We start from the raw sequence: 50,890 nt of genomic DNA on the forward strand, positions 1-50,890 counted from the left end.
TTCTGTTACTGCCATTGGAAACTCAGTCTTTACAAATGAGGGTGAAGCTTTTTCTTTTAAAGGTTATGGTTATTGTACATGTTGCTTAAGCAGATGTTTTGTGATATTTTCTTCTGTTGCTGAATGCATTACACCGAAGGTGTCCACTGCTTCAAGCTGCTGTCTCAGTTGCTTTCTAATCAAAACCTTATCCTAGATTTGATCCCAGAACACACTGGAAATAATCACTCATTAATGCATTTGTCCTTCATACTGCTCATATTCTCATTTACGTGTCTCCTAACAAAAAATAATTACTCACAGGAAGCAAGGAAAGTAATTTAGGACATTGGATGAGAGAAGGAGACACAGAGATTGATACAGCTTTTTACTTACACTGGCATAAAACTCTACCTAAAGTATACATGAGGAGGCACCTTCTGTCCAATAGCCAATCAAAGGGTTACCGACATTGACTGATTTTCTTTAGTTGTAAGGCATCTGAATATGAAATAATATACTGAACAGGACAGTAAAAATACTTTGATGCTTGATTCTCTACAACACCAATAGGACAAATAGCAAAATGGCAGCACCAAATCAGTTTCTGGGTCACAAACGAAAGGTTGAAGGGAAGGAAAGAAAGTACTGTCAAGGAAAGGGAATGCACCTTTCAGTCAACATGATAGGATTGGTAACAAGATTGGTAACATGTTTAAAGATCAAATTATTCATGTTGACATCGTACGTTCATAATGATTACCTGGTGCTTTTATCTTGAGCTGTGTCATCCTCTGCTGACTATTAAAGCAGAAGTTGTCCATGCCTGGGTGCTCGCCACGCAGAGCTGGCCAGAGGGAAGGAGGGTATCGATGGCATTTGAAAGGCAACAGAGCACTGCGGCCAGTCTGACCCTGTCCTGCCCCGGCCTTTCAGCGCCAGGCCTTTCATATGCAGCTGGACAATAACGACCGGTCTCCGGCCTCCGACTGCCCTCTGAGCCGATTAGGAACCGGACTTGCCACAGATTGACAGAGCCATGGCCTGACACCACCCACATCCAGCAACACTCCCCTTTACTGGGCCTCCGAAGGGGCTGCTAGGGGCCAAGGTCAGTGGCCAGGCTGACCTCTGATCACCCGCCATGTTTGGACATGTCCAAACACTGGTGAGGCCCAGGGTGGCTGATTAGAATATGGAGGGGATGAAAAAGGGCAAGAGGGCTCTGGACTGTTGCAGGAGGTTGTTTGTGTGTGTGTGTGTGTGTGTATATGTGTGTGTATGCTGTTGGCATGGCGACCTGGTCAGTAACTATCAGACCACCGGACCTTCCCCGATACCCCCTCCCCTCCCCCAGGCGTGCAGCTCTTGTCCCAGGTCTCTTTGTTGGGGGCCAGGAGGGAGGAATTACACCGGGGATGATCCCGTATTACTGGGCTTGCCTGCCTTTCAGGTTGGGCTTAGTTTTGTTGGCTGGCTCTGGTTTTATCCTCCCAGTGTTGCCACCACTGAGCTGATCCCTTTGATGTCCTCATACACTGACCACCAGATCGCAACAATTCACATTTTGTCTCAGAATTGAAGGGATTGTGTTGGATTTGGTGCAAAGGTGATCTATGCAGCACAGAGGATGAAACAGCTGCAGTTATAATATGAATACTTCCATTTCAACATCAGGTGATTGGGGAGAAAAACTCAGAGCTGGACTTATTTCTTTAGATTATTTACTCTAAAGAGACACTTACTTGGAAAATACTGACTTCTAAAAATACACAATCATTTGTGTTTTTCACTTTTTCATGAACGACAGGGGTCAGATGTATAGAGCAATGCAGGTTAAAAAAAAAAAAAATCACACACAGGAAATTTAATTTGTACCAGTACAATATACTAGGGCTGGTTCTCCCAAATTACAATGAACAGATGCCGTCAGCAGATGAAACCAGTTGACAGTGAGGTCTGGATTAACTGGGACACAGGGGAAACATGTTGAATTTTTTAAGTTTACTTTATCAATTCTTTGTGCGTTGAAAGCAACAATTACAGATATATATATATGAAGATATCTGAAAACTGTCTGCATGGCTGAATACCATGAGGAGTAAATGAGAAAGTATGTATTTTTTGTAATTTCAGTGACATAATGTAAAAAACAGGACATAGACACTGATAAAGTCTAAAAGCGATAAAATTTCATTTAGAGTCTTGAATTTTCCAGATCACCAAAGTAAAATATTAAGTCTTGGTGGAGTTTCACATAATGACAACATTTACTGATTTGTGGATTCCAGATCAGTGAATTTTGATGCATATTAAGGAAACAGGTTCACATTTTGTCAATAAAATGGTCTTTTATTGTGTACTGGATCACATAAACAATGTGCAAGAATGATGTTTTTATGAGTCTTTCTTTCTTTCTTTCATTAAAATGATGAATTTATCATATCTTGTTATCAGATTAGACTCCAACCGTCCTTTCTACCCTGTTTTTTTCCGCCCTTCTCTCTTTCCTTTCCTTCCTCCCTACCCTGGTCTTTTCAGTTGTCCTCCTCATTCATTTCTTGCTTTCTTCCCTCTTTTCTTCTTCATTATTGATGAAGAAGATGGAAGTCTGTCTTTTGCGACATTCTCTGTGTCCAACCATAAACCAAGGACACTTTTCAGTGCCAAAGAAAACTTTTAGGAACTAAACTAACTGAGGTGCTCCTCGTCTCTACAGCGCCCCCTGCATCCTACAGCTGTCCTGTCCATTACTGACTGTATTAACCTGCGACCCAAAACTAACCCCTCACCTCCCAGCTGTGTGTGTGTGTGTGTGTGTATGTGTGTGGTGAGGAGGCAGTGTAGTGAGGCGCCTTGTGTATGACCAGTGGTCCATACCTCTTTTACTGCTCAGTTCAGTATGCAGAGCCAGAGGGTTTGTGTATGTGTGTGTCATGATGGAGCAGAAATGGCCGGGGGTCTTGCTCTGATGGCCCTGTGTGTACTCATTCAGCACAGAGGTCGTGTGTCAGGGGTCATAGGGTCTATGGGGGGGGGGGGTAGTTGGTGGTGGTTATTTGGGGGGGGGGGTTGTACATGCCCCAAGGTAGGTAGACTATCTTAATTGGCCTCTGGAGACTTTAGGGAGCTTGTGTGTGCTGTGGGTGTTTAAATATGTGAGTGTGTGTGTGTGTGTGTGTGTGTGTGAGTTGTGCGTGTCTGTATGGGACGATAAGCCAAGATAAGCTGTATGTAACATGGATGCGATATGAAAGGATGATGATGATGATGATGATGATGATGATGATGATGATGATGATAGTGTGTGTGTGTGTGTGTGTGTGTGTGCGTGTAGAAACACATAGAGCATCTTGGGGTCATGAACATCTAATGCAGTAGATTTAGTTGAACAGAGAGGAAGGAGGAAAAAGATGAGAGGATGATGATGATGAAACAAAAGACATGGAAAAAGACAAAACAATCAATAACGTATTTAACATGTGATACTGAGATATGGGTCGTGTGTTGACAAAATATTAAAGGTTTAATTTCATATTTATTGCCTGTTTAACTGCTCACATTATCAGGTCCTTCAGTTATGATTGGCCTTTTTTTAAATGATCAATTGAATTACATACATTGTTTATTCAATTTAGTGGCTGAACAAGAAGGAACTGAAAATGAAGAACCGTGTGAATTAGGAGAACAGAAAGAGGGGGCAGACAGTTGAACAAAAGAGGACAAGAAAACTGTTGTGAAGTAAATAAACGTAACTCACTTTAAAAGTAAATTTTCTGTGCTTTTCAAAGACAAATTAGTTTGAAGTGTTTTCTTTATTTGTTTTGAGAAAACACCGCAGTGATTTCCTGGTGAAACCTTGCTAATTTGGAGATGGAAATACAAAGACTGTGTGTCACTGGTTCATCAAACCTTAGCAAGAAAGACCGACGCCAGTACCGTGGGTGTTGGTGCGTGTGTGTTTTGTTGAAAGAGCGAACACGTTTGAGATCCTTAAATCCTACCAGAGCACTGAAAGCTGCTGGACTGCTCTTGTGGGTGTGTGAGATAAAAGACTAAAGGTACACATTTCTTCTTGACATTCTTTATATCCTCTTTTTAGGAGAGCTGTTGGCCCGCATATGTCTGCGTGTGCGTGTGTGTGTGTGTGTGTTTGTGTGTGCAGGCGGCTGTGGTCATGTTTGCTCAGGGACAGTCGGGCTTGTGCCCTGCGACCACATTATCCACCTATTAAAGTCCCGCCATTATTTACCTTCCTCCTCTTACAGGGATGGGCCGTGTCCAGCTGATAAAAGGCTGCAGAGTGTCTGGTTCACCCCAGGCTGGAGAGACGACGGCAACTACAGTCACTGAATGTTGGCAGAGCAAACATTCCTGAGCACCCAGGATCACACACACACACACACACACACACACACACACACACACACACACACACACACACACACACACACACACACACACACACACACACACAATGAAGAAGAAGGACACACACATTCAGCTGGGCAGTAGCTCTGAGAAACAATCTTAATCTTAAGAAAACAATCACAAAGCAACAATAGTACTCTTATTTGCTGATAATGGAGACACAGTTGTGTCCCCATCCCATACTAAATACTAAGTGTGAACAGTGTGTACTATTTTCTAAACATCAGTGTATAACATTGCTCTTGCACATGCTTTACTTTTCTGGACTAAGTGGGACTGATGCGATACATGTCCCCTAACGGTTGTCAAACTTTTTAATGCAGAAAAATTCATTCTTTTTGTGTCGTATATCTGATCCTCCCAGAGTTGTTTAACCACCATCCACAACTTACTTTAATTTTCCGCAGCTGCGAGTAGCTCCGCTTTCATCTTTGCACATAACAGCACACTCAAAAATCAGAGGATTTGGTATGCATGTTAACCACTGAGATTTAAAGAATGGTTTGAGATGAGTCAAAACTAGGTTTTAAATTTTGATGTAGTAAAACAGTTAAACCACAATTTAATCCAGGTTTAAAGTTAATTCTAGTTGGTGCAGCGCACATTTAAACTCCCAGACACACACACACACACACAATGCAAACTGTAGATATAAACTGATAACAGTGACGCACATCTCTCTGGCACATACACACACCTACAATACAAATCAAAGAGTTGATACCAATAATAATATGCACCTGCACACACAACTTTCAAACTCACACTAACACATTCACGCACACGCAGGGGCATGCCATGGCCTGCTGTTGCTGTTGCCCAATGGTGGTAAAACTGTTCTCTGGCAACAGTCAAACACTCAGTGGGCAGCAAAAAAAAAAAAAAAAACCCTGACTGCCCGACTGACTCACTGACGGACAATATTTGCTGGTCCAGAGAGGAGGCGTGTGGAGGCTGCGGGAGGTCAGGAGGTCGGCAGGGCGAAGCGGTGGCCTTTCAGCCCGGAATCGACTGACCAGCAGGTGAACAAACAGAGAGGCTGCAGTGGAGGAGGAGCACCACCATGACATGGTAGGACACAGCAGAGATGGATTTCACTTTGAAAGTTTTGTTTAGTTTTACAATACGTACGGGTGAACAATGAACGCCACAAAAGCTTACAAGTTTACATTTCAAAACACGGATCGGAGTTTGCAGAACAGTATGACAAAAGTAGACACTGAAGGAGCTGCACAATGATGGCGACAGCATTCTTCTTTCAGCATTCATTCCACCATTCATTTATTTTACTGTGTCTTACATATCTACGTCAGTAGATCAGGACGAAATGCGCTCTGGTTAACATGCATGGTGTTCATTTTCAGGAACTTCACCTTCTTAGGGCTAGTCTTCATTCAGCTCAGTATCTTCTTAAATCTCTTCTAATCTTATTTTCAACTCTTATTTGTGCAAAGGTCATGTGAAAAAAACAAAACCTTTTTGTGTGTGCCAAACTAACGCGCAAGAATTCCTGACAACACTTAATATGTAACGTGGCAATTCTCTCGTCTTAATCTGCTGTGATGTCAGGCAGGTTGAAATCGAAGTACTATGGGAAAACACTGAACTATTCATGTAACGTAAGCCTGTTTTACTGTTTAACTCCCAAAACACATGTAAAACAGGCCTGTTTGAAAATGCAAATCTAATTAAAAGTATAAGCTCAGTGAAAACCAGATCAGCATTTCTTGAAAAGAGACAAAAGCTCACAAACTTGATCACTTTACCAAGGGTGTTGTCATTTCTGCTCTGCTTCAACACACGATGCCGCTAACACTAGGGAGCCTCGCCTCAAACGTTCACACTCAGCCACACTGCGTGTTTGCTTTTGGTTTTAGTGCCTGCTAAGATACTATTGATGGCCAGTCAAGTAATGTCACCAGACCGTTTTTGGTCTGCCCTCACTGTGGCACTTAGATGATGAAAGCCGGTCCTCAGTGTCCCCCATCCGGCAACAAGTGCAAGCCCCTGTCACCACAGCTCTGCGGGAGGAGGCAGATCAGCCTGACTGACGTAAGTGGTGTGGACAGATACAATTTCAGCCTGGCAACACAGCAAGGATCTGGCAACCCTCCTCTCTGTTTACCCAAAGGCTGAGGCAGCAGAGCCCAGACCTCACCTGCTGGCACCACTGGTTACCATGAATGCTCACATAATCCCACTAAGTCCATGCAAACCCAGAGCCGCTTCTTTTGCTAAAAGCTCCGGGTCCCTCCCTCTCACTAAGACCTCCACTCGATTAAGAAACAGTTTGTGCGGCGATCAGTTTTTCCATGGCAACTTCGTATATCTCCATTCTGCACAGGAAATTTCCCAACCCTCTGTTTTTACACACACACACAAATGTACACAAACACACATCCGTTTTTATTTCTTCGCCAACTGTTTCAGCATTTTACCACCACTCAGTCACACTTTACCCACCATCTTGGGGAGGCGGGTACGGCTTAAATCTAAGTCCTCAAAGTGTCACAGTCTTTGTGATAGCGTTCACAGTGCAGACTCAGTTATTTATATATATGCATGATGTTGGTGGGATGTAACCAATACCTGATTATCAATAGGATCAGACAGTGATTCCTAGCAGACATCAGCAAAGAGTAAGATTTTTTTTTTTTTTTTTTTTTAAATGCATGTTTTCCAACACATTTCAGTGACAGTACCTTTGACAGAACTCCGGTGTTTAATCATATTCTCATCAAAGCAGCCCTTTGGGTTTTTGTGGTTTTGTATGCTAATGTTGGCACAGTTGCACTGGCGTGAGCAGCAGAATTGACAGCCGTTTCCGGTGATGGTTGACGCGTCTAGTTTTTTTGTTGTGGCAGCACTGATGAATTCTGATTTGAGCATTCAAATTAAACACTTCCCGCTCTTTGTATGAAGTTCTTCAGGGGCAGGTTTGATCCTGCGCGCTGTCTGAAGCTCAAAACTAGGACAATAGTTCAACAGATTGAAACACTGTCTATTGTAGTTGTAGCCTGCTTCGTGTATTACAAAAATTAAAAGTCAGATTTCTTGGATACATACTGAGTATCAGGCTCCAATTTAGTGATACTGGTAGCAATTTAGAAAAAACAGCAGATCCTGCAGTTTTTGCTGTTTATGTTAATAAACCAAAACAGATTCTGATGTGAGGGTGAATCTTTAATATGATATTTTAAGCAGCGGTGAGATGACAGTCCTGCCTCTGTGTTTGTTTGTGTTTTTTCCTCTTGTGTAGAGGGTGGCCCTGTGTGTGAGCGGACACCCTGCGCCTGGAGGGATTCGAGAGAAAATATAGATATTCAGAGCATCGGGGATTTATAAATGGAGACTGTTTCCCTCCACAATGGCCTGATTCATTTATGACGTCCTGCGCCATGAGAGACGATGAGGTCATTTTACGGATTCTTTCAGGGTGGACGTCACATTTGAATGGTGAGAACATGCAGTCGTCCTCTGCGCTGCCGCCCCTGTGGAAACAGCGGCTAAGTCCCACACGCACTCACACACACACGTATATATTTAGATACAGGACCACCAGAGGATTCACACGGTGGAGCCTCCTTCAGTTGCTAAAATTTAAGCACTCTCTACTGCCATAACTTATAGCTCACACAGAAGAAGAACAGGGCTCCCTGTATGTGTATGTGTGTGTGTGTTGGGGGTATGACAAGGAAGGTCACTGACCTCTGTGACTTGGCTAAAATCCCCATGGGCCTAATTCAGCCTTGGAATGGACCCCACAGCGCAATGGGAAGATGCCTCCAACATAATGAACACAAAGGCCAATTGTGACGCCATTCTCTGCAGGGCAGAAAGCAGCGGGCCCCGGGGACAGTAGAGGGTTTTGTTGGCTGGAACGGAGAAGGAAGCCTGTTGCTTCAACAAGCCTGTGATAAGATTCATCAGTGGTGACTCAACATTGGTAGTTTGTGTCCCGGGGCGCAAAGTGTTAGATTTACATCCACTGTGTTTATCTGCACTTGTTGACTGAAGTGCTGATAAGTGACCCTCACAGGCCAAATCATTGTCTTTTAGATGTTATAGCTTCTCTTCAAATATTATACAAAGTCTCTCATGTACAGTCTCCCCTTTACTAGTTATTGTGTCTTCTCAAAGGTTGTACAGTTTCTCTCGTGTACTGAGAGTCTGACCGAGTATCTTATGTCAGTGTACCAAATGCAGTCATCCAGGAAATGAGCACTCTTTGTTTTACTGTTAAATGTAACAGAATACCTTGGTGCATCATGGAGGCTCAGTGACTGCTGCATACCAAACATAAAAGAAGAAAAAAAAACACATCGTGTTGCTGTCCAGTGAAAACAATGTATCTACATATTTGGTGATATGGAATTGAGAAATTTCACCTAGTTCTTAAGATAAACAAAATTATTTGAAAACCAATTAGGGATTATCTGTAAAATGTGTTGACACAAAGCTTGTAAAAAGATGATGTTTTGGAGATGCACGGTGTCCGCAGGACAGTGGCAGTGCGAAATACACAGGCCCACTGTGCAAAATTACAATTAAAAAGAAATGCAGGAAAAAAATCTTTGTTGCCATGATACAAATCTGGTTCTATCATTTAGCCAAAGAAAGCATCATCGCATCTATGACATGATCCCGGGAATCAAACAACAAACAACAGACAACATTAAATTTGTTATATACTTTAAAGCTCCTGAAAAAGCCCTTCTATAACATTAAATATTCATTACTAAATGTATAACTATCAAAATAAGGTCAGGAAAAAACATCAGCTATTGTTTACTTCAGTTTAACGCTCAAAAACTTAGTTACTCTGCTCCGTTAGGACTAACGAATGACATTGTCATTAAAATGTTGCTAAATCCTGAATGGTGCACAGAAATACTATAAAAAACATCATGAGTCTCACCTGCTCAAATCATTGAGGAGAGGTCACATGAAATAAAGACACACACACACACACACACACACACACACACACACACACACACAAAACATCTCTCATGTGAAAGAGTCAAAACTGATCAAACTTGTGCAGAATATTTTGTGTTTTCACGTAGAACCCAACTGCTCAGAATAAGAACCTGATTGTGAAAAGGTTTTTTTTGAAAATCAGAATTTACAGGCACTTTGTAAGCAAACAGAGCCAAAGCTACAATGGACGATCTACCTGGTTTTTCTTTTTGAAAGGTGGCATCTAACTCCAGTTTAATCACAATAGAGGAATGAGTCTACACCCATCATGCACTCGTATATGACGTCGTGAGCTTCATGATTTGACACACAGAAAACCAACGATAGATCATTTATTGAGCAATCTGTAAAGTGGAACTCTTGAACCACTATAGTTTTTGTTAGTGTTTGGTGCCGTTCAGCGTTCCCATCAGTTGAAGGCCATGTGTGTTAATTCAGTTGCCAAAGTCGCTGCCTGTCCCAGAACCTCAACCGACACCTCGATCACAGAGGAGACAGAAAGACGAAAACAAAGCCGGTGCCGCCAACAAGAAGGCAAACAAATGCTGACACCGCTGCTACTGCCAAAAAACGCCCATCCCCACAATTTATTGCTCTTTTCTGAGACTTATTCAAGGTTTTCATCATATACCGACCTGCCACAACCCCCTTTCGAAAAACCCAGAATGTGTCTGTGTGATGAGGTGGGGGATTAAAAAAATGAAGCAACAAGATTGGCCCTTTCTATTTCCTAAGAAAGACTAGAAATGGAGCTTTGTGCACGTCCGCTGCTGTGGCACATTTGACAGGTCTGGGCTGGCTGCTTTTGTGTCACTAGCATAAAGGGGATTGAGGGAAAACACAAACTGAACCACTGTGCCGTTGTTGCGCCGGCTATTAGTCAATGTGACGGCCTTTGCAGATGCTAATGGTGTATAGTGTCTGCCGGCCGGCCTCCCTCCTCCCAGAACGTGGCTATCTGATTGCACAAAGGCCTTCTGCTGGAGGTTGACTTTTCCTCTATTCTTTTCACGGCTGCTACAAAGTCATTAGGCTTTTTTCACTTCTCTTGTTTTTAGGAAAACAGGTGAATAGAGTAGACGCACAGAAAGCAGCAAGATAATGTGAGGCATTTATCTTCAAGTATAAATGCCTCAGGTGATGGTAGTAAGGACTAGAACCCCCCCCCCCCCGTGCTGCCCTTTGAGCAAAGTGGAGATGCGGTAACAACCAGGCTCTTGTGAAAGAAGAGAGGATGCCCAGGAGTGTAGGACCCCTGGTCTCTGACTTATTAATCAGTCAGGCCCTTGGCTGCCTGCCTGCCTCAGGCTGCATCGTGTCTTCAGCCTGCAGAGTTAAATACTCAGAGGGTTAGCCCAGATCTGGAGCAGAGGCCCCCATCACGTCAGCACACAGGTCAGGGCATCCAGCAGCAGCCAGCTGTGGGACAACAGGAGACTATGTAATGGTAACACACGCAGATTTAACACAGTTCTCCAAGGATGAGAGTGAAACAGTGCATCATAGGTGATTCCCTGTAACTTGCCGTCAAAGTGGTTTTATTCTTTTTATTTGAGATTCTCAGAGGCTGTAAAGGTTCAAGTAAATGGAGTTTCATTCGCTTCAAGGCAACATTTTAGACAAGACTGAGAGACAACCCGTGGTGGAGAGTAACTAAGGACATGTACTTCAAAACAATTTACAAAGTACCTGTACTTTGAGTATTTCCATGTTATGCTACTTTATTCATCTACTCCACTACAATTCAGAGGGAAATATTATACTTTTTACTCCACTACATTATTTTGTCAGTCACTTAACAAATGAAGATATTACATATAAAACATATAAGTGTATAAAATAGGACGCACTGTTATAGAACAAAACTACCAGTGTGTAAAATAGTTACAACTAGCTCCACCTCAGCTGACTAAAACAGTAAAATGCTGCCTTCACATTAATGCAACACTAATAATGATCCACTAATATAATTGCGTAAACTGTCAACTTCATGGTGGCGCTAGAGGAAAAGTCAGTGGACCATCAGAGTTGATAGGTTTCATCATCCGGGGAACGGGAATGTCTGTACAAAATGTCATGACAATCCATCCCGTAGCTGTCGAGTGTGACGGAGTGACTTCCACTGTTGTGCAGACTGGCCTAACAGTGACGGGACAAGCTGACACATCAGGAAAAATCTTTTTTTTTTTTTTTTATGTCAATTTTATAATTTTATTTTCACGGTTTTTCTTTTAAACACAAATTTAATAAATAAAGCACAGCTGATGGGGTACACCATGCAAACATTACTTTCTACAGCATAAAACGTTATTTTTAACCACCTCACCAATTTTCTGTTACACAGGCGGCTCACTCTACATGATAGCAGCTCCATAACTTCTGATTAACTTTACCTGTACAGAATGCACGGCATATTATTTATAAATACCCATATACACATATGAATGAATCAACGAATGGGTAGGGTCAACACAGTCGCTCCCGCCCTTTCATGTCAAATAGGACAGTTTTTCAAGCTAGGAAGAGCGAGTGGGTGTCTGCATGGGTGATGGAAAGAGTCACTATGGTCCAGATGAAGGAGGTGCAAAGAGAGTGACGCCAGGTGAGATAAGAGGAGGGTTTAGGATGAGCGAGGAAGAAGCACAAGCTTGGGAAACATCTGGCCCTGGACAGTGACAGGTGGAAAAATCAGTGAGTTGACAAAGGCAATATACATTTTTGGTTTGGAATCAGCCACCAGAATTTTGTGTTTCTCATTTTTTCTTGAGTTTGAGGATAGCGTCTTTACATTTTCCTTGGTTTTGGGGCGTTTGATCTCATCCCTGAAGCAGGACGAGGCGTAAGATCTTCATGACGATTCAATCACCTGTACCTCTAAATTGGTTGGTGATGTATTTTTAAACTGTTATGATGACAAACATTTTTAACTGATTGTGCAATATGGATGTTGAGTAATGACATTTTAAACCTAATAAAAGGTATAACAATGTAATATGTTCAAATACATGATCACATAATCAGTTAAAAACTGTGGCACTTAGTTTAATAATGTGTCTAAATGATTTACAAACATCCTGAATTTATGTTTAATTACATTTTTAATCTATTAAGAAGGTGTCATATTATTTCTTTTGGAAGTTTTGCTATTGTAGCAGATGAAGATATTAATGCACACTGATGGCGCATCACACACAGACTTACAGAGACAAAACGGGAGCATTATGTGCATTTGGCAGACATACAAGCATGTTATTTGTCAAATAAACCCCATAAGCTCAAAATAACAATAAGTGAAATCTTTCCGTAATATTGTTTCCAACACCTCCAGAGCTGATCGCATCCTGTTAATACAACGGAGATGAAGCTGAATATTGAACCCGGTAGTTGCCTTCCATTCTTACAGATTTAAGGTGAGAACATCTGCTGGAACTAAAGTCTCATTTAGGGTTACATGTGGAGTAAATGGAAAATACAGTTAGATCTTGGAGGGATAACTTAAGTGCTTTAGATCCTAAGTGCAACTACAAATTACTTTTGAACGTTAAATAAAGGCAAATTCTGAGCCTATCAGCCAGGTAACTTGACGTAACTTGTGAGCACCAGGTGAGACAAAAGTATGAAATTCGAGGCTATTTCACCCATCAGGACCAGTGTCAGTGTCAGTGTTTCTCTGTACACAGATCAGTGAATACACAAACTCGTATAATCACGTATACACAAACACCCCAGGCCAGGAAAAAAAAAAAGAAAAAGGAAATCTAATAAAAATAAGAAAGTGGGACATAAACATGTGCGCTATCCTCTTTTATTGAAAGCGTTGTGCAAGCTTCTCATTTTCCTCCTGATTCGACTGTGTTTGTTTGGGTTCCTGTGCAAAAGTCTCTCTCTTGATGCGGGACATGACGCAAAAAACAAAAAAAACAAAAACAAACAAAAAACATAAAAACAAAGAAAATCAAAGAGAATATGAAAACTGTTCCTCCATCTTATCCTTCTGTTCAGGTCCATCTTTCCATCAGTGTCCAGGGGAGACAGGAAGCCAAGCCGGGGGCCTGAAAATCAGGTGAGTGGTGAGGCAGGGCGAGGGGGTGATGACGGTCATTTACAAGATTTACTTGTCTTTGTTCAGTGCATTTCTCTGCTGTGATCCAAAAAGTTACTTGAAATAGTTCTGTAGAGAGGAAGGATGGAGAAAAAAACAAATCAAACATACATACAGTTACCATCTCTCCTGCTGACAGAAGTGAATCTGTATAAATGTTTACTATCCTTTAACAATTATGTTAGTCAGTGCTTTGGTTATACTGCATCACTGATGTACATTTTGATACGTGTAGCTGGTGTGATTTTCAACAGGGAGATCATAGACTGTATGACAGAGACAAATACCTAGTTCTCTCATTTCTCCTTGTGAAGAGCTTCTATGAAGGCTTCAAGTTTCTCCTGGATCTCACGAACTTTCTCTGCAGAGAAGAACACAAATTAGGTCGGTTAGTCAAAAATACATAAAATATCGACAAACACACAAACAAAAAAATACAAACACATTGTTAGAGCAGAAACAATGTCAATTAAGCGATTAGTTGCCCAACAGAAAATTAAACGGCAACGACTTTGAAAATGGATTAATTGTTTTTTTTGAGTGGGTCTTTTTTAAAGAAAAGTTGCCAAGAATTCATCAGTTCCAGCTTTACGAATATGAAGATTTGCTGCTTTTGTTTGTGTAGTAAACTGCAGAGCTGAAACAATTAATTATTTCATATTAGTTAGTTATTAGAAAATGAATCAGCAACTATAATTTATTAATCATTTAAGTCATTTTTCAAATAGATAAGCCAAATGTTCTCTAGTTGCAGTTTTCTCAAATCTCAGTATTTTCTGCTTGTGTGTATTTTAAATCATGGTAAACTCAGCATCTTCTGGTTTTGGACTGTTTGGACAAAACAAGATATCTGAAGACATCAGCTTGGCCTCTGGGAAATTTTTGACTATTTTCTGTTTTATAGATTAAATCATTTATGGATTGATTAAGAACAGTGAAATAAATAATCAATGAAAACGATCACTGATTTCAGCCCTAGTAAGCTGAATGTCTGGGTTTTGGGCTGTTGGCCTGACAATGTAAGACATCTGAAGACGGAAATACTGATGGACATTTTTTAATGTGTTATAACATCATATGGATAAAATAATCGATCATCAGGAAAATAACCGGTAGATTCATTGATAATGGACATAATTGTTAGATTCAGCCCTAAACATTTCCAACAATTGCTGAAAAATGTTGCTGCTTTTTCTGCTTAAGCAAGTCACTAAAACATAAGTTCTAAATGAAGCAACATCACGACGGGTAGTTGGTTAGAAATCTGTTTTTTCTAAACAGAGAAAATACGAAACAAATTCCAACTGCTAAAGCGCATGTCTGCAGAGAGAAATTCCCTCACATTTTTCACCAAAGCACCAGGTGGTCCCCTCTGACAGTGACAGCCAAACCTCATTGCAGACCTCCTTCACACATCTGATGATGAAGAACTGAGTACCCTTTCCCAGTTAGCACAGACCACATCAAAGCTCTCACCATCCCCTTTTCATGGTATGTACCTCCCGGGCACATTGCTAATGGACAGAAGGAGATACCATAACAACAACATTTCACATGAAAGGAAGGAATTTACTGGAAAAACAGTCAGTCACTTCTTTTCATGATTAAACTCCTATTGTCCGGAGACTGCATAAGACCAGCAATCCTTCCACCCAACATGTACTGTCACACGAGATGAGCGAGCCATCTAAAGCAGACTTAATCGCTGATTAAACAGTGGCTGAAGGAAGTCTGTGGGCCAGCGAGGAGAAAAGGAAGCTGTGGCTCGCAATGCCAGCTGCACCTCCAGGCCTGGTTGGCTCTCCAGATTCCCTGTCACCCTGGCTAATCTGTCTGGATCTTCCCCAAGCACAAACTCAAACACCGGCTCTGAAAAACAAACGAGCACTGCTGTATCTTGATCAATCAGCCACACGAGATCTATAGGCAACTTACTGTCGACTGTTTTCCTACAAGTAGGCCCAATGAAAACAGCTTTAAAAAGACTTGTCTGTTTCAGGGAGATAAATCATTGTGGTTTGGACCTACGAACAACAGTGTGTTCATTTCAGGTCGGCACAAAGGTGATGACTGTGTGCATGGTTTGGATTGAAACTAAATATCGTACTCAGGGGCTTGTGTGCAGCCCCTTTGATGGGACCACGTCTGCTGAGGTATCCTTTTCCTGACGGATGAAAGGCAGAAGGTTGTTAAGAGAGATGCAGGCACACTCCCACACGTCCTGAAACACTAGCAGAGCTGAGAAATGCTGGATAACACGAGAGGAGCTCGCTCTCTTGCGCACGCGCACACACACACCAATTACTTGAAAACCAGCAAGAGCTGTACAGTCATGCCACCTCCACCTCTTTTCACCTTCCTACACACTCACCACTGGCAGTTGGTAAAAAAAAAAAACAAAAAAAAAAACCAAGCCTTTGATACTCTGTTAACACACTCAGGCAAAATGGCAGGGCGTTAGGGGGAGATTACAACACCTAATGGAGGCATTAAGGGGGCCTGTTGAGAGGCACGCTGACAAGTCACTGCAGCAGGTGTGGAGCTGAATGAAACATAACCCTGCAGTACGCCATTCCAGCACACAGGCCACCGCAGGGCACAGCTCAAAGGCAACAGACAGAGTTCAGCCGTGTGGGCTGGGTGCCCTGACCACAGGACAACACAACTCAATCCGAGCCAATCAGAGCAGGATTACCGACATCTGTCTGACCCAAAGAAAGAGAGATGTGAGGTATGGAGTTTTGCTCGGTGTGTGGAAAGGAGCGTACTGACTATCAGATCATCAAAACATGGGAAATCCCCTGGCTCAAGCTTCACAGCCTTTAACTGGGTTTAGATGTGGCTGAGGATAAGGTGCTCTACGGAGCCTTAGTGTTTCAGATGCAGACTGCTTAACACGGGTCAAACATTAAGGATCCTGCCTGCTGTCGGCCAGAGACAGTGAGTTTTGCTAGATCACTGGAGGCAGCAGTGGTCTAGAGGTTAGTTTGGAGGGCTAGTGATAAGAAAAGACACAGCTTTGAATCCCCAGATTGGCTGGGAAAGCTAATGTTGGGTGGGTGAAAAATCCCTCTCCCTTTCTTTAACACCAGCTGGTGAAGCAACTGAAACCCATGATTGATCAAATGCTCTGCTGGAGCACAGGTCAAAACTGTGGCTGCAGCTCCTATCAAGTCGAGTAACACACACATTTGCCTTAGAGGACTCTACAATCTGTACAACATGCAATGCCTTTTATACGTATACCGTCACTGAGTATTATTATTATTATTATTATCATTATTATTATTATTATTATGATGTTCACATTATCCGTTTTCCTCTTTCTTTTGAGTGTCTGATAGTGGGCAGGACTTATGAGTTAACTCAGAGATGCAGGTGTGTTTAGTGCTTAAGCATAGCAGCATTCAGGACTGACTTGGTTGATCTACTGCCGGACTGAGAGAGAGCCCAGACCTGTTTACCACCTTGTCTCTTCCTGACTCTTGAGCTGACTACCTCCAATTTGCTTTAGGAAAAACCACAAACAACAAAACTTGAAGGAAACACTGTTTAGGAAGGCCATTTTGTACTGGGTGCTTGTGGGGCCTCTGCTTTAGCTAATCACTGATGCCAGCGCAAGGTAAGCCTCAAACAACCCACTGCCACCCAGTCAGCCTTCAGTTTCTTTCCTTTAAGTCCTTACAATTTTCTTTCTTCATTTCATTCTCTTCATTCTCATGACATTATATAAATTACAAACAAAATATCCCAACATGAAATAAGACAGCATAAATGACAACAGCAAGGCCCATCAAACCACTCCTTTACAGCAGGATGTTTAATGACTTTAAAATGAGCCCTCAGCAGCTTTCAGGAGCCCAGGAGGCCATGGGTGAATGTGAATAGCGTCTTTAAGAAAAGCCAATATTCTGTGGATAAAACTGTGAGAAATAGATATTTATTTCCCCTAACACCATCTGTTTGCCACCAAAAGACAGCAGCAAGAGGAAGAAAAGGCCAAAACAAGGCTCTCCTTTCACCGTCCTGTGGAAATGCAACAAAAAACACAGTGGACAGAGTCACCATTGCCTGTTTCTCACTGAGCTGTGGCACTAGCGGTCTAAAACTCCATTTAGGCTCCTGTTTACCTAAGAGATGAGCCCCAAAACACAGTCATTCAACCGCTCACCCCTTTATCTGATCATGAATATTCCCATAATCCTCTGGCCTCTATCCCAGAGGCCCCTTCTTTAAGATGCTGGGTGTTGTGTGGGTTGCCCGGGGTGGAGGGACTCTCGCCCATTCAGAGTAAGAGAGGGGAGCCTTTTACCCCAATCCCCTCTTTCAGGGCCTTCTCTCGGCTGATCTCCACATGAAATGATATCTCATTCACTCTCACTCTGTAGAGTCCCCTAAGCCTGCTATGGCCGAAGCACTGGCAGAAGGAGGGCTGTGCCAGAAAACCTTTAATTGACCTGTAATTAGACTGTGAAACTGCATGGCCCTGCTGGACAAGTAGCCACCACCGAGGGGAGGGAGAACAGAGGAGAGAAACAGTTGAGAGGGAGGCCTGCAACTTACTGTGAGATACAAAAAAACTAATCCTCTTCCTATGGGAGATGGCTACTCTTCTTCACTGGATGTGAAAGGGAGGGATCCGTAAAGAAAGGGTGACTGTTATGAAGAAGTGGCAACAGAAAGATTTCAGTGGATGAAGTTTGGTGCCAAGGTTAAGGCTACTTTAGCACGCTGTTCTGAAATGTTCTACTGACAAGAGAGCAGCAGTTCACTGCATAGTCGCTAGAGAGAGTGGGGCGGAGGGTTTAGTTCCTGTCCCATCCTATCATCATTCATGAGGAAACTTTTTATATCTCGACTACCAAGGTCACAGAGTAGGTGGGGAGACTGAACGTTTAAACGTTTAACTGCTGTTTCCTTCTTTGAAAGATGATCTCTTAATGTAACAAACAGAAAAGCCTTTTTCCTCAGCTTGCTGCTTGATTTGTCACTAAATCTGGATTGTCACGCTATAAAAACTGGGCCATGGGAGACATGGACACAGGGAGAGCGGTAACGTCGACAGCCCAAACGCCATGTCAGTGACAGAGCAATGAATCAGCCTTCACACGCATGACTATCTATAAAACAGATGCCGGGGAGAGAGCAGCCCAACCTGGGAAACACATATGTAGAACTTAACAGGTCAAAGCTTGGGGTCAGCCAGAGGGCAAACAAAACAATAACAGCAAAATGAAGTGAAAATCTTTTGAAAGAGCCAGGTGAGGCGCAGGTTTAATGACCGGTATCGCCTATGCCTTTGAAGGGCCAAATGTTAAAAATTTTAGTGCAGGGAGTTGTAAAGATGAGGAGAGAGGTGACAAAATTTGGGGAGATGGTGGATTTCGCTCTAGGCCTGGGGGGAATTAACTGAGGGAAGAGATACAACAGTAATTGTAAATGAGACAAAAGGAGAGAACAAAGACTTATCAGATAAATATAGCAGTAAACCATCACCATAATTTCTCATACCATTCTTAAAAATGAACAGGTCTGATACACTAAGTCTATTTATGATTCATAGTGTAAATCACAGCAAGTCAGGGTTCTGAAGTTTTCCAAGAATCACCTTTTGCACCCAAATTGAGGCCTGTGCTGAAGCTAAGTGGCAATCAATCTTGAGAAGCCACATGGGCCTGAGGATGTGAGGCTGACAAGTCTGGTTTAAACTGAGATCTTGTCATAATCCCTCAGAGAAACTCCCCTTGGCTGAATCAGCCACAGGTGTGTGGACCAAGTTAACTAAACTCCAGAGAGAGCACACAAAACAAACACACTTGAGTTTGAAAACACATGCATGCATCCAGCCCTGTTGATAACTGGGCCTAAATGTAAAGGATCCGATTTTAATCACCTTGTCTCAGTCCCGTTTTGACACGGCGCTGACCAAGAACCACCCGGTCAAACAAGACAACGGAGAGCGATTAGACAGTCCAGCTCTCCTCTTCTCCCTGCTGCCCTCAGGTAAATACATGTTTGCAGCTGCTCTGGGCCCCACACACCTTCACATCCATATAACACTGAGGACGTAGCAAACGAACCTGGAATTCCTTTGAGCTCCTAGAAAAGGCCTGTTCAGGCCTATAGGCTGGAGTAGCTGGGCTGCAGGTGTTATACTTGCAATTGCAAGGCCGACAAAGTACTACTGGTGCCTCAAAAAGTGGCCCAGTATCTGATAAAGGTAGCATTTCTACACTAAGAACCAGTTCATCTTTTTCTTGACACTCAACAGTCAATATACCTGCATAAATTAAATTCACACTCAAAAAACAGAATTTAAAACACACATACCTAAAAAGATTTGGAGCACCTCATGATTTGATATGTACTCATTTTGTATGATTGGGTGATTTTGCCGCAAGAAATCCAGATACAGGTTCTGTATTACCTTCATAATGGCCTAAAGGAAATACACTTTATAGAATTTTCCCGTATTTATAAAAAATCTCAATTTGTGTACATAAACTAAACAACAATAAATCAGAGAAGAAGGTTAGACTAACCTTCTAGGACAGTACGGTCATGATGTGAGAATACTCCAACCTGAAGTTTGCCTTTTTTTAAACCGTTATAGAATGGGAGGGTATGGTTTCCCTATTACCTCATGTTAACCAGCACCTGATGTCAGACCTTTGTGTGTGTGTGTGTGTATATGTACGTGTGTGAGTGACAAGTGGATAAGAGGGAAAGGGTCCCTGGTGGCCACACTGTGCTGGAAACATGTGAACAGAAGCCTGGCTGAAGTCCCCCTCCCATCACACAGCTCCTTCTCTTTCCTATTTTCCCACACTTACTCTCTCTCTCTCTCTGTCTCATTCATTTCTTTATCACCGCCTCCATCATCACCTCAAAACACAAAACACACGACTCTTTTTTCTTGTTTCCTTAGTCCACTGGAGTTATTTCCTGAGTTTGTGGCTAGGGAGGATATTAATCACCTTTAGAAGATCTATCAGCCTACTTAATCTGACTGTAAATACTGCAAATGGTGTTACAGCAATGTAGCTAACAACAAAAATGTCAGTTAGCCAATTTCTTCCCAGCAATATTAATATTTTCAAATTTCTTCCAACAACAAATAAACAAATGAGAGAGATATGAAAAGGAAAATACATTATTGTCCAACATTAAAATTAGGCCTTCCCTGAAATGTCATTGTCAAATGTCAAATGTCAATGACATTTGGAATTTAATAACAGGATGCAAATAACATTAAAAAAATATTTAAAAAATAATCTATCTATATATCTATATATATATAACTATATTTAAAAAAGTTAATACAATAATTAATTAATTAATTAATTAAAATAAGATCAAGTATTAAAAGTTTGTTCAGGCAACCCACAGGACCGATTGCATTTATATCAATGTTAGCTATTTAGTGGATATATAATTGCAGGGACCCTGGAGTACAAACACATTTTCAGTAGTGTAGTAATGTTTTTACAAACTGATCTGCTATACAAAAGGTACTTAAGTGCTTCATCTTAGCCTGTTTCAACAAATGATCACTCTGGCTAGTGATCAACAGCTGTATTATCAAGAGCTTATCAAACAGATGCTGGAGAGCTGCAAACAATATGTTGGTGCAAAATGTCTTAGAAAAACATTCCTGGTTTTTGACAAGGGAGGAAGGATGGATATACCGGAGGGAAGGGAGGAAGTGAGAAAAAGACTCAGGGAGGGAATAAGGGGGAAGAAATAGGTGATGGGAAAGTGGAAAGAGAAGCGGGTCGTGACTTTGGTAAATGGGAGCAGGTGGCTGGTTGGAGCCGTGATGGAGAAGTGGGGGAGGAGGAATGGAGAAGAGAAGCAGAGGTGAAAGAGACTCCTCTGTTTTACAACAGTTACAAAATATACTGACAGCAAAGTATAACAGACCGGATACAGTAAGAAACTGAAGAGCAATGACAATGGGAGATGCAAAGATGAAGTAAATGCAGAAGAGTGTAAGAAAAAAAACAAAAAAAAAAACAACAAACAAACAAAAAAAACAGATAGATGCCACATGCTTAACATCAGTCATGCTTCTTATGATCTGTCTTGTGAGGAGACAGGGATTAAGGTGGGAGACGAGATGGTCAGAAATAGTGAGGCAGCGGAACAGTGGAGAGAGGAGCAAGTATTACTGTGTGAAAGTGAAACAAGCAGACAACTGGAGCGATGCAATTTATCCGGGTCAAATGCTAGTCTTTGAAGCTAAATGCTTCATTGGTGGAAATTTAATGTAGGACCATTTCAAAACCTAAATCAAAGAAAACAGGACCTGGGTGATCAAATTTCTGAAACTATATATGGGCAGTATCAAAACAAGGACAGCAGAAAATCTGTTATAACAGGGGAAGGAAGCCTACTGTGGTGAACCAGATATATGACAAAAAAGTCTTTCAGACTGTATTAACCTTGTTCTTCACTAATCTATTTGTGGATGAAGCGCAAAGAAAGCGGTAATAAAATGTGGAAAATATACTCAAGACATTTTCAGATGTTAAGTGTGCCCAGCAATAGAAAAGTAGTGGGTCTGTTCATTTCGGAAGTCGCTTTCACACAACATTAACAGAACAAGACTGAATAAAATGTAGGAGGGGCCGCCTCATCTATGCCAGTGTTATGACAACTGTGGATCTAGTGTTTGTGTACTTGTCACTCCTAAGGGAGAAAATGGATCATTTGGCAGCAACACTGCAGCCTGAGGTTTCCTCCTCTGTGGGAAAAAACAAACTTATATTGTAACACTACTAAGGCTCTCAGTTTACAAAGCCACACTGCTAACTAGTGTCTATTAAGTTCGGAGACAATGAATACTGTGGTCAGGAAGAGTGGGGATGAGTTTTACAGAGAGAGCAAGAAAGGGGGGAAAATAGAGGGAAAAAAGAAGAAGACTGGAGCCAATGAATGAGACATATATCAGCAAGGCAGCCTGTAATGGGGAGTGATGTGGAGAGAAACAACAATAGAAGAATTCATGTACTGTAGGTCATATTAAAGTAAGAGTGCATGTAAGGGCAGTAGCCCCCAACATGCTAAATAGCAGACAGTCTCAATCTCACTACACAAAACCTCCTCATGTTCCAAAATGCAGACCAGTTGACTCAGGCCATGTCTACAATCATGTAGATAAATTTGAAACTCCATCTTGTTTTCCTTTGTTTTGGCTTTCCATCCATAATAAGGTGGCATTTTCAACCTTATGAAGACTGGATTGTATCATGGGTGGTGGAAACAACTTTTCAAAAATGATGACGTGTATATCAACCTTCAAACACACAAACATGATCAGGTACTAACATCTAGCAACAATGTAAAGACACAAACTCTCTGTATGTATTCACTCTCTCAGTGAAGCCAAACAGCTGTCTGAGAACTACGCTGTCATAAAAAGTGATTTGATCTGGGGTCTCAATGCAGCAGGCTAAGAAATAACTTGGCCTTGGTGAAGCATTTGTTAACTGTGAAGAAATCACTGTTTCCTACTCATGCAGTGATGTAGTGGCAACTGTCAGCGACGGCTGTATAACGTGTTCAGCTATACTCAAACAAAAAATAAGTGAATACTGAGTAAGAACAGAGGATGAACCAGATACCAAAAACCACTCCTTACCAGTTGATGGTGGTAATGCACTTTAGTTGTTTGTCAATTTATAGAAGATGTTGTATTGTTATTTTAGTAAGGGGGGTTGAACTTTTAGAAAAGATGAATGTGCACAAAACTCTGCAACATGAAAACTGCATTTAAAAAAAAATGTAAAATTAGTGTGGGCATGGCCTCACTTAAAAAAACTCTGCGAAAGATAAGAGATCTTGATTGCAAGACCACAGTACAGATGGTGTAAAGTGTTGTACATACTGTTAATAAGTACATTGTGATTACTACTGGCACATACTGATACCGTGATTTAGACAGACGATCGTGTCAATAGCATCAAAATAAACTAGTTTTCAGGAGCACGATCATTGAAGCAACAGAAGCATTAATACCTAGGAAGAGAGCTTGTCCTTAAAGTCACACAGAAAATGTAAACAAGCTGTAAGGTTTGTGCAAGAGCAGCAACAGCATGCTGACTGTTTCTGCTTCTCTCCCTCCCTCCACATGTGCACGCAACACCTTAAGATGATACGTCATCCCTCAAAGCAGAAGAGAACAGAGAAGCACTTCTCATTGAGCCCTCGCTAATCACCCTGGAGGAAGCTGCTCGAAGGAGGTGGAGGGGGGAGGAGATGAAAGAAAACAAAGTGAGCGTGAGGCTGAGAGGGCATTCCGGTGAGCAAGCCCAGACAACCAGAGCCTTATTGTATTCTAGTTCTACACAAGATAAAGGAAAAGGAGAAAGTGACGGCATGTGCAAACATGCAAACACTTCACACATTATCACTGTTCTTGAGAGCACATTCAGTTGACACCTTTAATTCCTTAACCCTCAAATAGCCTCAACAAAAAGCTGAAATCCATAAATTTATTCACATTGTTGCATTCATCAGTGGCAACAAGCCCGCAGTAAAGATGGTAAAGATGTTGTTGTTGTTGTCCGTTGTCCAGGGGTTTATTAATTTGAATCAGCCCTTGCCAAAATATGCCAGCAACCAAAGTGTGATACTGATGGACTTGATTTTGGTGTCTGAAAATTATAACAGGATGTTTCCATACTAATAAAAATAAAACAGAAAAGTCTAGTGACTTTCAAACACATTGGACGATACTATTTTTGTTGCTGATTCTGTTCACTTAGCATATAAACAATATAGATCACAGTAATGACAGTATTCTTCACTGTGACCAGATGTTTTATTGTGGGGGTTGCAGATTCATTGATTGATTTAGAAAACACTGCTTTTACTGCTATTGCATGAGTTAATGGAATAATTTGAAAAACTCAAAATAAATCTGTCCAGGCTTGTTTGATCCCCAAACACTAAACAAGCTCTTTGAAAAACTGATCTGCCAAATTGGCATCACTTTGCAAAAAACATCCTCATAGTCTAAAAAACATGTTCTCATAAGAATAACAGTAAGAGACTCTGTGTGTGTGTGTGTGTGTGTGTGTGTGTGTATGCGCGCATACAGGTGCTTGTGCCAGTTTACTCGCCATCAATCTGACAAGGTGGACAAACAGCCACGGGAGTGACAGCTGGGAAGCAGTGACGGAGGAAGATGAGGAGCCGAGGAAGAAAAAAGAACTGCTACTGCTACCATTTTCACAAGAATTTACCAAAACTGCAAGCAAATTAAATAGAGAAATAAGGAATATGCATACGCAGACAAGGTAATAGGGTGTAGACTCAAAACTAACACTGTGGGAATACAACATGGGTTAAAACTGACATTAGCCTTTAAGATAACATAAGCATTAAATCCCACTGACAGCGCCCTCTCTCTGTTATAAATGACAAACACCCCATACAACATAATTTGCTGACACAAACCTTTTAGCAAAATGGTGCAGTCATGATCTATGTCTGTGAGTGTAAAGTGTCTCACAGAATTAAATATGACAACCAACACTTCATAACAGAGTAGTGATTCCGGAGCCACTCTCGTATAGTGCACTCTCTCAAATCAGGCATCACGGTACTTTTTCCAGTACAACACACAAACACACAAAACACAATTTCTATGAGGGGCAATGAAGCAGCCAAGCGACATCCCAGTGGTCTCTTAAGAGGCCTGTGCTTGCACATTAGGCCTGGGCTTTGCTCCAGAGACGGCACTGTGCCATACAGCTGGTCTGGCACATGCTGACACACACACACACACACACACACACACACACACACACACACACACACACACACACACACACAAGCACGCACGCACGCACAGACAGACACACCTCTCACTCACTGACGCACACACCTGACCTGTATTTGTAACCTGAGCAATGCTGGGCCTTTCTGCGAGTAGGGGCAGATAGAGCTCAACAGCAGACTGCCCCTGGGAGCACATTTCTGCCTTTCTTTATCCTGTGTTTATCCTTTCTCTCACCTCCTATCTCTCCCTCTTTTCCTTCCTCTCTTCCCTAATTTTCTTATAGGAGAGGTTGTTAGTTGAGGGCATTGTCTCCTGTCTGTTTCCTAATTTTTTTTCTCTCCCCCTCTGTCAAGGGAGAGAAAGGGAAGAAAGGGACAGTGTCAGTTGGACAGAATTTGACAGAGGCAGTAAAACAGTGAGAGAGAGATCCAGATAGATGGAGAGAGGGAAAAGAAAGCTAGCTGGATCAAGTAGCCTGTGGTATTAGCTGGCTGACCTATGGGCTCAGGCCATAGTTTGGGCCTGAGGCAATCTGACCTGCTATCTTATAAAAGGCTGGAGAATGATGGGGGGACAACAGCTCTGAGGAGCAATGATTTCATGATGCATTGCGGAAGCTTGCTTCACAGTCAGACATTCACAAAACCCAATATCCTATAGACGAGTTCATGGCTAGGAAGAGGTGCTTGCAGCTCCTAAGTGTTTTAACCCCTGATTTGAAAAATCACACTAAAAATTACTGTGCAGAAAGACTCGGGTTGTAGCTGCAAACACATGCTTCTGACTGAAAGACCGCAGGTTCAATGCCTGCTAGCAGCTGAAATGTCTTTCAGTAAACAGTGAGTGGGTGATGCATTTGTCCTATTAATTGTGCATATTTTGACTGATCCACACCTTTGAAAATGCAAAATGTACACAGAAATGCTGTATTTTCCCCCAGATACCACTAATCAGAGTAATTAAGGCTGGACTCTGGAAACTGCGACACCAAACTTCATTAACTGGCCATGTCGTTGAATAATTAATTAAGTCAAAAATCTGCAAAAAGAATTTTAAAGAGCTATTCAAGTTAAAAGTTTTTGTGCCAAAACCTTTTTTTTCCCCCCACAAAGGTTTTTTGTTCAAAAAAAACTTTTTGCCCCATGGAATCTTGCTCACTTTATGCTTTTAGATGTGTCATCATGTCAGCCCATCAGCCATGCAGTTCAGTCTAGGTCGATGGACACACATACCCATGCCCACACACACATGGGTCTAGGCTGCATTAGTTAGAAAGTGCTGTGCAAAGTTTCAGACAGCTAATGACCCTGGTTCTCCACTCACCCACTAACTCAACCTTACAGACTGACAAAGCTGAAACTCTGGAACATACTTTTTCTTGTTAGGCTGAAAAGAAAAACTTGACATCACCATAAAATTAGGACTAAGTCATATAAGCATGCTGAGAATATATACTGCATTAAAGTATATTTACAGAATACTGCAATATTGCGGGTTTGAGTTAGAACAAAATGAGCTGTGTTTGACTTTTTTAGAATTTTATTCTAGGCATTTTATGCATTTAATGGAGAGTAGACTGTAAAGACAGGTAGGAATTGAGTGGAGAGAGACATGGGGAATAACGTGCAACAAAGGTCCGTAGCCAGAAAAAAACTGGTAACGTTGGGGTTAATGGTTAGCACCATAAACCCCTAGGCCACCAGGGCACCCAAAATGGTGCTAGGCTTAATATGTCTGGATGTGTCTACAGTTTTTCACCTTCATTTAACGTCTTTTATTCAACTATTGTTTAATTTCCTAGAACCTTTACAATACAGAATGAGTGTACAATAACAGAAATATTTTTTGATGTCAAAAACCTGAGTGCTGTGGCTCTGATCCTTGTACCCTCTTACTAATGGCAGCTTGCAATGACGCAGGTGCAAAATATGAGGCTCTTTCTGTCACAAATAATGGAGGTGTTCAAACACCAAACATAAAACAAATATTCTTTGCTGTGGCAGAAAACACCACTCTACAAGTCACTCTGACAGAGAAGCAGCTGTCTTTCAGTCATTGTTTACTACTCTAGGATATTATTGTAAAAAGACCGAAAATCTGAGATTAAACAGCCAGTTAAGTTACAAGGTTCCCATGCTGGACCCCATGAGCCTGTGAGTGTGTGTGTGTGTGTATGTGTGTGTATGAACAGGTGTGTTCCTACCCTATAGGGTTCCCATGATAGATTCCAACCACATTCCCACATTTACTGCTTATGGGAGTCTTTGGTGGTGGGAAGTGGGAACGTCATGCCTGTTTGGGAAAGTTTGGGATCGACTTGCCTTATAGGATTTGCAAGGCCAGGCAGGTCTTGGCATTCCTGACAGTGTGTGGAATGGAGAGAGGACTGTGTGCGGGTGTGTGTGTGTGTTTCTCCCCTAGGCTGGTGTCATAGAAAACCTGACTCCACTGTAGAGGATGTAAAAACTGTCTCCTGTTTAACTCTACCTGGCCAAAAAAGGTTGTTTGTGTTTGTCTCTTCTATATGTCTCTCCATGTAATTTGACTCTGCCTGTATGTATTAGTTTGCCTGTATGAAATCTGTGTGTATGTGTGCATGTGTGACTGTGGATCTATGTTACTCTAAATGTCTTCTTAAATGCACAATACATTATATATCCTGTTCTTATATATGTTATGAGTACATGTGCATACGTGTTTACACTGGTATTAACAAAGGGAAAAAAAGTAAATGAAGGGGTGTGTGTGTTTGTGTTTTCTCAGGGCGATAACTAGGTCTTGGTCAACCAAATGAACACAAACACAGGCACCCGCGCACACAGATATGCCAACCACTCAAGCCTTGCCTCATTCACCTGTAGGCCTTTACAACTTGAGTCCCCTATCAGTAGTCAGGAAGCCCACATGAAGGAGGGAAACAATAGGGATTGTGTGCTTGCATAAGAGTTTAAACAAATCACTCTTACGGGGTTAATGTTTGAGTGTGTGAGGCCCAAGCAACACCCATCGATTAGATTCTGTATATAAGCCAAGAATATCTGGCAGCAGGAAGTAGACAGAAGGATGCGATTTCTCAGGGCCAGAGGGCAAAGCACCGCCAGTTGAGTTCTGTCACTACACAGCCTCAGAATATTGCTAATGCATGTGTCAAATGGTCAGGGTATCTGTAAAATGCAAAAACTTTAACTGAAACACTTTTAAGGTCTTTAAATTTCATGTGGAATTTCGCTTGAGATCAAATTAAAAATAAAGTGACTTATTGATTGAAAATACACAATGAAAAGACCTGAAAATAAAAAAAGGAAACAATTCTAGAAAACAGTCAGTCTTGATGTAAATAGTTCAGCCTAGTGTTACTATAGAAATCTGTCAGTGAAGATTACTGTAGGTATTTCCAATACAAGTGAGTTTTCTAGAATCAAGGGTCATGCTTTTATCTGTGCTGTTCTGTCTTGTTTCAAGACCCTCACACTCATTTATGTAAAATTCTTTAAAACAAAGAAAACTGAATTGGGGACAAATGGTTTTATGAAACTCCACTGGCAAAAATCTTCCCAAAACAAAGTTGATGCAGTTGAGACTCACTCACTTGTTAATGCTTTTTTGAAGCCAAAGGGTATTTATGTAAATTCTATTTTTAACTACTGAGATGAATGAATTGGAGAATAGTAGTGTGTGTGTGTGTGTGTGTGTGTGTGTGTGTGTGTGTGTGTGTGTGTGTGTGTGAGTGTGTGAGTGAGAGAGAGAGACCTCTAGGTAGGTGTATGTAAATGATGATTCCCAGTGTGTGTGTCCTTGTTGTGACAGGAACTATCATTATGCGTGTACGTGTGTCCTACAAAGTTCCGAAAATGGCAGCACGCCTCACGTGCTTTGTGACTAAAGACATTGCTTAGCCAGCGGAGATATGCTGAATTAGAACAAAGCTGGAGACCACTCAAGCTTCATTGAACTGGCTGGTAATAGGAGGCTTAAGCAAGCGAACAGGTAAAAATTATCAGCTATATAGGGCCCACCCCCAAGAAAAGTCCTTCAAAACATACTAACACAGATATATAGTAGTAGTAGTAGTAGTATGATCATGGTGGGGGGAAAGGAGGAGATTGGTCAGATGTTTTAATAGCCTCTCCAAAGATGCTTACTGCACCAGCAGGGAAAATTTCAACAAGAAAATCTAATGTATAACAATCCAAACAACTGTTGTCTGGGGGTGCTGACCAGTAGCCTGTGTGCCTCAGTCCACTCTCTGTGGATAAATAAAGATTTAAATATCCATGGAAACAGACAAGATAAACAGGTCTGGTCATGTCAGTGGTGCCGCAGTCCAAGGCATGACTAACACTCAACAACTAGAGGTGCTGTTAGTGGTGTGTGTGTGTGTCTCTGTGCATGCACCAGTTCCAAAAACACAGAAATCTTGACCATCCATCTCTGGTTACCATTAACGCTAGGCTAAAACTGAGACCAGAGCCATAGTGGTGGTCTGACTCATACAAGCCGCATCCCACTCATGTACTACACAACAACTGATAAACACACAAAGCACAACAGTCATTTGCAGTATTGTGTGATTGGGTCTGGTTCATGACCTTTGCAAAAAAAAAAACCAACAACGATTTTCCAAATTATGACTCATTTTCTTTGAACAATTCAGAGGAAAGAAATGATTCTTCATACTGAGTGCACACTAACATAACTTAAACATAACTTATGCAGTAACCTGATAAGTGGGCCAGCAGTCCAATTCTGAAAGTAGGTCTGAATCATTTTAAATGGTAGACATCTGATTTTGGAACCAGATTATTCACAAGTAAGTAGGAACATGTCATGTTAAAGAAGCAGTACCGAGAGCAGTGAAGTGACTAAAAATATTTTACCAAGTTCGAATAGATGCCGTTTGGTAAAAATAAAGAGGATGTCATTGTAATGGATGCATTGTTGCTGAACAACAGTCACCATACTCCATGTGTGTTTGTGTGTCAGAAAAAATGTCTGATGGCCAGAGAGAGAGGGAGAGACAGAGAGAGAGAGAGAGCTAGTCTGGGCATGCCTTTTAGGCATGTGGGCACTCTGCAAATTGTGCTTCGTTTAATCAGCAAGGTTGTGTTAACAGAGACTAAGGCTGGTGCTAGACCTGACAGGGAGACAGACAACCCTACCTACTTTCCTTTGCCAATTTAAGTCTCCAAAAATACTGTAAAAAAAATGTCATCAGCATCACCATATATGTCAAGTATGTTTATGTCCAGGCTCATAGAGCCAGACATACACATATATACACAGTATACGCAATATGTGGAGGAGAAGGGTGGGTTTTGGCTTAAAATTGGATGGGGACAATTAAAAATGTTAAACTACCTTTTACATTTTTACTCCAATCTAACACCTAGTAAGAGTAGGTTATATCTACTAACAACAGGGTTAAAATATGAAAGGGTTACTGCTTATTATATGAAGAACTGCCAAGTTTCTTGAGAAAAATTTAGTTAAAAGAAGCTTAAAAAGCAGCCAGCCAGTTGACATCCAAGTTATTTAAACTTGCCTTTACTGTATCAGCTTGAAGCATTAGCTGAATGACTCCTGCTATATCAAACTAGTCAATAGAGATTTCTTAGGCACCACTGCCACCTACTGACAACTTTAAGATTTCCTATAATGGAGCTATTTACGTGTTACACTATACCTACCCATATTACCTACCTACCACAATTTGAGCCAAGTAAGCATATTAAACGCATGGCAGCCAATGTATGAGTTATATATGGGCTAACTTTGGCTGTCTGACCGTAATTAAAATCACATGTATGATCTCTACAACATCCAAGGGGACAAACTGAAACAGTGACAATCTGCCTCTCAACTCATTTTAATTTTGGCTTTCAGTATAAGCTTCTTTTTATGCAAGTGTTTGTGCGTCTTACTGAGATCCTCAGCCAGCTGGACTCGGCGGCCGGTGATAAGCTGGGTCTTCTTCTCCATGTCCTCCCCGAAGTCATCCAGCACCTCCTTCACATTTTTCTCCAACCGGCGCACTGAGAAGACGAATGGAGGAACAAAGACGCAATCAAAGCAAAACAATCAATATCCGATCCAACAACAATGCATTGGATTTTTCTTTCCGTCTTCCAATTGAATTATTTGATTAACACATTTTACCATCATTAAAATGGTTGAGAGAGAAACTGTCTATTTTCACAAATGGCATTTTTGAGCATACTGGTTGTAGGACCAATTTCATTATTGAATTATTATCGATGACCTGGATAACCTGTTATAGACCTTGGGTAAATTATATCACAAAGCTCAGGCCAGCAGTAAAAGTTGTCCTGCTGCCCCAGTAATCCATATCTGGACCACTCTGAACTAAGCTTTGTCTAATGAACTTAGAGTTTAATCTTCCGCCTAAATGACTGAAAGTGCCATTGATGGAACAATTTACTCCATGAGAAAGAGCTGCATCTGAAAGTATGGAGTAAAAATACCAGTGACAACCTGTTAGCATTATAGCACAGCTCAAAAGCTAAGTACTAGTAAGAAACAGCCAAACCCAACTGAATGACAATAAGACAGTTCATCAAAACTTGAGAGGCCAGGAAGGCCAACTAACAGGAGAAGGCAGAGAGTTTCATTTTTAACCATACTGCGATTTGTAAAGTATCCATAGCTGCTCCTTTTATATGCAAATGGTGAATACCTCCTTTTAGAACAAGCCTCCATTACAAATAAGTCCCCGATCCTTACCCTCAGTGTTGGTGAGCTGCTGACGGAGAGTGTTGGCTGTGATGACCAGCATCCTCTGAATCCTCCAGAACAGTACCACATCATTGCACTCCAACTGGGAAAAAATATACAAACACAAAGTTCAACTTTTCACATGGTGACATTTGACAATGGTGAGAAGAAGGCAGAAAAGAAAATCAACTCATGAAAACTCTTCCTCTCTACTTACCTCAGAGTCAACAAAGTGTCTCTGGTAGTAGTAAAACCCTCTCTTGCAGAGGTTACAGTGGGCCAGCGCCTTCTGCAAGAAGTGCCCGCGATACAGCTGATGCCACGTGTCCTTGATCTGTCCAGGAAAATAAGTCAGGACTCTGAGAGTTATTGGATGGTAGATATAATAAAAAGGGTCATTCAAACTTTATTCATAGGGCGGCTATGAATAATTTAATTAAAAAAACTAATTGCAAGAGATTTTATTTTGGTTAAAGAAATAGCAAATACTGGATTTCTCAATATTACCAGTGATCATGATGTTAACATGTTTTTTCCAATCAAATGTGTCTATTCATCTAACTTTTGTTTAAAAGCTCAGAGACACAAGTGATTTGTTCTCACCAGCACAGGGTCAACTTCAACCCCTCGTGCCTCAAGGTTCTTCCTCACTGTGGTGACCTCGTCATTGGCCAAGTACGCTGTGTGGTCATCATGCAGCTTCAGCAAACGCTCCAGCTCATTTTTTGTTTCATTACGAATGTGCTAAAAAAGGTCAAAGAAAAGGACGTGAGCACTGTTGTTTAGATGCTGAGGACTATTTAATACACTGTGTGCTTCTATCGAGCTCTAGGATATAAGATACAGTAAAAGGGGGATTTGCACTAAGTGTCTTATAATTCTTCCACTTTAAATTCTATGGGATGCCTCTAACACAACAGCACAGTTATGCCCAGGATATTTGGGGAGACTCCTCAAACTCTGACCTGATCTGGTGTGCGATTCTTCCAGTTCAGCCACCTCTGCTTCCAGTCTGGACCCACCATGTCTCTGATTACTGAATCGGCTACAAGAAGAGAGAAGACAAAAATTCAAAGAGAATGAAATACATACAGTTTGCCCTCCACTGTAGAAGCCACTTCCATTGACAGTATTTCAGACAACCTCATGGTTGTTGCAGAGCCTCTAACAATGGTAGTGAAGCAGTCTAACACACTAGACAAGAAAATGCAGAAGAATGACCTTTTCCGACCAGCTGTCCTCATCTGAATGTGTGTCTATGACATATTTTACTCTTTATCCCCAACAGTGGCAGATGTTATATTATATTAAACAAGGCTGGACATTAGAACAGGTATGTTTGACTGTGATTCCTTAGTAAATCCTAGAGTTTGCTCTGTAATTTAAATTGATCTGACCCAACTATGTTTGGATGCTGACCATGTAACCAGAAGTAGAGGAAACATGAAAAACCTAAAATTTATTTTTTGGAAAATAATCCGGATGAACTGCACTAATATGTCATATTGCAACAAGATCTGAGAAAATAAGCTTTTTGTTGATGCTTTTAAGACCTATATTTTTAAAAGCATGACCATTAATTATCTTGAACCACGTTAATGTTGCAATTTTCCAATTTATCTACACAGGCCTATCAAACATTTTGACAGCTAAGTTATTACATAGTTAAAGAGAGAAAGAAAAGTCTAGCCCGGGGTGTGAAATTGTATGAAGCCATCATGGCTAACGTACTGTCTTTGAGGCGTGACTGCAGGGTTTCTTCCATGAACTGGATTGCTGCATCCCACTGAGGCTTGTCTGTGATGGAACGGTCTTCTAAGGCATTGTGCTGGATTACCCTCTGACAAACACACACGCAAAAGGCAAGAAGAAATGATATATGAGGGATATGATACTTGTTAGCATGAATGCGTCAATGTCAGCAAGACCAGTTTCTTTATAATTCACGGTACATGATGTCTAAATTGCCTTTTGGAAGGAACGGATTAAATCAACTGGTGCGCTCTGTATCCTTGTGCCCAGGATGAGTGGATTTATTGTGTATTTACCAGGCTGTCCATGGCTCGCTCATTCCACTTGTGCCTTTTGATGCTCTCGTCCTTCACAGCCTCCTTCAGCTTGTCGAAGATGTCGTCCTGGTCTTTGCCTTTGTATTCAGCCATGAAGCGGGCAAACTCTTCCTGCAGTGTCTCCCAGGCAACCTGATGAGGAGCAAAGTGTATTGGGGAAAGAAAAGGACCATAATACCATAAAGCCATTCCCTGATTGAATATTTCTTACAGTCTGTGACAAAATATAGAATCTGAATGTAACTGAAAGACAAAATCATTCAGTAATAGCTCAGTTTAGTGGCAATAGCATAATGTATAACTGAAAGAAATACAAAAACAAAAACAATATCATGCACCGATTCATGTAAAAATGGATTTAATGTAATAATCAGTACCTCATTTTAACAATCTGAATTGTAATATGACCAGTTGCATTATGACAGAGAGTCTGCTTTACCTCCAGTGCTTTGTGTGGAAGCTGCTTGTCAGTCCACTGCTTGAGCTTGATGTCTACGGTGGTGTTAAAGGTACCCGAGTCCATTGTTTGGGCAGCAGGCAGGTAGATGTTCTCAATTACGTGGGTGGAAACACGTTCCCACAGCTTCTTCTGCAGGATGGCCTCCCTGCAGGGGTAAAAGATAACTCATTGCAATTTCCAAAGAAATATGATTAGTACTTCACTCTGGAGCTGGTTATTGCAATTTTGGTTCTTTGTGTTCTTGTAAAATGCGGAAGGTGCTACGACCTTAACATAGATACATAGACATCTTTTTTAGATTTGGGTTATTATTTTTCGTCTCAGACCACAGGTATGAGTGGTCTGAACAAAGTTGCTTTTAGGTATCTAGCTCAGTTCATTTAAGTGACGTGGTTGTCCCTTAAAACAACGAGTGAAGAAATATTGTTCTTGGCTGAGCTGCTTTCACTTGTGTAGTCGGTGTAACTGTGCACTTGACTGTAGATTCTAGTACAGCTTCAGTATGACCCTATTAGTAGCTAAAAGCCTCCACACTCTAACACTATCTCTCCACAGCAGTGTGACAATGGACTAAAACCCTCCCCAAGTTCCCCTGAGACCAGAGTGGTGTTGCGCCTCTCTCATTTATCATAAACGAACACTCATATTTCATTGGGCTCCCCTTTTGTTCAGGCTAGCGCTCCTCACTGTCAATAAGCACTTTCTCCAATAGTGCCGGCTGGCTGCTGGCTAACAGGGCCACCTCAGATCCGTCCATGCACCATTCATCAGAGTATTGATCTGGGAGAACTGACGGCACACTCACTGGGGATGGCCACAACACCACGCATACATCTCATTTAGCAAGGTTTTCCTCATTGGGTGTGAGGTATAACTATACATTCACGAGCAGGTAAATGCATTCAGAGAAAAAAACAAACAAAAAAAAAAAAAACGCAGATTGACCTAAAAATAGCTTTCCACTCATGTCTGGTTGAGTGTTGTAGCAGTTATAAATACATTATCTAACTGCCTTCAGACACCAGGTGGGCAATTTTTATAAAATTTAGTCCCCTCAAGGTGGCACCTTGTTAAGTCCAATATTCTACATAGGGTGAATAAAACAATAATACTACCAATATTCAAATTATTATGTGTATTTTATTGTTACAACTGACTTCTGACTCAAGCACAGAAAAGTTGGGGTCCACTAAATCCCTACTTAGTGAAAAATAAATAAATAAATTTAACCAGAGTATAAAATCTTGCACTGTTAATGGTATTTTGATAGATATAATATAACTCATAATTAACTTACCAGTGTTGTGGGGTCACTTGACTCAAACTAATGACTTCATCTAAGATTTCATTTTTGGCCTTTTCAAACAGTTCATTCTGCAAAAAGACAAAATAAGGCATGTTTGGATTAATATTATATACCTTTGGAGAACCTTCGTGGTGCACAATTGTACAATCTGTTTTTTATATTAACATGAACGCTTTGTTTTTTCATGAAGGCCACTTACGACAAACCTTCCTGTTACTTGCTGTCGATATGTACATTTTAAACACACAAACTAATGAAGGTACCTCTTTTTTTCCTTTCATACTTAAGCTTGTGTTGAACTTGAACTACAGAGGAATTTATGTACGGTTGTCATTTGAGAGGACTTCCTGTTTAAGTCTCTCACCCTGTCCAGCTCTCTCAGACGCGGGTAGTTGTTCTTCCATTCTGTCTCCAGATTGAAACGGGACGCTGTGGTGAGGAGAGACAATCAAAACCAACATCTGATTTGCACAAACCTTTTCAACATCAACATGTAGAATCTTCAACTTTTCATTTAAAATCAGTAACATTATAATTGAATACAAGTGGTTCCATCATAAAACCTTATTAGAAAGGTTTTTGAAATAAACAAATCTACCTTGTCATGTGTCATTTGCCAGGTGTTTGTCATCATACCTGTATGATATTCATCTCCTGCATGTTACTATCGCTTTTTCACCTTTGATGTTATGCTCCATCAAACAGTAATTCTCTATAATCAACAGGCAATGACCATAAAGGGACAAGGCCTGCTTTGTTTTATCCTGGTATGACACAAAGGCAGCTTTCAGACTACTAATGGTGCTTATCCTTTAATAAAAGTGAGTGAGGACTTTGCAGACTCACTCTCTTACCTGGTCCCTTAGGACAGGGGGGAATCACATACTCTTTATCAAAAGTCAGAGTTTTAGTTCTCACATATGCACACAGAGAAAGACACAGACGGAGATTCACACACACGGACAAACGCATATGCACACTGAGCCTTCTGTCCCTTTCCACAGCTCCCTATCCACAGTGGAGATTAGGCTAATTGCTGGTTTGTGGGGCCACGCTGGCGCCAAGCATGGACGATTGAGGCCGGCTGTGTGTGATTTGATGGGATATGGATCGATACACCACACAATGGGCCTATGGGAACTGCAGTCTCACAGCCATAAATCTCCTGTGCAGTTAGCAATGGGATTGTAATTGTCTAGACTAATTGTAGTTGGAAGGCAGGACTAGAGGCATAGAAAAGTGTGGCAGGGTGGGCCAAGTAAGGCCAACACCAGGAGGTGGAAGGGTCAAGAATAGAAGGACCTGTTCCCCATGCAGCGTAATGGCTAGAGGCAGGTGCCAACACATATCACAGTTAATGAATAAAATCTTACAATGTACATTTACACTTTCAAAACATGCCTGGCACCGTAAAAGGCTTTGGAGATAAATATCCACCAAATGGTGCAAATAACAAGGCTTAAGAATCAGTCAACCCTCTCTGCAAGTGCAGTCTTACCTTTGAAGACATCAGCCTGCTGCTCAACAGACTCCCTAACCATCTTCCAGAAGCAGTCAGAGACGGCCAGACTCAGGTTTTTCGTAGTCACCTGGTGGGCCTTCAACATGCCATCCCTGATTGAATAATACATTAATTTTCAACTTTACAATAATTCATGCAGTGTAAGATTAAGTTTGGTGAGTCATGTGTAACTTGCCTCAGTAATCTTGAGTTCTGGAAGAAGTCCTCCTCATAGTCTTTAATGGAGTCTATGCTTTCACCGCTGCTGCCTGCACACAAGTACACAGCAGAACAAGGAGTGTGTAAATGACAATTCAGTTGATGTTGGATCTCATTCAGAATAATAATAATTATACATTTGATTTTATGTAATTGTGAGTGATACATAATTCAAGTTATACAGGGTAAAAACTTCCCCACAAAAGAGTGGTTGCAAACAACAATATGTTGGACTAACCACAAAGACCCTCCATCTAGCTCCCTGGTTATCACAATTAGTGTGATGAAACAAAATTAGAGAATTGGGACACGATCATGACCTGAATGTCCTCATTAAAAAATGTGAAATTAAATGCACCACGATGGATTACTAAGTAGTAGATGTTACCTTTGCCCGTCACCACAGCAAAGTAACCCAGGGCCTTCATGGGGAACAGCTTTCCTTCCACTATTTGTTGGATCTGAAAGAAGATGCCACAGAAAGCATTAAAACTTCCAGGCTCCACCAGTCTACAAGCTCCCTAAACATAGGCTCATTGAGGGACCAGCTGGTTAAAAATCAAAGTGCTGGGCGCCCTCTGGTGGAGTAGCTGCATATAGTTTGTAGATTATACACTGGTTTGAAGAAATTTTCAAATGCAGCCGTTTTGTTATTAGTGAGGCTGGGTTTGCGCCCTATATCTGTGTTCTTACCACAGTTCATGTAGGGGTGTTGATGATTAATCATCAACTTCACCACTGTAAGAAGTGCTAAAAAAATATATTAACCAACAATGAAAAATTCAACTGTGGCAACTGTTCTCCTTTTTGGTCATCAATAATAAAAAGCATGTAGACAGAGCCATGCTTTCCTCACAGGATTAGTACCTGCCAAGTAACTAATAGTCAGTGTAATATACAATTTTTGTAGTATTAGCACTACAGGCCCAAAGGTGGAGCAAGTGACCAGTTAAACCGTCTTACTCTGCTCGGGCTGGCCAGGTTCTTTTCAGCTAAGTCCACCTTGGTCAGGACAAAGATGGTCCTCTTGCCTTGGGGGTCCATCTGGCTAACCAAGTCAGTTACAATGCTCCGCTCTGCATCAACACTGCCATCTGAACAGAGAGAACAAAGGTCACAAGAGATGAGATAATGTTGTGTAGATAATAAAAGATGAGGATGGTAAAGAGTATGAAAGCAATGATGGACTGGGATTTGGTCTTCTGCTTAAGAAAACAACAATGGGACATAAGTGTCTTTAAGTCAGTCCTCTGACACATCATCTCCCTGCTCAGTACAACACCTGATTGGCTTTATATATATATATATATATATATATATATATGACTGTTGTAACGGAGAATGGTACATTCATGGCTCACCCTGAATACAGAGGATGATTGCGTTGGGGTTCTGCATGTAGGCTTTGCTGATGCTGAAGATGGTTTCCTTAGTGTCTGATGCCATGCCAGAAGTCACCGTCTGAGAAGGACAAGCATAAAAAAGACTTTCTAAAGTCTATATTTGTATTACTGTATTTGTGAAGACAAGTTTGATCTGTTATCTTTTATTTTATATAGCAATTTTACATGTAGAGCCATTAGTTCAAACCGTACAAGAAACATTTCTTATCTAAAACAGACATCCTGTGAAGAATAATATGAAAACCTATAGCAATAATAAAAGAGGAACCTAAAACAACAGACGAATATTACAGAAAGACTCCAGTACCCAGTAAAAGAAATTTGTAAAAATTCCCACCATTTCAGAATGTATACTTACACTGATGACACCTGGTAAATCAACAAGCACCATCCTTTGGATGCCGGGGCCTTTGACACTCAACGATATCGTCTGACATGCAAAAAATAAACATGATTATACTATGAAACATTAGAGAAGTAAATCATTAAGTAGCACCTTTATAAGCTATCTGAATGGAGGTAGTATTTTTAAACCTCAGAGCTGACTGTCTGTCCCTCCTTCACACTCTTCCTCATCCTCAGCTCAATCTCACGCCTCAGAGCAGCAAGCTGCAGGACATAGGAAAAAAGAAAAGATAGAATTGTGTGAATAGGCAACTGAGTTAAAGCTTTAATTCATATTAGGTGGATGGAGTGGATGACTTTGTTACTTACATCCTCCTCCTTATTAAGGTCAAACTCTCGGCCACTGTCCTTGAACATGGCGACATGGTGGGGGCCTTCGCTTAGTGTTACCTATGGAAAGAAGATGAGCATTGTCACAAGCATCGATTTGCGTTATACAAAAAAAAAAAATCTCTGACTCTGACTCCGCTTACCTTGACAGGAGAGCGTGTCATCATCTCTCCTGAGCCCCGAGGAAAGATCCTGGCTTGAGCTATCATCTCCAGCACACTAGTCTTCCCAGCACTCTGATCCCCGACCACAACCACCTGAAACACAAGAGGAGAAACTGGGTGAGTGTGGGCAAAGTACACAGATAGATGAACAGACAGAAGAGGAGGACAAAGAAAACAAAAAAGGAAAGGAAAAAGAAGTGGGAAGGATAAGTGAGCTGGGTCCAAGTAATATAAACTTCAAATTTAGGAATCTGGTGTCAGGACTCATCAAGAAATTAGATACCAATTCTATCAAAAAGATTAATTAGAAACAAGATATATTTTGGATAACAGCATATTTCTTTCTCTGCTAGTATCAGAAACAAAAACTTTTTCAAAAAATAAATTGTTCAAACACACTGACCAACTCAATGAGACAGTCTTGTCAGAACATTTGTAACAACTGAAGAACCAATAAAGAAATAAGGCCCTTCTTTGAAAGCAAACCATTCCCAGTGAATATGGAACTAAATTTGACTGCTCCTTACCCTGGGTAGGTGGTCCTGCGTGTTGTAGTTGGCATCATAGTCAGACAAGATGTCCAGAACTTCAGAATACAAGTCAATAAGGGATTTCTACATGAGGAGACAGAAAAATGAACATTACTGATACAGTATCTATCTATATCTTAAGCTTAAAAGCATTTAGGTGATACTATTATCCAGAAAGTCTTACAATGATTGCAAGGAATGACTGAAGTAATAGGGGAATAATTAAACCGATAATACAAATCAGCTGCTCAGAGCAGCATTAAAGGGACAGTACCCAAAGCATTTGAGAAAATGTTCCTGTGTGCACAGAATGATTCTTTATAATAATGCAAATCCAAGTAGGACTAAGTCCAAGTCTCACAAGTTAATATTTTTAATGTATTTGTTTGTGTGTGTATTTAGAAACCCACCTTCACTTTCCTTTGATGAATCCCCTTATCATCTTTTTGCAGCACCACTTTCCTTAACTCTTTGTTCTCCTTCTCCAGTCTCTCCAGCATGCGTTGATATTTTAGCTATGAGATGAACAGTAGTATCCCATCAACAATCAGCATCAGCAACACGTTACATCTAAAAGAATGTTTTGACCAAAAACATTGTGGCAGTATCTGATGTAGTGGTGCACCTGTGGGATTTACCAACTTTTTCAGCTGTATGAACAGTATGTAGTATTGTATGAACAACAGTTCATCATAACTAATTCTCCAAGCAGGTGTTACAATAATCTTAATGTATTTGACGGTTGGGCCAATTCTTGGAAATTTTATTTCACTGTGAAATAAGTAAAGTATTTAAAAATACTGGAAAATAGAAGCTCTGGCATGATACTAAGATTCCTATGTTCCACCAAGAGACTGATTTTTATCAAAAGTATCACAAAATATACTGTACCTGTGTACGGAGCAGTTCTTCTTGAAGCTGGTCTATCTTTTCTTTGTCTGATGACTAGAGGTTGAAATAGAAAGAGAGGAAAAAGCATAGCAACAAATTGCGTTAATGCTTGCTTTCTGTTTTGAAAGAAGGGCTTTCTGTTACTCTCACTGTGCAACTTCACAATCACGAAATCCCACCAGCACCAGGAAGGTTCTTTACGTGCACACTGTATTACAGAGAGAACCAAAGTTGAGAGTCAAGTTAATGCGTAAAGAGAAGAACAAAATCAGATTTCAGGCAGACACTACTCATTCTGGGATTATTAAACTTTGATCAACAAGCTCTAATTCACAAAACAGACACAAATCACAGGATGAGTCCTGAAAAATACAGATGAATTTAATCCCAAAATTATTAGTCATTACACCTCGATTTTCCATAACTGGGCACACCTCATTTCATTATGCATTTTGTACACTTGCAATAAGTTTGGGAGGATGACAGACAGGACAGAAAGCAGGAGACACAGCATACATGGACAGATGGGACTGGCAGCAGAAGAAAGGGAATTTAACAAACAGACACACCAGACTACTTTAGCAAAGACAGTTTCTACACTACAAGACAAGGACAAGAAGTGTACTGTAAATGACTTTCTAGCAATATATGCCAACAGTGTATTAAAATGATTTGAATTTCCTTAATTAAGAGAATTATTTGGGCATTATAAAACTTCTTATAGGCTGAAGACTTCTCCCGTGCTGTTGATAACCTAATCAGCTTTCCCATTCATGGTAGGTTGTGCAGCTCACACCATGCAGCAGGTTGCCACTCCACTCCATGCAGCATTTCCATACATTAATGAAGTGCTCCTGATGATTATCCATCCATATGCATGGGAGTGAGGCTGAGCTACCAGTCACTTCTGGAGCCAGGCTATGAAGGTCCATGCATGCCTTCTCCACTGCCCACTGACAAAGCAAATTCTAGCCCAGTCTGACAGACTATGGGGTGATACATGTGGGCTACTGTTGGGTATTGCAGGGGGACAGACTAATGGGCGGACAGGCCAAATCGTCTGCACTAAAAATATTATAAAATGAGCTTAAAAACACAAACACCTGTAAGATATAATGCAATCCAATGCAGTAGAAATACAAGTAATGCTTTCACTGAGAGCATTAGTTGGTTAATCTATGGTGGTGGTGTACTATGTTGCTTTCTATTTTAAGATGTTACTGTTGTGTATGTGGTGGACAAAATAAACAATTGCCGGCTAGCAAACACTGCCTTTATTGCATGGCCACAGCACTGGAATGTATTATTGTGTTAATGAATTATTTTGCAGCTGTACATGTTGTGTCCTCCATCCGTTGCATCTTAGGGAGCGCCGGAAAACACTGCGACCAGAAACTGAAATCTTCTATGATAGAAAGACTTTTATTTAATTATTAAAATTGCTAGCTCTATTCTTCACAAATTAAGTTAGTTAAGCAGCAATTTAACACTAACTGAAAATCTTGTTTTTACACCACTACTTTAGCTTCTCATTTTGCTACAGTGGTGCTTAAGTGTACTTCAAAGTATGTCAGTACACTGTGACATCACTGTTAGGTGTGGTTACATGTGCAATGGAGCACACTTCTGAGCGCATCCAACCACACCTATCAGTGATGCTGGCTGTGATCAGAGTTGCAACAGATTTTAAACTTTTGTCCAGAGAGACCAGTGAAACCATGCTTTACTTCCTGGTGTTAAATTACTCTAATGTTTTGTCAAGGCAGTTGGTAAAAATGAAATTTCTCTGGAATATATATTCTGTTCCTTCTCTGTAGCTGTGATCTTTTAGGAGCCGTTTGTGGGATAGGACGGATCTAAGTGGGGAGGCACCTTCACCTTGCGTTTCTCTTGAGGGGGGCTGGGGTTCGGAGGTGGACTGGGAGCAGGCTCTGGCGGTGGGGGACGCGCACTATTGGCTGCAGCGGCCCGCCGGACCTCCTCCTCGTGCCGCTGGATCTGCTGCTGAATAAGAATGAGCTCGCCGAGCAGACCCTGCTGGGGTACGTTATAGTGAGAGAGAGGTAGGAGCAGCAAAAAACACAACAACCAGCCACTGGACCGGTCAGCCATACAGGCCAATGCTGCATCCAAACATAGGGCTACAACAGAGGAAACCTAACCTGTGTCTCAGTCGCTGGCATTGGTGCTGTTCATGCTGGAGAATCATGATTCAGTCAAGGCCCAAGTTTACCAGAGTCGGGATCTTTGGCTTTGGTAATCTTGCCACCATCATCAGTGTGACCTAACAAAGTCAGTCTCTCTCAAACACAAAAGGGAGATGCCAAACTTTGCCAGACTGATGGCAGAAGAGGCAACTAATACCACAACCAGCACCTCTCAACAAGTGGCAACAAAAGTGACTCTGCTCCCCTTCCTCGTCATCATGCACCACTGTGGATTCATGACTATATGCTCACCATGATTCAGAAAACACTTGAACTGATTTTCATACTCATATTTAGCAGTACATAATACGTGAAGTGAATAGAAATTCAGGCTTTACTGTAATGGCAAGATAATAAAGTTCAATACACGTTTTCATTTATTGCAACACAATGTTAGGGGGTTCTGAACATAATCGATCTGATGATGTTGAAGATGATGATGCTCAAATAAACAAAGCAAGCATTGGGATATATAGGGGGAAGCACAAAGCATAGTGTATAGCAAGTGATATTTGCTTTGGTTCTCGGGCCACCAACATAACATAATTGTGTGATTTTGCTTCTTTTCTCTGTGAAATGCACATATAATACATGTTAAATGTATATTTAAGTGAAGCATCAACTTGTAAGATTTTGTTGTGTTATGTGTGTTCATGTTGGAGACCATGACTGCAGACAAAAAGCAGGGTATAGGAGAGGAAAGCAATTTTTTTTTAAAAATGCAGCTCTTCTTAGAATATTAATAGTGTAATTGAATTACACCTTAGTGTAATTTGTTCATTGTTTTCAAAGCTTAACTTTCTATAGTGTTAGAAAACACACAAAAACTCTTGATGACATACAAAAAGATATACAGAGAGACACTGAAACTGGTCACTTTGTAGAAAATGACAAAACACAGAATGAACTAGGAGAGAGGACAACAGAAATGAAACACACGTGCGTACAAAGTGTTTGCCGGAGACTGCTGTATGAAATACTGTAGGAAGAATGATGGTCTCCATGAATGAGACTTCTGGAAAAAAAAAGGTGAGAAGCATAACAAGCAGTAGAGGAGGATATCTGAATGAGTGCCATAGTCCATGGTAGCCTGTGTTAACAGTAAAACCTTATACATTTTTATATGGTACCACACGTAATAGTAAGCTGCTCTGTAGTGAGATTTACACTTAAGTTTCTTACCATAGTATCAGGTCCTCAAAAGCTTATCTTGATAATAGGCCAGCAGTTCAGTGTGAAATATTTTACATTCAGTAGATGATACTGAATCAAAACACACCCACAAATATTAAATATAACGTTCAGTCAAAGCACTTTATTGGTGCTCACGTTCATATCAGGACAACAAAATTTGATGCATCGATCGCTGCAAAATCTCTGAAGTCTACTTGGTGCCTCAGAGGTCCTTAAATGCTATGGCCTTATGCCTTGAACATTACAAACTCATATATAAGTTTCTTTGAGTAGATTTTGATTCAGTCCATCAGAGTTTCTGCCATTGAAGTGAAAGGTAGCCAAGCTGCAGAAAGGAACAGAGAGAGGCCGAGCTGTGGTGAAGCAGAGAGCAGAAAGCTGAGAATTGTCAGCAGGTTTTATAAACTTGCCTTTTTGTATTGCTTGTCACTGGCATCTTGTGTGGCCGCAGCAGAAGAATCTGTGGCTTTTAGAGGAGGATCACCTGAGGTTTCTACCAGAGGAGACATAAAATCATAAAATAAGGTTACTTATGAAAGTTCATCATTGACAAATGAGTATTAAATATACACAAACTTAGGAAGATAACACCCATAGCGAAAATATGCCATTTAAAGCATGCCTAAAATAAAGACCAGTGTGATTAAAGTTCAAATGTTTGGAAAATCTTGCACTTATTATAAGTTTACATTATCTATATATCAAGCTAAATCTATATCTATATCTATATCTATCTCTAGCTATATATATCTCTCTCTATATCTATATATATAGTTTGAGGTTTTTAGGGATTAATTATTGACCTGAGTAAGTGACTTAATTTGCAATGAATTTAATGTTTGTTTGTTTTTTTGATAAATTGCAGTAATGCTTAAATAGTGAAGACCACAGCAAAAAAAAAAAAATTGATTAAAGAATGAAATGCTAATCATTATATAACTAAAAAGTATTTTCAAAACATTTAGTGTGCTTGGAGTTCTTTAAGGTAACTTTAAAAATATACAATGGTTCAGAAAACTGGTTATTGATGGTTCTGTGTAGATATATGGTTGGACACTGTTGACTGAAATTTTGGATTAGCGGATTTTCGTGGGGCAGCTTGGTTAGAAGAGCAGTTATTCCAAGACAAAATAATACAACCTGACATGAAGTACAAAGATCTTTCAGAACATCGATCGATCTTTCAAAACAATTTAAAACATTAAAAAGAGTATTCAATGATCTGTGCCTTGTCTGAAGTGCCTTACTAAGGGATGCATGATATGAGCTAAAATGCTGTTACTGCCATGCATAAGGCAAAGTTTTATCAGCCATATTAATGAGGTAGTTGCTCATGAAAGCACTATGCTGCAAATGTGCTTTAAATTGTGGAATGTAATATCCATGCCAATAAGTTAACTGAAAATGTAATTTAAAAAAAAAAAAAGAAAAAAAAAGCAGTCTGGCCTGACAAATGACTTTTGTAGATTAAGTCTTTCCATAAACTTCTGTACATGACCTAAAGGCATTTAGGGCTACATCATTATTATTTATCATCACCACTATTGGACATGATTTAAGAAAAAAATACTTTCAATTTTCAATCCAACCTAAATTGATATCTTATGTAAACTGTATTTTGTTTGCATTTTCCAAACATCTGAGTGTTAGTAAATAAAAGCAGAAAGCGATCACCCCAAAGATAGGCCCTGAGAGTGTAATTAAATAAAGCAGCCTGTACAGGCCAGGGGAGAGAGGGTGGAAGTCAAAGGAGGCAAAAATCACACAGGTGGGACAAAGTACAGCCAAGGACAATCAGGTTAAAGAAAGTCAAAAGGGAAGAGGAGACAAAACTAAAGGCAAAGAGTGGATCTGCATTTTAGAGCTTTGCAGACCAGGAAGGGAAAATTTAAAATCATGGCTGGTTATTACTCCTATTTAACAATTTTCTTTTACCGCACTTGTGCTTTGAAGTGAACTAGAGAATAGTTCTCTAAGGATTTTAAAAGAAGTCTGGAAGATGGAGAGAAATCTAAAGAGTAGGTCTTTTACTGATTCAAGTAAACAGATGTTGGCCACAGGTTAAAATTCCGATGTCTGCATAAATGATCATACTCCTCTGAATTCCCTTAGTCCAAGACCATCTTTACCATCCTCATCACAGGTTATACATTTCACTAAATCAAGAACCTGTGTCAACCATGAACACTGCTGTTGTTGACAGAAGCACTGGTCTGCAACATGGAGGCCAAAGTGGTAGTGAATCTTCCTGCCTTTAGAGCCGAACATTGGCAAGCACTCCTCGGGCCCGCAAGCAGGAACCCACAGCCATACCAATATCGTGGCAAGATGGCGGTCAAACAGCGGCAGAAAGAAAAAGAGGGGAGTGGGCAGTGCTACTGAGTGCAAGGTTTACACACCTAACAACAGATGCAGACCAGCTCCTTTGACTTCACTACCCAAACTCACACCTGTGAAGAATGTGGAGGAGGACAGGAGGGTGGGGGAGGAGGATAAAGGAAGAACAAAACAAGATAAAAATCATAAAAGACAGAAGCAGAGGGATGATGGTCAAAGCAGGGACACAGCTAAATGGTGTGTATTAAAACAAAGCAGCTGCTGTGCTGGAGATTTGGGAAAGTAGCCACTTAATGAGAAATTGTTAAAAGAGATAAGCACACCCCAAACTGGGCCTGATCCTCAAGGAGCGCAAAATGTCATACTTTGTGATTACCGCCCAATCGAGGTTGCTATATTTAAAGGCATTTCCTCTACTTGCAAGAGACTTACAGGCAGAATTAGATTTCTTTGTTAATATCATCACTTCCTTTACCTTGAGACTTGATGGAAGTCTTTGACTCTTTGAGTCCAAAAAGACTAGATGGAATAGATTCCATCAAGTCTTTTTGGACTCAAAGTGCTGAATTCAAAACACTTGGACTAAAAACTGCTCGGTATTTTAGTGAAATTTCATGGTTATTTCATTTCTTTTTTGGAACTCTTAGTAAACATACTGGTAGGGGAAGGCAGAGATATAAACCAGTTGCAAACGAGTTCACGTTTCGTTCACTCACCGGAAGACAGGAGGCTTTTGAGGAAAGTGAAGTTCTCTCCTATCTTGTCAAGGTCAGGTAGTAGTTTGGCTATTTCTTCCATCTCAGGTAGAGCTTTGGCCAGTTTATCTGTGGAAACAAAAGATAACAGGTTAAGTGGAGATGACATTAGTGTTAATCCATAAGGCATAACCGTGCAGCCATGTTTCAAGTATAACCTATTGTCGCTGTTTGACTAACTGAAATCAGGGATCATTTACAATGAAGTTATGCCCAGGCATTAGCACATTAACACACAATCTAAAAGTCAACTGTATGTATTTAATTTTATGAGTCAGGACACTTAAATAAAGACACTTACCAAGATCAATTTGTTCACTCAGTTCCCAGACAAAATCAGGAATGACCCAGTTGTATTCACTAAAATCGGGCAGCAAGTCCTTCCATTCCTCATAGGTCTGGAAGTAAAATGACAAACTTTTGTAATTTTCACACATGCAGTACAGGTTATACCAGTGATATGACTTCTATTACATTAGAAATACATTTGGATATTAGCAATTAGCAGCATTGCAGCATGACAGCTGGAAGAACCAACAAATGGATGACAACCACTGATGGAGAAAATGTTAAATACAGTAAAAATTATTTCCTTGGATCAACAGTTAACTGTCGTTAAAGTTAAACAACTTCATGGGGCAGAAAATGGTTGAAAAAATATCTTAAATTAGAGACACATATTCAGCAACTCAATAGTGACCTTTTTAGCTGTGTACCCTCCTCCCACTGCCGTGCCCAGCAGAATGTATCGGAGCTTCAGTAGCCTAGCTGCCAGGCGGGCCACCCAGAAGTTGCGCTGCTGCTGGTAGCTACGGCCTCCTGATCTAGGGGGAGGCTTGGGTGGCCGCATGGGCAACCGTGACATGGAGTTGAAATAGCGGGCTGCCGTGCGATGAGGAGGTCGCTGAGGGTTGGTGTTTCCCGAATAGCGGTGGTGGATGGCACGGGACAGAGGGTGCAGCTTCTGCAGTGGTACCAGAAATCTCACCCCCATGTTGGTGGAGACCAGGTTCCTGCAGGCCATGCTGAAAGGACAGAGAAATTATTTTTTAAAAATGACACAAGCTCAATTTCCTCATGTGCCTCTACAGTACAATCTCAGAGGGAGCTTCTAGTCATGCCTCCAGTTATACCCCTAATAATGAAAGTGCTGGCCACACAGTAATATGAAGTCTAATTTAGTCATGAGAATCATTCTAGTAGATACAAAAATATGACACTTTGGAACCAGGGAACAGCTTTTATATGTTGCAGATGTTTTGTTGTAACAACAGCAATTGCAAAAGCAGGATTAAAGAAATTTAAGTGATCGTATTTTTTTCTATTTCAAGCCTGTGGCTGTAAGTGCTGAATTGAGCCTGCCATCAAAATACAGAGAACTGATAAGTGTAAAATTGCAGATAATTAACTTAATGAAGATGCTGTAAAAGTCAGTCATATTCTGACGGGTTATCAGCTAAGGGGTCCTGTTAGTACGTAGCACCACAAGAACATGAAGGCAAAGGGGAACATTTGGTTCATATTTTAAGATAACGTTAATGTTACATGTCAGCAAAGGGCATCAATTTCCATTCTGTAAACAAATCTAATTTCTATGATCTATTGCTATCATATGTTTAGATACGCATACAGTGTTAGCTTGTGAATAAAAGGCATTACAGGTCAGATCACAATGCCCTTTCAAACAAGTCAGCTTGACTCTATAAGATAAACCACATCCACCAACCGTCCTGCTTAGCAACTGGCTAGGTAACGTCCGGATCCACTACAGCAGCACAAGCCGCTTGGCAGTTGATAATTAATATGTCAGGGGCAGCGTGTGGACGGAGGTTCTGCATCTAGTTAGCCATAATATTTTTTAAGTAGGGGTCTTATTTACTAGGACGGCAGCTAGCTTGGCTGTCCTCAGCTGTCAAAAGAACCAGTTACACCTGTGCCTTCCCCACACAGCTAACACAACTAGCTTCTGTAAGCGCTACAATTATTAAATACGAACTTACCAGGCGGCTTTGCTCCCGACACGCAACATGGTGCTGTTATTAACAGCGGGTTAACACAAATCTCTTTCAAATCCACCCTTTAAGCAAAGTTTAATTCATCTTTCCAAATGGTACACATTTGCCTGGCAGCTAACTAGCTCGTTAGCTAACAAGGACACAGCCAGAATGACAGTCCGCTTCCTGTGGACGGTATTACCTCCAAATCGGCACTGACAGAAAACGCACCACTCCAAAGTTCCCATGTAGTAAGGGACCCTCTCCGGGTTTTGCTGCCTTTAGCAGTGTCTTAAGACCCCTTCCCCAGTTAATGCCTCTCATGTAATCGTCTGTTGCCATCAACCCCCAGGCCCAAAGGTCCATCGTCAGCCCGGAGCACTGGACCCTCACGATCTTGAATAATTTTGTGTGCTTTTACAGCAGCTTCACAGAAAGTTTTGTTTTTGTGTACAAAACTTATTCACAGACTTGAATAAGTTTTATACATGGCAGTTTTAATAACAATCATAATAATGATAATGATACTACTACTAATAATAATGGCTTTTTTTCAGTTTTCAGTATTTTCTGACATTTTATTTACTTAAGTCAATTAGTACAAATAACAAGACCTATTGCAAATATAACTGGTGGTTGCAGCCTTACAGTAAGAAAACGACCTTGTCCAAGGTTTTCTGTGTGTTAATTACTTTACACCCAGAGAAATGAAGACTGTTTGATAAAACACAACTTTACAACAAACAACCACAATATAAACTAAAACAACTAACGTCCTAAAACTAAAATTTTATACAGGGTCCCTTTTTTAGACAGGGCCACAGGGTGAAGGATTGAGGACCCATCATAGTGGATATTGTACCTCAGTGGCGCACATTTCTGACAGATGTGGGATTCATATTATGTACACACAAATTATATGGAGTAAAAATGGCTTTTGGGGCCTCTGGGCAGATGCCTGCTTTGCCTGGTTGGTAATACAGCCTTATAAAGTGGGACAGCACTTTGTGGAATCACTTACCAGAGGGATAATTTGGAATGTCATTAGATGATTATACAACAAGCATGATACCTTCATAGGAAAAAGACACATTAGACATAGTGCTTGCA

The 50,890-nt window shown here is 40.9% G+C and overlaps 1 protein-coding gene across 4 annotated transcripts; it reads right to left on the reverse strand.

The window, feature by feature from the left end:
- Positions 1–11,584: 11,584 nt before the first annotated feature.
- On the reverse strand, positions 11,585–50,030 carry opa1 (OPA1 mitochondrial dynamin like GTPase). 4 transcript variants are annotated; one of them, XM_040128704.1, is made up of 31 exons: positions 49,787–50,030; positions 48,487–48,811; positions 48,088–48,184; positions 47,748–47,855; positions 47,094–47,144; positions 45,105–45,187; positions 43,172–43,327; positions 41,294–41,347; positions 40,813–40,917; positions 40,400–40,486; positions 39,852–39,965; positions 39,688–39,768; positions 39,508–39,582; positions 39,332–39,403; positions 38,932–39,031; positions 38,534–38,664; positions 37,959–38,031; positions 37,548–37,620; positions 37,349–37,464; positions 36,215–36,279; positions 35,842–35,918; positions 34,524–34,689; positions 34,064–34,216; positions 33,747–33,855; positions 32,981–33,060; positions 32,619–32,759; positions 32,233–32,349; positions 32,025–32,118; positions 31,205–31,315; positions 13,783–13,856; positions 11,585–13,564 (listed from the first exon to the last, which is right to left on the reverse strand). In XM_040128704.1, the coding sequence occupies exons 1-30, from the start codon at positions 49,813–49,815 to the stop codon at positions 13,792–13,794; spliced, it is 3,108 nt and encodes a 1,035-aa protein (XP_039984638.1). In that variant the 5' UTR covers positions 49,816–50,030; the 3' UTR covers positions 11,585–13,564; positions 13,783–13,791. The 4 variants fall into 4 exon arrangements, with proteins under 4 accessions (XP_039984638.1, XP_039984639.1, XP_039984640.1 ...); XM_040128705.1 differs by lacking the exon at positions 47,094–47,144; XM_040128706.1 differs by lacking the exon at positions 43,172–43,327 and having other exon boundaries at positions 11,586–13,564.
- Between the last annotated feature and the right edge of the window lie 860 nt (positions 50,031–50,890).

Source organism: Xiphias gladius, chromosome 6 (assembly GCF_016859285.1).
Source record: "Xiphias gladius isolate SHS-SW01 ecotype Sanya breed wild chromosome 6, ASM1685928v1, whole genome shotgun sequence".
In the NCBI taxonomy this organism is placed as follows: Eukaryota; Metazoa; Chordata; class Actinopteri; order Istiophoriformes; family Xiphiidae; genus Xiphias; species Xiphias gladius.

What these genes read in the sequence shown, in the direction of transcription:
- opa1 (XM_040128704.1), bottom strand. Translation starts at nt 49,815, where the DNA reads ATGTTGCGTGTCGGGAGCAAAGCCGCCTG. An exon ending in TGACACGCTCTCCTGTCAAG is followed by an intron (nt 39,769 to 39,851) that starts GTAAGCGGAGTC and finishes TTCTTTCCATAG; the next exon opens with GTAACACTAAGCGAAGGCCC. An exon ending in ACCTGGCCAGCCCGAGCAGA is followed by an intron (nt 38,032 to 38,533) that starts GTAAGACGGTTT and finishes ATCTTCTTTCAG; the next exon opens with ATCCAACAAATAGTGGAAGG.